Consider the following 72089-nt stretch of genomic DNA (forward strand, 5'->3'; position numbering starts at 1 on the left):
AAGAAAAAGAACGAACTTTGCATGCATGGATCGCCGCCGAGTATCTATCTCATATATGGCACGCGTGCACGTTCGTGCAAAAGATGCACTGCAAGGTTACCCGCTTCATGAAGGACTACCTCTTCTTCAAGGACAGCCTTTTCATCGAGTCTGAGCCATTGTGGCCTACACTGGACCGTCCAGGGGGCCTAGACCAAGTATCACGACCATTATTGATTAGGTGGCCTCGGATCAGTGGAATGAGAATTCCAAATAAGTTCGAATCCTCTATGGTACCATTTTTGTATCTCAAAATCCTATATCACTATGGTTCATCGTCGAATATCTATCTTAAAAACGAACAGCTTTAATTTATTTTGAAAGATATCTACGTAGTTTTTAATATGATACACACCACATCAAAAAGTTAACAGAGACCGTACATCTTCAAGATGAATAATATGATGAGTAGCTATGATTGTACCATACTTTAGGGTGCAAAGATCTCGCCGCTAGCATATACATTTGAAAACGGTGCGTTTGTAAGTTTGAACATGATGAGTGCACGCTGCTCATGTGTATTATAGCTTAGCTGTCAGCCACTAAATCTATGTTCTTTTGGAAATTTCTTCATTTTATATTTGAAACATGTTCTTTATAAGCACTAAAATAATTGGTATATACTTTGTCTCTGCCAATTATAGCACAAAAAGGTAGCAATATTTGCAGAGCTTTGGATCTAAATTTACGTACGGACATTCTCTCGATTGGGTATTCCTTCAGGGCTTCGTTGTCCAACATGTGCATGGAGAAAGCCAGAGCTCCCAAATGGAGACTTCATTTGGTGGGAAAAGATTCCATGAAGCGGTGGGCCCGTGTACAGGGCGAGCTCCGATCTTGTACTCTTTAAGTCTCGGACTAGATGAGAGGAGGGAGATCATTGTAACGGGCTTCTTCCTTTTCTTTGGTCTTTCAGGATATGCCTTCAGAGCGTATAGCTTTCCAAACTTTCAGCTGACATCCATAACACCTTGATTAGCTTTCTTGTACAGTTACACTTCATGTAGTCTTTTCCTACCAAATCATTGGATTGGGCTTATGAAATAGGCACCCATCGGGCAATGGCAAAAAACAAAGAGGAGACACCCGGATGGTCAGGGAATAAAAAGGAGACAGGGTACACCAACCAAACCAGCCGAGCTGGCTCCATTCTAACTTTTCCTCCACTACCTTATTATGAAATAAGTACCCATTGAGCAATGGACACATGGCAGGATATTATTGGTCCAGTCTATAGTTGAACTATAGATTGGATCTAGGACATAGTTTCTCCCAAAACAAGATAGCTCAACTAGCAAAACCTAACCGGATACAGGTGAGAGAATAGCACTCTCAGTCTGAAATTATCCCAAAGCCCCCGCTCTGAACAACCAGAGAGTTATTTAGCTAAAAAAAAAAAAACAACCAGAGAGTTACACCTCTTTGATTGATTTAGCCTTAATAAATGTTAAAGAATGACAGTTTAACTGAAAAGAGAAATCCAAAATATCCTTTTAAATTTGTGTTGTGCCGCTCTAGATTTCATGACTATCAACTTGAGAGTGTATATTTGTAACCCTACAGGCTATATTACGGGATTACACAACCGAATTGTGGTTGGCTCAACATAAATTTTGACATTAGGGGAGTCTCAGTCACCGAAGACTGTAATTTTACCAAACACATTTGCTGCAAGTGTTCAAAGGTGGCCACAACATTAACAAATGTGTATAAACTAAAATTCCAAGCTATATGTCATATATTCTACGTGTAAAATTGAATAAGAGCACCACCGAATAGATGAGATTCAATTTCACAGGGCACATGCCCTTATTTCGACTCTTGCTTTTATGCTAAGCACCAACTTCCACAAGGAGTGGCTCAGTTTGCCGAGAGGCTTGGGCTTCAGCCTGAATAGGATGCATGGGGAATAGAAAATAGAGAATAGAGAATAGCCCCTCCTAGTCCAGAAAAGAAGGAAATTAAACTGAGGAAAAATGCACGGAAAGCTTTTCACTTTAAGCCAAAAGTGTGGTACAATGAATCATCTATGATCTCTCCCATTAGAAACTGGAAGTATACACATGACTAGTACGTAGATACATTCTATAAGCACAACAAAGAATCAAAACAATCATCCCCATAATTGATTGCCAAAATATAATGAATAACCATATTGGAAAAAGAATAAATAACAACATCAATATACATACAGGAAAAAGGGGGCTCTGTGTGTGAATTCATCTTGAGCTGTGTATATGTGCATCTTTACGCTTCTGTATATATAAGGTGAACTCTGTTTTCGGATGGAGAGGCAGCCCTCAAACACTGGCCTCCATGGCAAACTTTGGCTCCCAGATCAGTAGGAAGCCATCATATTCTGATATCAGCCCCCAATTCTTCGGCTGCTCAGTGAAAACTGGAGGGCAATGTCTCTGGACAGTGCTCCAATGCAATTTAGACCCATGAAGATAGAAGATTCTTCAAACTCTGGCTAAATTGATGAGCCCGTGTTTGTACTGTTACACATGCACTCAGGAACCGGGTAGGCTGTGACATCCCTCCCAAGCTTCCTGAATTCTGGCTGCCCCAGGGATCCCTTATGCAGTTCTTTTATGATTCGTTTAAACTCGGATTCCGGAAGTGAGGTGTCGAGGAAGTAAGGGAGCATCTGCCGCTTGTTTGGGGTTATGAACTTCTTGTGCCCTGCAAATGCCCTGTGCCCCTGCATCAGATGTCCCATATTCCCCCCATGGGAAGGCATGAAGACATCGCTCCGCTCGCCAACTATGTAGTCGACAGCAGCAAGAAGAGAAGCCTTATTGGCAAATGGTTCCAGTTCACCAGCCAGGGATAGATTCTCCTTGCTGTAGAAATGTGGGAACTCTCTGGTTAGCGGCTGCAAGGCAGCTGGTCCCCCAAATGGTTCCCCTCCAGCCCAGTATATCCTCGCATCTCTCGGGGCTTCCAGTGCTTTAAGCAATCTGATAGACGACAAATTTTGACAAGAATCTCACGTTAGATAGTCAAGATACAAGTATGGGTTTGTGCTAGCTCCAACAAAATGCACGCAGCCCTTACCTGGTGACTTCTTGTGCATTTAATGGACAGAGGCCAGCGAGCTTGCGCTGATGGTGGGTCATGTTGGACCTTGCAGTGAGGAGCTCTGGTCTGCGCTTCCTTTCTTCTTGAATGATCTCATCATACTCACGGCTCAAGCCAGGAAGGCAACCAGTTCTCACCCATACATCCTTCTCCATTCGCAGATGTAGTGCAAGGTATGCCCCCTGGCTCCGCATCCTCGCGGCGAGCTTGTTGCCCAACTCCAGTATGGGGGCCGAAAACCTCAACGCTTGAAATGCGACCTAGAATCATTTTGAGGAACCGCAAATAATTATATGTTCGATTACAATGGGCAGTTTAAAGCGGATTAAACCTAGCAAAGAAAACAAAAGCCTTGGAGACTCTGATTACCTTGCATCGGAGCTTTTGGAGATCAGGCGGAAGGTCTTTTGACAGCCTGGAATCCAAGCCCCGCAGAAGCAAAACCCCTTCTCTTTTCAGCTGCAAAGGGAGAACACAGAATATAAATGACCAGTTCTGTTATCCATGTAACCCAAATTCCTTCTAAGGCCTCCATCATACATAAACTAAATCAACACACTAATAGAATACAGTGAAATCTTTCTGCTAAACTTTTAAGAAATGGTGTAGAAACAAGATCATCACGACAATCCAATTATTGCAACTCTTTTGTTACGGATTCCCCATTTATTAGATATCAGTACAAAAACCTCTTTGATGCTAATTATCTAATGGACAATGCGATTCTTTTGATCGTATCGACTGCTAATTGTATGTTGGTGGTTGAAGAAGAACGACAGCCAACAAGTTCCATAGGCTACAGAATAATACAATTCCTCAGCAATAGTGATCACCAACTAGAAACTAAGGATTAAACATTAGTTCAGACAGCTTCTCTAATTCAATAAGATATTAAATAATGCAGTTCCTTGCCAACTAATATCTTCCGGACTTAAACAATGCGTTTGGCCGAAGTTTTAAAATTGGTTTTAATCAAACAATATCACATTGCAATATGAGTAATAGCAGGACTCACCCTCTTGAGATACCTCGACCGAATCCAACGTGGTGAAACATGGAGCGGCGTCCGCTTCTCCTCCACTGGCCTCGTCATTATATGTGTCGACGGCAGCGACGACACAACCCGGATGTCGTCCGCAAGAACGCTCTTGAAATGCTCCAAATCGAATATATCCGAGAACTCGCTGCCCAGAACACGCACGACAACGAAAATGTTAGATCTCTCACCAAACAAATCTTTCCATCGGTAAGCTTACAGCGGTGAGCCGATGCCGAGCACAAAAAGTGTCTCTTAAACCATGAACAGAACTTTAGCAACAATTGACTCATCAATGACTGGAAATGGAAACGCTGTTTCCAAATGCTAGATTTGGCGAATTATCCAAAAAATCATCGAATTTAAGGCGGAAAAAGCACTAGATTCTTTTCCCAAATATATGGAGAAAAATATCTAAGCACTTCTATTTTTGGATAGAAGTTCGATTCGAGAGGGGATAGAAGGAAGACGAGGAACGGAAAGACGAGTGATTTAGAATTTAGGCTTCAATTGGGATTCCGGCGACGATGATAGTACCTTTCGTCTCCCCAGATGACGTTGACCTGGAGAATTGGGACGACGAGGGCGGCGCCGAGGATCCGGGCGATGACCACCGCGTCGACGATCTGGTTCCGCTGCTGGTTAACCCCGCCGGAGACCACCACCATGAGGTACTTCCTCCGGTTCGTCCGCACCGCCACGCTCTCCCGACGGTACTCGTCTCCGAATTGCAGGCACGGGCGGTACCCCATCCCCTCCGGCTGCTTCCAGAACTCCTCCCTCCACTCCCCTCCTCCCGCCGCCGCGATCGGCAGCGCCGAATCAGCCATCCGTGCCGCCGTCGCCGCGGCCACCTCGCCGAAGGTGGAGCAGGGCATGGGGGGCAAGGGGAGGAGCAGGTTGAGGCGGAACCCAATCCGTAGCGTTCCGACCAGAGCGAAGAGAAAGAGGAACGAAAGAAAAAACCTTGGGCTTACGGTGAGGGAGAACAGGCGGTTCCCCGACCGCGAGGCCTTCTTTGGGGAGAGAAGCAGGTTCTGGACAGTAGAGGAGGACAGGGAGTGGATGATCTGAGAGGGGACCGCGATGTACGAGAGCTGCTTCGTCTTCAATCTCGCCATTAGGGGGGAGCTCGAAGCTTTCTCTCTCTTCTTTTCGAGCAGAGTTGTTGGAGAGAGAAAGAGACGAGGGGGTTTTAACACGGTAAATGGGCGTCCGACGGCGGGAACGCGGGGAGCGCATACGTTGATGGATTTAATTACTCGGCATGAGAAAAAAAAAACAGAGAGGAAAAGTAGCACATTTCCGGCTCGATTCTTCTTTGAATTACTAAAATACCCTCATATTTCAAATGACGGCATTGCCCTTGTACTGGACAGGAATCCGACGCGTGCGTCCTTCATCCGTAAGATGGTAGATCGCTTCCGTGGGGAGTGGGTCCCTCATGGAGTGAGCTAAATTCTACTGGCTGATGGTCCTTGGACCATGGACCATCAGATAGACTCCTGGCCTACCGTGTTTGACGGTCGAGATCGTTGGATATTGATTTTGACATTGCCGATGGTGGCTGTGCGCATGCGGCTCCCTCCCGATGTCCCCATCCGTTGAAAAAAAAAAGCAAAAAAAAAAATGATGGAATTATTCGTGAGCATCGGCCATCCCCGGCCGTTGGTTCGGTGGACTCTTGGATGGTGTTGCGTCAGTGGCACTTCTGTCAGACGAGGAGAAATGCTTGACTTGCCAGCTGGCGCTGGATGTGACGAAGGGCATCCTTGTGAACTTTCGAATTGGACCGATCCACTTCGATTTTATGGCAACTATAAGATACGGGATTGTCAGCGTAATAACTTCTATGCGGGGGCACAGATCTGAGAGCCACGCGAAGGGACGGATGAGATGGTTTTTGCTCCGAGACACCGTACCGCCGGTCGCATAGTAATATCTGTGACTACATTCCGACATCTTGCTCTTTTTCTTTCTGGAAGTTTCTCTTAGCTGGCATTTCACTTCAACCAGCCTGATTAAGTGGCAACGTTTTATTGGATGTAGTTGGGGCACGTGGAAGTTTATCAGTGTAGTTATCCGCTTGATGTTTGTGGGAACCGCTTTAGCTGGGAGAGGTGGAACTTTCGATGGCAATACGGGCTTACCACACGTAGGTTGACGGGTCTTTTACAGTGGGCTTCTCCTTTTGCACGTCGTTGATGGGGGACGAAAAAATAAAATAAAATAAAATAAAGTAGATCAATAAAGGCGCCTACTTTAAGAGACTCTAAAACGTGTTAGGTAAGTTACAAGGGCAACGAAATGTGTGGGAAACAGTCATAGCCAAAGGATGACATCATAATAAATAAATAACTCGTGCGCCGTTTGATTAGATTTTGGCTTGGTGAGATCCGGGTTGCCATTCTAGTTGAAACTTTGAAGCTTCATCAAATTGTTTTTATATTTATTCTCGGAACTTTTTTTTCGCAACTTCTGTCCTTATAACCAAGTGGGAAATCAATATATTATAAAAGATTTGCAAACTACAATATTGAATTATATTGCATCTATATTTGATTCGAGTGCATATATGATTTTAAAAGAGTCTTAGAGCGAACGCCATGACACATCCACTTAAAAATCCTTAAGATAATATCCTCATGCAACATAATTATACTCCATTCACAAACACCTCTATTCTTAAATAACTTTCTCCCTCAATTTAGTCATCATTTTCTTTAAAACGCTGGAAAATAATAAAAAATTTCCCTATCCAAAAATAGCCGTATGTATATATCACGTTACAATAATAAAAAAATTTAAAAATATTAACAAAACTTGGGTAACATTACCTATTTTTTCATTCACAGACATTGCACGTGGGTTAAATTTTAGCTAGAATTATATAAATTTTGATGCCGTGGAATCACGCTTGCTCTCGCCGACACGCATCCTTTTGGCTGCACCAAACGTTTCAGAGAATGAGAACGATACCCACAGCTTGCTTCTTTTTGTCCGGGGGTGGGCCAGAAGCCCCAATCAGAAAGCGGCGTCTGGAAGCACCTTTTGGCTTGGCCAACCGGAGGAGCGCGTCAGCGTTTCCCCCACGCCACTTTTCTCGCGTTTGGTGGCACAAACCAGCCAACGGCCGGGACAGGGTGTCATCTTCGTCCCCGGCATGGCAAGAAACCCTGTTTGCTTATTTACCACTCGTTAGGCTCGTCGTAAAAGAAGAGAAAAAAATATGGTCGGAAAAAAAATAAAAATATATTTTATTTGATTAATTTTTATGAAAATAAAAATTTTATATTTTATATAAAAAAATTATGGAAGCATAAAAAAGCTATTTTTGAGAATTAGTATATTTTTTTAAAAATATCATTCGACTATTAAAATTTATGAATAAGATCTTTTTTATTAAAAATATAATAAATATTTTATTTTTTTTGAAAAATATATGATCAATCAAATATCAACTATTCTAGAAAGTACATCTTTTTTATTATTAATTATATATAATAAAATTATATTTTTTAAAAAATATTTAAAAAATAATTTATTTTTAAAAAAAAATTTATGCGAACCAAACACGTTCTTGGAGGCGCCCAACTACTAGGATTTTAGAAAGCAAAGGCTACGAGGAGGCTGGCCACACCCATACTCCAATGACGTCACCATCTCCTTGTCTTCTCCTGCATCAGTAATTGTTTAGATATGCGCAGTAGCCCACTATTATTGCTAGCACATTGCAAATATTATACGTTGTAGCACTATAATTAACCGAAATAGTCAGCCACAAAGGAGATTATGCAACCCGCTGCCCCATTCATTTTGCCAGTAAATATGTCTCACTCCAAAAAAGTTTTTAAAATATTTGTAAAATAATAATAATAATAATTTTATTTTTTTTATTTCGTCGTATTCGGTATATTTTAGGGGTTATATATACTTATGTCCAGACTCCATACAAAGAAAATAATATAAATTGATACAGAATCACGCTAATAAAAAAAATATTATGCATGATGCAGGTTATTACGTGATCCCTAAAATTATATTAACATCTCCTTCAAACTCAAAATGCTACTATAGGTGTCAACTTGAGTTTGAAAACTGCATCACAAATGTATCGAATAACTAATGTACTAAATGAAGAACTGGATTAGTAGCTCAGAAGCTGACGTAATAGACTAAAAGTTGATATAGATCAAAAGCTGGCGTAGCAGCATAGGGCCTTATGTGGCAGTACACGAGCTATTATAGCAGCTCAAAAGCTAATGTAGCAAATTAAAAGTTGATATAATAACTCAAAAATCGATATAGCAAACGGATGTATCTAACTGACGTGACAAACTGACATGTCTGTCGATGTGGCTGATTGACTTGTTTGATGATGTGGCAGCGAGAAAAAACATAAAAGATAATAGTTGCAGTAAGAACAAAGCTCGGAGAGAAGGCAACCGAAGGTCGATGATTCTCGTAGGCAGAGACAACATGGAAAAGGAGTAAGAGACCTCGAACTGGATGGTAATGGAACTGAAGGCAATAAATAATATCGGAGATGGAGATAAAGGGATTGGGTGACGGTGAGGAGAGACAACCTAAGATCTGAAGCCAAGGAGGAAAGCGGTAGAGAGGAGCTGTGAATCCATAGAAAACAAAAAATCTTTGGATAGTAATCTACCAGAAATAGAGAATATGTAGATCTACTAATGAGATCAATATTGATTCATTAGAAAATAAAGGATCTGCGGAAAAACAGAGAATATACGGATCTACTAAAAAATAGAGGATTTTTGGATGTTGATTTACTCAGAAATAGAGATCGATAGATCGGCAATCAGGGTCTTCAAAGCTTCTTGATATAGCAACGACAACCATAACAAAGACGGAAGAAATGATGGTAGCAGATTACGTGATTGGTGGCTCCGATACCATGTTAAAATATTTGCAGAAAAAGAAAAAAAACAAAAGAAAAAGAGAGAGAAAAATAATTTTATTTCTCTGTTCCATCATATTCGGTATATCTCAAGGATTATATATACTGTGTACAGAATCCATGCAAAGAAAATAATATAGGCCGATATATGATTACACTAACAATAAAAAATATTACTAACTGATGCAAGTTGTTATGTACGATAAAGATTGTTACGTGATCCCAAAAATTATACTAATAGAAGATGCATCCTCTCGCCAAACTTTATGTCTTGGGGCAGGAGATATGCGCACACCTCTCTTTCTTGTCCTTGAATCTAGCCAATCGCCGTAATAGAGTCATTTCCAACCAAGATGGCGCCAATTCTCGGAGTGTGTCGAGCGTAGCTAAAGCCGGCCGAGGGCCCCTCAGCTCCGCTCATGAAGTGTCAAATATAAAAATAAATAGTTTGTCGGTGATGAAATGCTCAAAATGGACAAATATTTAGACAGGACCACGTGATGGCTGATGCTCGATGCATTCCTTGGTGATTGTAATACCAAATCCAACTATTTGTCATGATTGGATTGCCATTATGGCGTGCTGAATTCAGCATATGAATGAGCTCAAGTTAGATGTCAGAGTGCTAAGAATGAAAATGACATTGGACCTAATTTTTCAGTTGAAAATTTTCATGCTCGGTTATTAGACCACCATGCATTTGATCGATCTGCATCTAGTTTAGATTGCGGATTCGTACATGGGACTCAGATTTGTGATATTTAGTCCCAACGTGAGGATCTATTCAGATGCCCCAAAGAAAGCTTTTTATGCTGTTTAGGATTGTGGTTAATTACTCGCCGATCTAAAAAGAAAACTCAGATGGAGATTAGATTGGGCTTTTTCCTCAAAAAAAAAAAAAAAAAAAAGATTGGATAGCGCTTGAGATGTGGTATTTAGGTCCTTGGTTGGGTAGACAGTGGTCTCCTGGACTTATTTTTTTGTTTTTCCTTTTCTTTAATAAATTCTAGGAGGGGGTCTTCCCCTCCTGATCTCCTTAAAAAAGTGGAATTCAGGTTGCATAACAATTAGCTTTTCTATTTTGTTCAAATAAAATGTTCATGGGCTGTCTGAAGAAGGAAACATGGGTGGAGATGTGCTGTTTGAGATCTAGAGTACTCAGCTTAGGTGCAATTTTTTTTCCAATTGTTTAAGTTTAAATTTGGATTTATTTATGACCATACACTTCTCACTAGAGCCTTTGAATATATAAGCGTAGGGATCAAAATTTATCTGCATAGTTACATGTCTTAATCAACCTTCTTGACCTAGCTTTTCATCAAACATATTTTAGGTTGTCACCTAGACTTATTCTAAGTCGTTACTTTTCTTAGAGGTTAAGGCAATTCGACTTAGTTTTACGTTAGTCATGTTAGTCAAGTTGAATTTACGACTAGGTGGGGGATAATCAAGGTGGACGGGCTTAGTCAATTCTTGACTAATTCAAATTATGTGACCAGGCTAGTTGCGAATTCTTGACTAGCTTTAACGTTGGTGCCATCTAGATTAAACCCATATTCGTTGGCACGAAAGAATGACCTAAGACGATCCCATAGAGTTTAAGCTGCCATGACCTGACCTGCTTACATTTGCACTTGATTAGTTTTTGTTGGACTATTCTCATTTTCAGAAAATATGGTTCATTTGTCTCATACTTTTTATCACAGGAATTGGAATAGAACAAGTCATAAACAGGAAGCAGATTGAAGCTATGGTCATTTTATGAGAAATATTTAGGTGCAAGTAATCATCCTAGAAGATGTTATCACATATATATATACACCCCTAGTAACGAAAATTAACATGCACATATATACAAAAGCATAGAAACATTAAATAGTTATTTCTCAACTGATGATTAGCAAGAGAACCTACTCTCTTTTCATGCATGCATGCGAATAGATAATGCATGGGTGGTTCAGGAGCTCTTATCCCGAGTTGGTGAGAGGTAAGCATCATGGGGCCTTTTTCTCATTTCGGTTCCGTTGGAGAGGAAGCAAAGGAAAAAAGATAGCGTTTGGTGCACCAGCAAGTCACCTTCTCCCTTTTTTCTTATTTGATTTATATTCTGGAATAAGATGGGGTGTTAGTGGACACTTAAGAGTCTCCTCATTAAAGCGATGGTCCAGCTCCACGTACACGGCACAGCATGTCGACATCCAGAATAAGAGTAGTTAGGCTCTTCTTTTCCTTTTTGTTTGTTTCTATGTATATTATGGAGAAGAAGCACATGATGGAGCTCATTCCACCATGAGATGCTCCATAATCTTCCACGGATAAAAGAGTTCATGCCACATGCCGTATGCTACTTTGCCTCGATCTTTAACCCGCTGATCAATTCCATGACCTGCCACGAAGTGATGATTAATTGGAAGTTGACTGTCTTCCTTGTTTCTTATGTCAACTAGTTGTGGTCCTTCCCCCTCTCTCTTTCTTTCCTTAGGATACAAACGAAAACATACTCAAGTGGAAGGAACAAACAAAAAAAGGAATGGATATACATAATAACTCAGAACATATATGAAACCAGCTGCATCCATTTGCAAGTCTGGGGGCTAGACATCAAAGACACCAAAATTCAGAGGACTATGTATAGATGCCGATCGATGTGCTGCGTGGTTGCCTTTCGAGACACATATTGTGCTGAAAAATAATCACATATGGAGATAATCCGAGCAATGTCGTTCAGCAAGGGATTATGATTCCGATTTGTAGAGATCTGTTGGTACGTAGTGTTTTCATCTCAGCCATATATTAAAATCCATGATTTGAAAAATTTTGAATTTTAAATTTTGAATAGCATAAATTTAGAATTGATCTTATATATCCATTTGTTATTTCTTTCTATATCATTTTAGTCGTAATTTTTTGTATATACTCAACTATAAATATACATTATTATCACCTCATAAAATTGAGATAAAAATAATTTTTTTCCCACATGATATTGGAGTCTTCAACCTTAGCTATCTTCAAAGCATCCTCCCCACTCTGTCTTCGACCGCTGTTCAACTTCAGGATAATTTTATTAGCTACAAGGCATGTATTCAACATTCAATCTCTCTTAATAGCTAACCGATTATAGGATTTTGTAGATGACATGACCTTACCTCCACCTCCAATGATCGCTACAACTTCAAATAATGGAAGAATAAAGAAGCCAATCTCTAATATAGCCTATGAGTCATGGCTTCTTCATGATTTAATCGCTCATATCCAATGCGATGAAGATTCATATTATCGAATTGCTACATGCACGAGATATTTGGCGTGCACAGGACGAAGATACTACCAACAAGACCTTTTGAATCCATCATGTTACTACATGAAAGACTCCTCCAAAATTAAACTCTTGCTTCCCAATTCCCTGGTGGCAGCACATATTCCTTTTCCAAGCCGCATGAAGTTCAGCAAGCGATACCGAATTGACTTTGAAACTGTAACAACCCAGGACCTCACCCAAAATGGCTAGCCGGAAGGTATTATTTGGATTCCTTGATCTTATATAAGTACCCAAGATCAACCCAGCGAATAACCGATGTGGGACTAAACACACGTCCGCACGGGTACTCACATACTTCCCCCGTTCAAGTCCTGACATCCTTGTCAGACTAAGGGTTCAAATCCATTCGAATCTAATAACAAATACCACGATCAGCCCGTGGTCAGCTCCAATAGATCCGTGCTATAGTATCCCCTAGTCCACATAGATTATGAGTGAGGTCCGCTCTGATACCATTCAAACAACCCAGGACCTCACCCAAAATGGCTAGCCGGAAGGTATTATTTGGATTCCTTGATCCTGTATAAGTACCTAAGATCTACCCAGCGGATAACCGATGTGAGACTAAACATACGTCTGCACGGGTCCTTATAGAAACATCTTGCTCCACTTTTTCAACCATGCAAAATTTGTTCCTTCTTGCTTGAGTTCCTCCAAGCTAGGAGAGGGAGGAATAGATGGGAGGAGAGGCATGCCTTCCGGCTTTGTTCTTTTTCACATTCTAACATTATTCAAGCAATCAGTGAATTATCATACAAGAACTGGACCCATAAATTAGTAGTTATATGGGAGAAAGTATATAACATGACTGAAAAAACTGGTCTTAACTCAATTTAGCTTGTCCGATGTAGATGGCTGTTGGACAAACTGGCATTGCCTATAATTGGAGCCACATAATTTGGGCTATAATGGAGAGGAAACATACACTCAATGTTTACTTCACCTGTTTAACATTCCTAGGTGGCGAACAATTGGAAGAAACAGAAAATAGTGCAAGTTTTTTCAAATGGATACTCCAATATCTGCAGAAATTAGGGATGCGCATGCCCATTTATATTAGATTTTGTTGTCGAGGCAATCCAATAAACTGAAATTTTGGGGTCTAGGAGGTCCAGGCCGGACCCATGTCCATGGCTAAGTTAACCTGATCGCCAATGTGTTGTATATACTGGGGGCTTCTTTATAAAACTTCCAGTACAACTTAGCATATAAATTGTAACAGCATCAAAAAGAAAGTTTATATATTAGATGTCCGAGCAACGAGCAAACGAGTGTCAAGTTGTTGAGGCACCACGGCAATTGCATTCATCATTGAATGCCGTTGTAAATGCTTTTGATGATTCATCTATAAAGTTGAGCACTTTTTTTTATTTAACATTTTTTCTCGACAATGTGGCCTGTGATATAATCTTCTTGTACGAGAATTTGTATAATGCAAAGATGATGACGGTGGGCAATTTCTTCATGGTTATATTACAACCCAGGACTTCATAAAAAAAGACCGACCAGAAAATGTTATTTAAATTTTTTAGTATTGTATAAATATTCAAGATTTACCTAGTGTATAATCGATGTTGGACTAAACACATACCTGCACGAATCTTCACTTAGTAGCCCTGGCGTTCTCGCCAGACTAAAGATTCAAATCCATTCAAATCAATTACAAACACCATGACTAGCTCGTGGTCAGCCCCAATGGACTCGTACTGCAGTGTTCTCTAGTCTACATAGGCCATGAGCTGGATCCGCTCTTATACCATTTGTCATAACCTATGATCTCACCCAAAAAGATTAGCCGAAAGATGTTATTTAGGTTTTTTGGTCCTATTCTAAGTACCCAAGATCTATCCAATGCATAACCGATATGGGACTAAACACACACTCATATAAATTCTCATAAATCTTTCTTTTCTTTGCAGCGAGTTTTGGATTTTGGTCTTCTCGAGGTTTCTGCATCGAATGGTTTATCTAGTGTATGTCGGTCAATCTTTTTCCTTTTTTCAACCACTCACCTTACAAATAGATTGAATTATTATTAGTGGGTTAAAGGGGTTGGAGAAGAAAATGTGAATTATTTGTTAACTACATTTTTTTTCGGAATTATCTATATTATGCTTAAGGAAAACTGATTTAACATATATACTGAAGCGACCAATTGACTGAATAAGATGAAATAACTGATTTAACCCTCATCCACAAGGTGCTATCGGAATGGTTAGTCACGTAGGTGGCCACCTAATCTGCAGCCCCATTAGCTTCTCTAAACACATGCTTCGTTTGGACAATCCCTTCGTCCCTGATCATCGTCCAGATATTGCGAAGCAAAGGATGGTCACTAGCAGTGACCCTCGGCCTCCCTGGATCCAGCTGATGACCGTAGCCGAGTCACCCTCCAAGATGACTGAACCAGCTGAGAGCACACGCTGAGCATATCGAAGATCCACCCAGGCAGCCCTCAGCTCCACACCAGGAACCGTACAGTCAAATAATTGACAGCCTTCCGCTGCCACGAATATGAAGTTTGGGCTCCTAATAACGAAATCCGCTCCACCCTTAGTGCCTCCATTCAGCACCGATCCATCAAAATTGATCTTAGGACACGTCTTTCTAATTCTGGTTTTTAAAAGGTTCTCGTGTCAAGTAGTTCTCGACACTTTGACATATAACACCCGCACCAGGTGTTCGAGTAACATTGGATCGAACCAACCGATCAAATTAGGCTAAACCCAAACCATAACCTGGGTCGGGTCCTCAGTGAAATTTGAAGAGATAGAACAAGACTGCAACTGATTGGCTTGCAATATATGCGTATCAACCAAAGTGCTGCCCAAACCAAAACTGAAGGCAAGAGAAGTCGGCACGGATTGTGCCCACCTGCGTCATGCAACAATGGAACAAAAAAAAGGCATGAAGACTCCGATATCCAAAGCGTATAAAGTTTTGTTAGTCGGAATTCAAAAAGCCCTCAGATATGTACGAAGTACGAACTTTCCTGCCAAATATAAGGAAAGCCCCCCCTTTCCTTTCTCTTGTGACCCTTCCAACGTCAAGCCTATTAACGACCCTATGCGAAAAACTTGTAAAGCACCACTCGTTTCCTAGAGATCAAAACCTGTTCAAACCCTGAAGGCAGGCGTCCGCAACATTACCGTGTCTATGGACCGTACGGAGGAAGAGGAGAACGAAAAGAGCGTGATTGGGTGACCTTCTATGTAGCAGAGCATGTTGACGATGTGCCGCGGACCAACTTGGCACTAATACTCGGGGCACTCTAGAATATTTTACTTTTCGATTTTTTTTGGAATGTATTCGTGATAGAATAGCGTGAATCGCCTGTCCTAACAGAAAAAAAAATAGAGAAGCATGGAATTAACTTGTGCTAGCTTTTTGTTGGAAAATTTAGGAGTGGAACTGTATGGTGGACCTGGGACCTTGTGATACTCAATTGAGTGTCTATCATAGAGAAAGTCAATTTTTTTTTGATTTTTTATAACGAAAAGAGACCACCAAATCTCTCCCTAAATCGTAGATTCTTGTGCCAAAGAGAGACTCCCAACTTTAGCTTTTTCTTCCAATTCCTCTATCTTTTGTTTACTAACCATGTAATAGCTAAAATAATTGGCCGTATGTTATTATTCTAATTCCCCGAGTGGTATGAGAATTTGATGGAATGAAATAGAGAAATGCATGTTAAATGCACCTATAATGGTGTTCAATTATTGGGTGCTCCATACCAAGAAGAAGTCTATCTTATGCTGTTTCAGTCCTAACTCGGAATGCCCTGTAACTCCAATGTAACTGTCCCTTAATTTTACATTCTCTTTTAATGAAGTCTTGGGGGGAGAGGGAGGTAACTCCCTCCTTCCATTTCCATCCAAACAAAAAAAAACATTTGTTGTCATTTTGGGAAGGGAAAGGAGACATGAGGTAAGATTCTAGTGCTTGGAGGCACATTAGGATGAGTGAACATGGAACATGCGGTAGTTCTCCGTTCATTAGCATCCCCCCATGTGCCCAGTTCCTTTGACCACATGCAAGCCGTCAGGGGTTGCCCCCCTGGGTTCTTTTGGGGCCCCCCCTACCTTTGACGCATGGGATTGTCGCGTAGGGCTTCTTTACGCCCACATGCTTTTGCCTAAGATTTCATCTTCCGGTCATCTGGCGTAAAAGCCATATGATTGGATCTGCTATACATTGACATTTTATGGTCCTTGGCTTGGAATGGGCTAGGTTAAAATGGGTGTTCACCTGCCAAGATGGAGAAATTATATCCTACACCACTTGCACCATTGATGTGGTGCATTGTAAGAACAATCCGAGATTGCGGCAATCCAAAATGAGCGCATGATAAATAAGGCCCATAGGAATGAGATGAGATGATTAGCTTGGTGCGTCGTCATATCGTGCACGTAGTATAGGATATAAAAGGCCGCCAAAATGGGTATTAGAAAACTATTCATTCAGAGTCAGCCATAAAGATTAAGCTGATCAAAGCTGTCTACAAGGATATAGGTGAGTATTGCTGTACTACAAAAATATATATATTTTTTATTTGGTTGCGCTATCCAACCTAGCTCAAGATGCATACTGGCTGCCATTTATGATGAATGAGGGTTATATTTTTCCCTCAAAGAAGGATACACTTTCCTTCATGCGAACTCGCTATTGGATCACTCATCCTACAAAATCTCAAAGCACTCCGATCCATGTCATTCTCCACTTGCACAGATCTCAAAGTGACAAATAGATGATCCAATGGTGGATTCGAGCGAAGGAAGATGAACCATTCTTTTGCACTGAAAGATAAACCCCCAACTTGCTTGAGGTTGCGTGTGTAATCTGTGTTTGCATATCTCTGGATAAGCTTATTGGCATCAACAGCTAGAGGAAAGTGATACTCTTTTAGATCAGGAGAGCGTCTTATTTCTTTTTCCACAAGGGTCAGGCACAGGTTTAAACTCCTCGGAACAGGCTACCATTTCAAAATTCTTTCAGGATTATATTTGATTCTTCGATTTTAAAAGTAGATAATAAATCATCTTGCCAATTAATTTGGGTGAAGCTATGAAGAAGTCTCACGTATTTATTGAGCAAGAAAATGAAGTTTTTATTGATCGAACTGTCCAACCTAAGGTGTTTACCTAAATCGAGATTTAAAACCTTGTAGATGAGCTTTGCCCATATTTTAATACTTATTAGAAAGGGAAAAAAAAGAAAATAAAAGGAGCCTGGGAGTCTGGAAACTTCTGCGACGGCTGGTCTTGCCGAGGACTTATGAATTATGGTACAACAGCCACTGGAACCCGTTCCACTTCGTTAAAATACCAAATCTTGGGCCAATTACTATAACAGTTCTAGCAACAGTACTGGGCAGCCCATTCAAAGCCCCTATCATGAGCTGTTCTAGTGAGCCCAAATTTTCCCAAAGAGTACTCTCTATGAATTTACGTAGACAAAGGCCCACAAGGTATGGGCATTTGGTTAAATTGCACAAATGCATTATATCACTATCAAATTTAAAGCTACACCCAACAATCAACCAATAGGGTGGACTGAAGCTCTATATGTAGATTCCATGTGGGTAAGTCAATTTTCTGCAAGTCAATATTTGCTAACTAGATAACGGCCTGTTTCATTTCTCTTGGCAACAGCATGCTGCAATCCATTGTTTAATTCCTATATACAGATATAAAACTAATCACAATTCAAGTGATCATATAATCAAGCTCAAGGAGTCAGATCCCACGGCTATAATGTTTGCTTTCAAGCAAAAGAGTTTTAGATTTAGTGGTTTGTTTGGAGAAATTCAATGATGATCCTAATGAGAATGTATTAATGGAATGGTAACAACAAAAGAATGGAGCTCTTGGCATTTTATTTTTTCTTTTGAAATGGTTCAAAGAGTGTCATAGCAATGAACTACACAGCGGGCGGTAGCCTTCTGCGGATGTAACACAGTACTTGGTGAAGGCAGCAAGGATTTCTGCCTGCTCGGATTGTATCTTTTGTGCGAAAGAATGATTCATCTTCTTTTGCGACATCAACTGTTAGATTGTGCAACATCTATTTCAAGAACCATGCAGATGGATGGAAGAAAAGATTGGAGGGCTTTAAAATCTGTGTAAGGTGCAATCCAACGGTTGATGTTTCAAAAAAAAAAAGATTAATCATTCATTGCTGTAAAACATACAACCTGAACCGGTTTCAAAGACCCACTTAATGTTTCCCCTTCCACTCCTCTCTTGTTCTCTCTCTCTCTATTGCTCTGACTGGGCTCTAGGTCGACATTTGTGATAGCCTGTTGGGCTGACCCAGCCTGAAATTATTTGAACTTCAAAAATGATGCTTGGACCGGATTGTGACGAACTAGAATCTTGGGACCAGACGAGCAACCGTGTGCTGAGATCCGGGCGGTCAGGTCCAATTTCGGCCTTCCGACCGGTCGGAATTGGGCCTCGGTTCGGCTTGCGGTATCGGCACTTGAGAGGGTCTTTCCTTTTTCTTTTCTTTTTTGTATTTGTTTATAATATGTTGTGCGCCGTGAGAAGAGAGTGGAGCTCTGTTTGCCCATCGCTTGTTATCGAAGAAGGCATGCATGACCCTGCGGATATTCGAAACCTCCCCATCGACATCGCCTTCGCTCGTCTCGGAGGTTTCGACTGCATCTCTATTTCCCCTTTTTATAATTTTTTTAATAGAAATCTTGAACGCTTTTCTGTCGATTTTTCCTTGGAGTAGTGATTGATTCCTTAGTGTGTTTCTTTTGGGTGGGGGGAAGAATGGCTGGTGGATCGGAAGAAGATACCGCAGGATTGGAGGAAGCGGCTGAGCTCGATCAGATCTCGGATCTCGTCCGCCTTCACGTCGCTGCCCAGGGATCTCGATCCCTTCCTCCAAACCCTAGATCCCGAAGGTAATTCCTTTCTGAGCTAGAGCTGTTATATTTAGTTTTTCCTTTTAACTTTTTAATGATGATTCAATCGATTGCGTAAGGATTTTTGAAGATAGCATGGGATGCCGTAGCTTGAAAACTTGAACACTCCTGTCACTCAAATATGGGGTGGGGATGGAGTAACAGGTAAGTTCGGGATTGACACTTGTAGTGCTGGGAAGAAGATCTTTGCGTATTCAAATCAATTATGGTATTTGGAAGAAGCAATGATAACATAGTAAAATGAGATTAAGAAATCTTGCTCGATGTATTAGTACCATATTTTATAAGATCCTAGTGACATCAGTCCACATATGTAGCTAGATCAGTACAATATGTCTTGGCTGAAATGAAAACAATTGTTTGAAGTTGACCAGAGCTTCAGAATTATGGTAGACTTCGGCCAATTTTGCTTCCTCTCAGCTGAAACTGATGTGTTTTGTTGAATTTTGTCATACATACATGCATATATATACGATCATTATCCATACATTTAAGCTAAATTTGTTCGTAGAATTTTATTTGAATTTTGCAAGTTTTTGGTGGCGGTGGTTGTTATTTGTTATTTGAGAGTTTTCAGTAGGTTTCAGACAGCCCAATAGACAAAACATATGCAAAAATTCAGACAGTATCATGTAATCTAATATGTTGTAATTTTTTTTTAAATTCCCCCTATTTTTTTTAAATTTGTTGAACAATGTTTTACCAAATCTGGTTCAGTTGGAGTTGAAACCATTTTGAATTGCTGAAACTGAATGCAATTTGGCTCGACTGACTATGATTAAGTTTCTGAACATTTACCCTTGTTCCTGTTCCTCGTGTTACTTTGCATAGTAAGTAACATAATTCAAACCTTTTTCATAGTTTATTATGTTTGTAGCTGAATGAACAAGCCTACTGTGAATAGGTTTATGAGCTATTTTTAGTGTAATAGGATCTAATGCAGAGTGTCGGGATCAAAGGCTGAGAATTGTTTGTCTACTGTCCTAATTTGTTGTTTGTTGCCTTGAAGCTAGTTGATGAACTGATATTGTTAGGTAGATGGTGTTAAGAAGGAGCTATTTTGTTGACGTTGAGTTGATGAATTTCTCTATTATGTATTTGATGGACTTAGGGCATGTTGCTATAAAGATGCCGAAGGTGCAAGCTAATTTTCTATGATAGGTTCTGGACAAGGCCTAATCTCTGATGAAGATACTGTTCTACCGAGTTTCGCAAGAAGGTTTGGTGTGTTATTTCCTTGCATATAAAACTTGTGCAATGGCTACCTGTGGGGATGGGTATCTGCGCTCTTTTACTTCCTTGAACTAGATGTTGGATGTTGTCCTCTTTTAGGTGCTTTGGGTGCTTTTCCTCCTGCTCGTTTCTTATATTGGGTGGCGATACTTTGCTGAAAAGAAACAATATGGAATACTTTGGTGCAAGCCTTCTTTTGAAGGGTCATTGTGGGAATCTTATGTTTGGCAGTCTTGGTAGAGAATGTAGACTTGTGAGGAAATTGAGCATTGATTACAAGTGTATCATCCCAAAAATGAAACTTTTTAACCTTCCCTAGGAGATTTTTTTTTCTGCTGTATTCGTCACATCATCATAGAGGATTAGAAAGTTTGGCACCACCATGTGGCATGTGTCTGGATATGTAGATAGAGGGATAACCAGAGTCCCTGAAAACCATAGTTTATGAGGACAGAATTTGATATTATGATAAATTTCTTAACAAATATGAGCGACACAGTCTTGTGGGATGCATGGCAATCATACCTCTTGATTTTCTTGTTAGCACTGGTACATTGAGGAACTTCCGACTTGTGTTTTTCTTTTGATTTATTCATTACATTCTTTTCAAATACCATTGCCTCTGCTATTTTACAGCTGGGTTTCCTCTATTCTTCTCTTATTTTTTTATGCTTGAGATATACGTTAACTGATTTTCCCAGAAAAGATGTTAACATATGTGGTCATCTAAGTCTTGCGTATTTTGTTCTATTTATTATAAATTTCTAAAACTTCTTTTTTTTAAATACCTACATTATATTTTCAGTTATTGGGTACATGGAAGCAAAGAAAATATACAATATTCTCTTGAATTCAACTACAGAAAGTCGTAATATTTTTGGACGCTTATCAGGTTCTGCTGTAAGATCACTGAAACCCGAATTCCACTTTTTGATTGAGTTTTTCCAGTTCTTTTGGTAAACCTTTTTCGTGATTGATCTTATGGCAGGGTGAATGGGAAAACATAGTGCGCTCCTTTGAGAAGGACCATATCTTTCTTGGAGAGGCTGCTCAGATAATGGTTCAGAATGTTAACTATGAAATGTATGTTTTATTTTCATGCCAGAGTTTGGTAAGTTTGGAGTATAATCAATGCACTATAACTAATTTCACTGATCATCATGCTGGGTGAAGTCCCTACCAGAAAAAGCAGGTGCAGAAGATTCAGCAACAACTAGCAGAACTTGATCGTAAGGAGGCTGATATCAAGAGAAATGCTGCTCTCTCTGCAGCTAAATATTCTGAAGCTTGTCAAGAGCTTGGATTGCAGGTATGCATTCCTTAATGGCAGCTTTTGGACATGGCTGTCTCTTGTCATCCAATATGGCCATGTTCTGCACTCTGTAATTGGTTATGTTCTTTGGGTTGTTAAAGATAGGTTAAACAACTTTTACTTGACTTTTATAGGGGAAAAATGTGAGATTAGAGCTTTTGGAGACAGCAAAGTCTCTTCCATCCACATTCAGCAAATTATTGCAAGTCCTTAATAGTGATCTCATTTTAAGGGCCATGGAGTATTATAGAAACTTTGTCAGAGATGCTCACACCGAGAAAGAGGTATGTTTATAACAACGGCTGAATATTGATTACTTAAATGCTTCATTGCTATGGGCGGGAGCTCACATTCCAGTACACCTTTTATATTGCAGATTAGTAGTTGACATGCACTTTGTGCTTGGCGGTGTTATGCGTGATTAATTTTATGTTGTTGTGACTGCAGAAAATCCCAAGTGATGTGCTACAAAATCTGAGGCACCTTCTTGAAAATCCTCCCTCTCTTAATGTGTCTGTTTCTCCAGTGGTCCAAAATTCTCTGAATGATGTGTCGAAGCCAGACTCAACTTATCCTGTGACAGGAAAGCAGCTACCTGATACCAATCTTGCCACGGATGGTATTGACTGGAACATTTTGGTAGATGATACACAAATCGATTGGGATATTGGTGCTGTGGAACAACCTGAAGAATCTGGCAATGATTTTGGTTCTTATGAAATAATTGATTCTAATATAGATTTAAAGGGGTCTGAAAATGCTGACAGCGTGGCATCTGATCACATGCTGTTAAATAGAATGGAGGGTGTGGCCTCTGGAACTTCTGAGTCAGAAATATGTTGGGATATGGGCATTGAAAAACCTCAAGTGGATGTGCTTGATGTTACAGCAGATGCAGGCAAGGAAAGTCAACTATTAAGTCCAGCTGAATCACCACATCAGCAAAGTTTAGTTGTAGAGAGAAGCCAATTTTTGGAGACTGAATACAGGAATAAGATACTTGATGATCTGTTTGAGGTATTTTGTGAAGTTCATATATATTTGGATAAATACATAGATGTATGTATGCATGCACATGTATATGCGTGCACTCATGCATACACATCCATGCATATGCATGCATTCATGCATACACATCCATGCATATACCCATTTGTGCAAATACCCACACCAGCATATATGTACATACATGATGATGCATATATAAACTCACTTCATGCGTAGATATATATGCATGTATAGACGTGCTTGTTTTTGTGTAAATATATATTTGTATGGATGCGTATAAGTTTCTCAGCATTCCGAAGGAAAGTATGCGATAAAGTTTTAATCCCTTTTCTTCAGTCCTTCATGTATGTTTCTCTGTAAATTGTGAATACTGCATATGCTAATTTAATTGAAAGCATGTAAAAGATCAGCATCACCGTTATTAAGCAGTGTATCTATTTCTAAGTACAATGACTAGTGATCCAGAGTATCCTCTATAAAGTAGGCATCTGAGCTAATGCCCTTTGACAGTTCTAGGACAAACCTTTTTATTTGAAATGTTATTGGGTAAGTTATCACCAAACAGAAAACTGTATTCAAGGATGCAAACCCCTCACAAGTTTGAGTTGTAATTAAATCTTATACATAGACTAACATAAGATGCTGATATAGTTGCCAGGTATCCTATATAACCAAGAAAGAGACTGGCTTTGTCACAAACTGGCCAGTTTCTATCAACAAGGACCCTTAGACCCTATGATGGGAGTATGGATCACGCTTGTGATAGAGTATACAGAATTCCTACCACTTACAGATGTATTTGACATGATATAGAATGCAGAATTTCTCATGATTCCATGCTACCAAGTTGAGAGAAACCATAACGTATCTGCTTTTCATTTCAACTCTTAACTCTTGACTATATTGTCCATCAGTTTTTATCATAGCCTTCAACCTTTTTTATCTTTGTTATTAAGTGACTCTAGGATTTAGTTTTCCGCATCCTTTAAAAAATTCCTCCAAAATCCAAGGGTTTTAAAACCAAATTGGATAGTAAACTGGCAAGCTATCCGATTACCGGGTCAATCGATCTGACTGGTCCAATCGGCTAGGCCAATCATCACGGTGCTCATGGAGGTCTCTTTCAATGTTGTAGTGGCATTGGTGGAGAAGGAGACCCGAAACCCCCCGACGAAGGCCTCCTTGGCTGTGGTCTCATAGTAGAGCTTGGTCATCACCTCGGTGATGACCACCTCCACCATGTTCATCCCATGCAAAATTTCCTCTACCTCCATCGCATGAATGGTGGCATCCAGCTAACCATGGAAGGCTTCCCTGGCTGTGGACTCTGGGGTGCCTTCAAGGATGAGGTTGCAGGCCCATCAGCTGCTGAGCATGGTGTAGTCGGCGAGAGAGGTGACGGGTGAACATGATGGGGATGCCAACGGCAAGGTAGAGGGTGATGGTGGAGCAGAGGGCGGAGAGGATGGGACTTGGGAGTGGCCACGGAGGCAAAGTAGATCTGCATGTCAATGGCGAGGAAGGCAGTGGCATTCGAATTAGGGTCTCACTGTTGCATCTCGTACTTGGAGTAGGAGGCAGTGAAGGCTGCTATGGCTAGCTGGACGACAGGGAGAAAGGCTAGAATGGAAATGGACAAGATTGAACTACAGGGCACAGGTGGGGTTATGAAACCTTTGAACTGGACCAGACAGGCGACTGGTTTCCGATAATTGGTTGAACCAGCCAAATCTGGTTCGTTTTTAAAAATAGTGCCAAAATCCAGTCAATATTCTCTCGAACCACATGTTAATATCATCAACCGATGTAACATACACGCATATGTACCTGAACATCTTTTATTTATTTATTTATAGTCATTTATTTGGTGAACATAAGTTATTTATTTTAAGCTCTTGTATCTTGTAACTGTATGTGTTGTTAATGTTGTTAAAGGTATTTATTTATAGTCGTGTCTTGTTATTGATTGTCAAACTTTCTCCAAATCTACGCAAAATCTATGCTAATGTTCGTTGCTAAAAGTTTCCCTTTTGTTGATCAAGTAGACTTTCTTGATAATTGATATGTATTGTTTTGTTTCTATCTTCAGTCTCTGTTCTCATTGTTCATACCTTGGTGCTTTAATTTATATAGGTTCACCAATGGCTGCTTATTTTGTAGAGAATTGTAACGTCTTTTGTATGGTGTTGACCTTCAAACTATTGAGTCATTGGTTATATGTTATTTTGCTTCCACCAGAGTTCAATCTCTAATGTATCATGTGCCTTTTCATCAGATCAAATCATTTTTGAATCAGCGGTTAGTGGAGATGAGGAGTGAAGACACTTCCTCGTTACAACATCAAGTTCAGGCGGTGGCTCCTTTTGTGCTGCAACAGTATGCTTCTGATGCAGTAGAGGCAATGCTAGTGGAGGTATCTTTGGCCATTTCCATGCTTACAAACCGAAAAACACGTGACTTGATTATGATTCTGAACTCCAAAAGGTAAATAGTTGGTCTTATTAAGCTCTTCGCCTTCAACATGTTTATCTCTTCCTTCACATGTTGTCATCATTTCCCACAGTTGCATTTGCCATTCTTGAATACCTCGACATGTTAGTCTTTCCATGAAGACTTTTACGCTTTAGTTATCAATGACGACTCTTCAACTTCTTCACCCTGCATCAAATGCAGTTTTTAGTCTGATACCTGACCAATCACTTCTTTTGGGAAACCAGATTTCTAGACAGATTGGTGTTGACAGTGGAGGAAAAGAAGCATCACGAAGTAAAACTACGAGAGAGCTTGGATGATTTATCAGTGAGACGCATGGAGCTGCACAATGCGTTATCATCATCTTGGCCCAAACAAGTGAGTGAGAATATTCCCATTTTGGTGAATATTTGTATTTTCCAAATATAGTCAGCGATTTGTTCGACTAGCAATTTCCCTTTGATGAAGAGGGCATGTCTGTCAACTATCAGTATAAGTATTTGAACAAATTACAATCATCATTACCATCATCGGCATCATCCTCACACCACAAAGTGAGAAATTGATTCTCATTTGGGAGGGTGCAGGAAATGACACTCCCTGAATATTGTCCATCTGAGACATGCTATGTAAGCTTTGCCTGTCATCAGCTAACCTCTGGCATGTTCCAGATGCATAGGATGGTAACAGATCTTTTGCTTCCAGTATTATCTAAGATGAAAAGATAAGACGCATGCATATCATATCATTAACTTTGGAAGACAATGCAATTTCATCAATACTTTCAAGTCATTTTGTTTGAAAGCTTCACTGTTGGCACGGGTCGTTGGTAAGAACACATAAGATCATTAAAAGCATTTAGAGTTAGGGGCAGTGAATGCAATTTTAGTTATAGATACAATTGCATCTAGTACATAATTGTATCCTGATGCAGTTATGCTGCAGCTGTAAATGCAAACTGTGCGCACCTCACCTCTCATGCTTTAGGTGTTTGGCTTCAGGCTTTAGTCCATAAAACTCTCTCTTTCTTTATGAAGAACCTGAGTCTCGAAATGCTGATATGATCCCTTGATGTATTTCTTTTCTTTTTGGATTTGTAACCTCAGAAGGTGGTATGGATAGTGAAAGGTAATTTGCAAATTGTTGCTATAAAAATGATTTTGTTTTCTGCTGAAATAATTGTGGAACTTCTTCTCTCCAGGAAGCAGCAATTGCACAAACAAGGGAACTGAAGAAGCTGTGCGAGACAACATTATCATCTATGTTCGACGGACGACCGGTCAACATAATTGGAGAAATCAATGCATTGTTGAGTACCAGCATCAGTTCATAAAATGGTGAAAGTAGTGAACTATGTGGAAATTAATCATACCATAAAAAGAAATTGCATTTTTGATATATAATGGTTAATATAGATTAAATCCAGCTTTTGCACTGGGTATTGTATTGTTCACCACTAACCAAAATTCCTTATTGGTTTATGCAATTATTCCTCCTTGTCAAGCTGTAAATAGTCCCGTTGCACAAGAATAGTCAATGCATTGTGAGACATTGACCAGTCGAGGCATTTCAGAGGAAATATTGATGATTGTTACTGATCGATATCAGCAAGAATTACTAATTTAAACTTCTTTAAGAGTTTAGCTGGCTGGTGGGACATCATCCCTCGTTATTAATATGAAAAAGGCCTATTTTCACATTCGAAGAACAATGTAAAACTAACGAACTATCCTTCTTCCTTGTAAAAGTTGTCCGTTAAGAGTTATTCGTTATTTTAGCAATTTTCTGTCTTAACGTTCTATATACATGATTAAATTTATCAAGAAAAATTTACTCGAGCTTACAGTGGGATACTCTTAATTATCTCAGCTGAAAGGATTATGATTTGCAACTTACACGCTATGGTGGTTCACTGGGTTTCGAGCCTGTCCACGTTCTGCAAATTGGTCTAATCAAAATAGGAAAGAAAAGGTGATGACTGAATCCATACCATTGGATGAGTTAGTTGATAAGGTTCCTATACGTAATACCTTCTCTATTGATTTCACCACTTAGGCTGCCATCTGTAATTATATGAGTTTTTTTCTTTTTTCCTTTTGCGCTAGAATCTGTTTGATGATAATATTATCGATAACCTAAGGTAATCATATACAAATTATAAACATAGGACTTCTACAAGTTTTCTTGCACTTCTATTTGTAATTGGAATGGAGATTATTGGCTACCAAAATTGTTCTATATTCATTCATAAGCTGCGGCAATCCCCTTTTGGATTTTAGCTTGAACGCATCCCTGTAGTAGGTTCAACTTACCAGGCAGGATTCTAGAGTCCATGAGATGGAAAACCTGCAAGCGTCCAAGTCAACGTCCTCCATAATGTCAGCATCTTCCTAGACATATGAATGAACCGATCAAATACCAAGTCTGCATAGGAGAAAATGTTAGGGAACAAAATCATAAAATGGATAGCTGGAGCTACCTCACAACAATGATAAAAATTTATTGCTACATCACCATTGCTTCAATCCCTAACCTTATCTTGAAATTATTCATGAACCCATTAAGTTGTTGCCACCTATTTCAAAGTTTAAAAGATGGGCCAAGAGTTGCCTCAAACCCATAACAATTAATTATGCCAATCCAAGTTAGAAAAACTAGTTGGTGAGCCTGCTAGGGAACCCAGTTTATGGCACCCAAATATGTAAATGTTGATATGGTGCAGGCGCTTTCCTCATAATATCAGCAAATTCATAAAAAAATATTTTTGCACATATAGCAAAGGTTGTTTAAGTAGTTGAAAACTTGTTTAATTCCTGGTGCTATGATTTGGGTAAGACTAACTTATCAATGCAAACTTTTCCTTCAGCCTGCAGCATATTTTTTGGGACATGCAACATACATTTCAAAAAATAAATATTAACTTAAAGTCTTGCAAATTTTCTACATGACATGTTATAATTACATTTACTTGTTTAATGGTGCATCAAAGCAATATTATAGCTACCATCCCTGGATGGATCTAGCATTCTTTTATCATTCGAATGACATGCATGACCATTTCCAACACAATGCATTCTATGATACTGGACCATTGGTTTGGATGTTGGTTATTGCAGTATTTACCACGTATACTGCTATTCAGACAAAAAATAGCAAGAACAAAATTTAGTAGAATATCATATGGAGAGGGTGCAGCAGAGCTATCTACCTAGATTTTTCAACTGAGATACAATATTACGAGTCTCATAGGTTACGCCTGCTGGTCAAGGATTTTCTGGAGCCATGTTTAACAATACCCGCCAACATTGATCTAGAATTCCATGACCTGATGAGAATTGCTCATTCCAAATCGGATTGATCTTTTTACCATACTGAAGAGGTCTGCGTCAATCTTGTTCTTAATTGAGTCATATCAGTTCTTTGATACCAGACTCACACTTCAATTCATAAACTTGATGATCTGAATCAGAAACTTGGTCATTCTCATAACACTGATTATGGGAAGAGCAGTGTAGAAGGTGATTGGCTTATCAATAACCAGCACAAACATTTTTTTTTTCCTCCCCTTTTGCATGCCGATTTAAATTACCTACATGATAAATGTAGAACCATTAATATTTTTCAACAATGCACTAAAATCGTTCTTATATATTTATCACAATCTCTTCCGAAAGGTACTCAATGTAACTGGAGGGGGACAAAAAAAAAATAAAAATAAAAGAGCCTTATCGCTAGGCTTTGAAAAAAAAAAAAGTAGAATTGGAGGACAACCTTTAATAACTACACATGAGTTGTCATTATGAGACCGGTCATTGATTTAATAAGAGATACATCATTGATTTTAGAAAGAGCTACGAAAGGCCCGCCAAAGTGCCAAACCTGATGTGACATTGGTGTGCCAAGGACAGTATTTAGGAAAAAAATACTAACTTGGCTGAAGTTAGACTACTTCTATGTATTGTATCAAGAAGGCAATTTCAAAAAAACCACCAATTTCGCATTACCTCTAATTTTATGAAAACTAGATCATGCACACTAATCATTCAATGTACTAGAATAAAATATACTTCCAGATCCTTTTCAGAGAAAGAAAATGAAACTTCTGCATTTTAACTATCCAACTACAAAGTTTTGAGGATGTACTATCCAAGATTCGAATTCACAATCTTTGGTTACTAAGCAGAAAGGAAATAACCATCAAGATAAGCCACAAATCAGAAAGATACTGCAACATCTAAAGCAGCAGGAAAAGTAAAAGATTGACCATAATCCACTGTAACCTTTTAACAACTCCAGATTCATCTTGAACTACAACAAAACCGGCCCTACTAAAAGATTGTTCCAGTAAATTCATAATTAGAGAAGGGATGATAATCAAAATTCAATCAATGCAGGATCATCAAATATGAAAACACTTCTCAACAGCATCATTTGCAAGCATGCAGGGGGGAAATTCAAAATTGCTGAACAGCATGAAACATTGAATCAAAGCGACAGTAATCTCTAAGAGGTTATCTTAAATGGAAAGATTAGACATCATTTAACACAACTGTAATGAACTTAGTGTCTAGCTTTAACTGGATCCTTCACAGAATCCCTACAAGAAAATGCAATTTGTAACTGTCAGCAAATAAAAGAGATGATTATTACTCTATTCATCTTAAGAGATTGCTATAAGAAAGTAAAAATGGCATGTGACAACAAAGAAAACCTAAAGAAGGATGGGAAAAACGAGACAAAAGAGAAGGACCCAAGCAACGGGAGAAGGGAGTAGAAGCTTACTACACCGAGTTGCTGGGAAATTTATTTATACGCCCAGAGGGGAGTCTTAATTAAAAATAAATCCTCACAAAAACAAGTTTAGATAAGTCGGCAACGGCAGCCGGCTCTTCACTTTATATGCTCGCTACGTCAAGGGAAACTTGTTCTGAGGCCCCTAGTTAAATAGTTAATGCGTAAATACTATTTTGTTTTCTTAAGAAAATGACTTGTGCGGAGTTGAGCACCAAATCAAGTCGGCAATGAAAGTGCCGGCTTTAGTTTTATAGGCGACCGCCATTTTTCCCGTTCGCTCCATCCATTTCCCCGCACGGTTCCCATCTCACGTGCAAATCCTTTTTCTCTCGCACATCAATGGCGGGCACAGACGGCGGCGGAGAAGATGACGACTACATGGGCGATCTCTCCCTCTTCATCCCTCCTGAAGACTCCTCTTCCAAGAAGAAGGTAAACCCTAACCCTAATCCCAACGCGCCAATTCTTGCTCCGAAAACCTCGCAGCTCACCCGCCGAAACCCTATTTTCCCTTCGTTGCGAAGTTTTATGGTGAATTCTAGCGCTAATTTCCCAAATTCTGCAGAAGTTTGGGCCCAATATCGAATCGCCGCAGGCCCCGAAGCCGAAGAGACCGAAGGGTATAAGCTGGCAGGAGCAGCGGAGGCTTGAGAGGGAGCGAAAGCAGCGGGAGGAGGACGAGCAGACGATGGCTGGGCTAGAGGCAGCGATCCCGGAGACGAACGTGGGGTTCAAGATGCTGCGCCAGATGGGGTACACCCCCGGGTCGGTGCTGGGGAAGGGCGGGGCCGGGCAGGCCGAGCCTGTGGGGCTCGAGATCCGGCGGTCCCGGGCTGGGATCGGTGTCATCTCGCCGCAGGAGGAGGCAGCGAGGAGGGATAGAGCCGCGGCGGAGTGGAAACGGTGGAGGGAGGAGGAGCTGATGGCGGAGTTCGGATCCAGGCAGAAGACGCAGTGGAGGAGCCGGCGGATCGTCGGGGATTACCGGAAGGCGGAGGCAGCATTGGCGCAGCTGGAGAACAGGGAGGTCGTTGAACCGCCTAAGGAGGATGGAGATGAGGGAAAGGAGGAGGAGGAGGAGGAGGAGGAAGAAATCACCGAAGAGGTAATTTCCTAGCTTTCTTTATATATATTTTAAAAATATATCAGCAAATATGTTATCTACTTATATAGATATCTCCCATCCAAAATGTAGAGATCAAATATTATCTTTATTTGTAGTGCTCCAATCAGGTTCACAACTCCAAGATAATTTTTTTTAAGAAGATATGTACTTAGCCTGAAAATATAGGCAATTAGAGATAACTGAGTGTCATGTTTCTGGATAGCCATTGGGCCGTTTGATTTACTTGGTGATTGCGATCAAGAATGTTCGAGGCAGGGGGAACCCAGTTAAAACAAGTTGCAACATAATTCTCACTGATGTTGAGCAGACATCAAAGCAGCAATTATGGTGTTTCAAAGATGTAGAAAATGAACACGAGGAAGTTCGGTGAAGAAGTTAAATTCATCTAAAAAGAATGAGCTGATGTCATTTATGATTGATTTTTGGTTTTGTTCCTTCTATTTTGGAATGCCAAACACAACATAACTACTATTGACCAACCTCCCTTCTATTTTGGAATGCCAAGTACATCATAACTATCGACCAACCTCTAATCATATGGTTTAATCAGAATAATGATTTTTAAAAGCATTTTACATAATTGACTTGCAACTAATATGAATATAGAGATTTGTGAATGCTATCTACAGTCAGGGAAAAATCTTGACTAAATATATTGAGGCTGCATGTGATATAACGTAAAGGTCCTTTCAACAATTAATTTAAGTGGTAATGAACTAATTAAATATTGGAACATTCTGATGTGATATTTTGCAGTTTGGTTAAGTACTGACAACATCAAAAGGCATTTTTGTCAATACCAGCTGATTCACATGCTTTGCTGTGTAGGTATTTTGATATAAAGACATTAAATTGGTTATCAGGGTCATGAAATTGGATTTGGCTTCTTCATGTTGTTATTAGAATATTTATTGGCACTATAAATAACAATAGTTGCATATATTACATTTTTTAATATAATAATTAGGGTCATGAAAATGGATTCAGCTCCTTTATGATGTTATTCCAACACAATGGCACTATAAATAACAACCGTTGCATATATTACAACTGTTAGGATAATGGTCATGTTGTCCATCAGTTAACAGTACTATAATTTCAACATTTAGTATTAATATATTACTTTTGGCATTTGAAATTCATTTTAAGCAATATGTTTAAATTACCAATATTCATAGCACATTATTATTATCATAGATCAGTATCTTTATTTAGTTTACACTAATGAGTATTATACTTTAGCAACATTATTTTTTTTTAAAAAAAGATCATACCTTTTGTCTTGGCCATAGTACTGACCATTATTCAATTATAAGCCTATAATGGTTTCAGAAGATGGGGTAAGTAATATGTCAACTATTGAATTATCTGAATCATGTTTGAGGTCAATGGAAGTTAATATGTCCAATGTCTACATGTCTTCCTAACCTTATGAATACCAGGCATATTATGATCATGGACTTATTAGCATCCATAAAGTTGTTTGGTATGATATGTTTAAATTCTAAAATCAAAGAAAATAGATAATGTTTGATCAAGGTGAGTCCATGTTTTGTTGTCCAAAGCTAAGAATATCTTTTTTCAGTTTGGTTATATAGGGGCATCCTCATCCTGATTCTCAAGAATCAAGGGGAGAAGAAAGAAAAGAGGGAGAAAATTGATGTCTTTGTTTTTTTTGTTATCATCTGCTTTTCTTACGAGATAAATGGGGATTGAGTGAAATTTTACATTTTACAATCTAATTGACTGGGGTAGAACCAGGAATTGCACTTTTTGACCTTTTTTGGGAGGGGGTCCCATGGGATAATAAGTAGGAAACAAATTTTTTCTCTTGAACAGATGAACGAATCAAGTCATCTTTCACAAATAGATTCATGAAATGTCTTAGAAAATGGGACAACAGTGAGGAATGAGCAAGTTTTTAGGTGGTGGCTGTCACCATGCCTTATTTCTATGAAGGGCCAAATCCAGCTCCATGGGCATTACATGAGATTTAGATCTTCTGGGAGGCTGTCATCCTGCCTTCACCAATTGTAGTGGGTCATAGTGGTTATTCATGTTTATTTTAACAGGACCTTGATTGTAATGCTTTCAAATGCATAGATCTCACCATCAAAGCAGATATAGAAGTAAGCATCAAAATCTGAATTTATTCCAAAATGTAAGCCTAATCCTATCAATAGAGGCATATCTCCATTTTACAGTTACCATTTTTCAGATGAATTACTTGTAGAATATACAGATAGGATACCAATGGTAGCTTTGAAACACATGAAGCTGGTAGACAAGGTAATGAATTTGCAGTGCAAGTCATATAGTGCAGTTTAACTAGAGCATGCTTATCGCTAGTATTCCATGTTCATGTGTCAAAGATTGTTCAATATATCATCTATCAACCCTGCAATGTGCTAAAGCATGAGATGATATGGTATTGCTTTGTGTTACTGTATATGGAAGATAATAAGATGTGTAATTAACATTTTCAGGTCTATATCTAATCCTGTAAAATTAATATAAATCGAAGTTTATATAAAGCCTCAGACCATCATTGTTTTGCCTGTGACAGTTATGTAAATTCTGTGTAATGTCGCATAGTATCCTCTTTATGTAGAAGTTCAATCCTGATTTAATCTTTTGCCTTGGGAATTTTGTCGTATTGTTTGATCTATGAGATTGATTTGCATGCATGCTTGACAAGTGATAGATACCAACCTTTCTTGCAGGATTTGCATGATATATTGATGAAGCTGCGGGATGAACATCATTACTGTCTCTATTGTGGATGTAAGGTGAGTAGGGCATTTTAAAAGGCTCTTTTTTTATCAGAATTAGTACTATGCAATCTATGCTGTGGCAAATAGTGATCTGTTCACATTTAAACTGCCGCATGTGGCGTTCCTTTGATGGTAATCTAGTTGCTAATTGATGGCCATAACTGTTTTTTTTCCCCTTTTATTTTTTGAGACCAGGAGGGGCTAATCCCCACCCGCCACCTGTACCCACCACACCCTACCTAGACTAGAGCCTAGGCCCTCAAGCAGACTGAGTCAAAGCTGTCGAAACAGGTTAATCAGGGGTTGCAGCAAGGGTCGGTACCCCTGGAATCGAACCCCAATTCTCTTGCCCAAACGACAAGAGGGAAGACCATTCGAGCAAGTGCTCGGTGGTATTGATAATAAATTTTAAGGATATGCATATCATTTCTGTCATTTTTCACATAGTTGATGTATGATCTGCTTCACTAAAAAGTCAATAATCTAAAACTGTATTATACATTACTGCTGTGTCCTTGATTTTGATTAATCATTCTTCCCCCCCTCCAGTTTGAATCAGCAGAGGCACTTGCAATTGATTGTCCTGGACCTGACGAAGAGGACCACTGAAAGCGAATCTTTTGGCAGCTTGGACTCATACATGTGATGTTGTATGTTCACATCTTATGAGGATGGCTGCACACTAGATATGCCAAAAGAAATCCCGGAACGGACTTGACTGTTTACAAGAACCCAGAGGATCCAAAGATTGACAGGCAATGCATGAGGTCATCACCCTTAAGCAGATGGTAGATCTAAATTCTGTGCATATTATGTCAGTTGATGTCATAAAGTAGATCTCCACACTCATGACGAAACAGAGGTGGTTTAATCTGTCAACCAAGAAGCCTGTAGCTTGCATGGATAAAGGTAATATATTTACGGCTACAATAAGCCTGATCATCCTTCAGCTGTGGACAGATGGAAATCATGGCCTCACCAGATGTAATAGCCTTGACAGGGATTCAATTGCTGCTGGAGCACCAATAGAACCAGGACCAAGCTAGAACGCAAGCTAGGTGTCAATCTCTGTTTACCTATACATGAGACGTAATCTAACAAGTTGTTACATGCTTCTCATTTCTAAAATTTTTTGCAATTAAACAGATACCATTTCGAACATTTCGAATTGTCTGCTGCTTGTGGCCTTAGAATGCACTGTCATGTTTTGTTATTTGTTTCACAGAGAAAGCTGTCAAACTGACAATATTAGGGGATCCAACAACAACAACAAAAAAAACCTCCAAAAAGAATTTGGTGGATTTCTTCACAGGGAGATGTTATCGTTGATGCATAAAAACATGAGAGATAAAAACGGAGATCATCTTATGCTTTTGAGCATTTATGCTACATATAAAGATAATAGTTTTGCAGTTAAAATATGTTTTTTATATTCTGTAAATTTGTTAATTATCTCATTAATTTTCTAGTCCATGCTAACGATATGCGCTATCTCCTTTTAGTCACTTCTTTTATGTAACTTCCAAACAGATTGGACTTCATATTTCCAGTTTTCCACGAATTCGACTTTCAAATGATTAGATCTTTCTTTGTTTTCAAAATATACATTGTACATAGCAGTATCTAATATTATCTACAAATGGAGTCTTTGTATATGATAAGATACAGCACAAATGGCAAACAAGGTTGTCATGTACATCCAAAAATGTCTGATGCAAAAAGTTAAAAGTAATATGTCCCATATCATCTGGGCAAGCAACATAAGTTATTGGTACGACCACAGAACCCCAGAAATTATAATCAAAACATAGAAAATCACCTCAAACTTCGTTTGAAGCCAAACGTTAAATGAGTAGGATTATGCCTCCTCTATTTTGCAATGGCCGACCCATGATTCCATGAAAAACGTTAGCCACGAAAAGAAAATTGATATCACCTACGCTAACATCCATAAGAAAAAGACACCACCATGAAGTTGAAACATTAACCAAAAACACCTCCAACACACTAGTGCTTTTAATGGTCTAGGTTCAAAACAGAGCAAATGGATGAGTTTAAGTTCTGAAAGATCTTACAAAAGACCACCATAGAGATTTAGCCAATGTCATCGATATCCAAAACATTGGAGATAACAAAACGGTCACACGATCCACAATTTTGGAACAGAATAGATCCACCGGTCTACAGAGACCAGTGCATCACATGTCCTGAACCGTCGTATGCTCTGTCTGAGCCGTGGTCCAGGCATTGGCCATTCCCCTGCAGAGCTAACTCAAGTTCGCCTGAAAACTGACTACTACCGGCCTCGGTGACCGGTCCTAGTCCTATGTCGTGATGGATTTCATGTGAGCTGCTCCTACCTCCATGCCCCCTGAGACCCCAGGGACTGTTCATGTAATCGTTGGCGACTGACTGAGCTGTCGGGACACCATCAAAGCTACTGCTTGCTGGGATCACTGGAGCTCTGTTTCTGGTAGAATTGCTGCCCCATGGCTGAGTTGACAGAAGAGAGAGAGCACAGCTGGAGTCAGAGACTCCCGAAAGACACTCACCCGGCGGAACCTCTGCTGAAGAGAAGAGCCCCCCCGCTGCAGAACCCTGCAAGTATTGGTGGGGGCCCTGCACCATAACTGCACTAGTTGGAGGGTCTAAACCCCCCTGCCATTGGTTGCTAGCCACCCGATCGCCAGCCCTAATGGTCGGCCACACATCTCTTGCATTACTTGGAAGACGGGGATAGCCGAAGTCCATAAGAAAGCTTCTGAACCTGCTGGGGTCTTCTGCAACAGTGTAGAATTGCATGAAATCATGGTCTCTTGGAAGAAACAGAAGGACAGCATCTAAAAGGCCTGAAGCTTTAAAAAGAAAGATGATTGTAAAAAAAAAAAAAGGACCATGGAAGGAGGTGGCCAGGCGGCCATAGCGCGACAACAGCGGCCCGGGAGGTGGCTTCCTTCGCCGCTCGTTGTGGCCTGCCAGACGTCTGCGGCAACTGCGTTTTCCTTGATCAAATTCAGGTAACTGGTGGAACCTGTTGTTGTTCAAGATGGGTTAAGTGATCATGAGAGTCGTGAATGAAATATTGCTTATATGCAACTATGGCTGGACATTTCTGGGATGCATCAGATGCAACATAGTGAGCTAAAATAAATCAGAGCAAATTATGTGAGCTGATATACTCATCACAGGAGAATATTAAACTAACAGTACTTATAACCAAAGGTAGGAGGAGGCAGCACTGCAAAACAGTTGTTGATTTCCCAAGTCCTAATAGTGATTTGAAGGACTTCAGCAGGCAGACTTTTTGATGTCAGCATTGTCACTGGATACCAACATTGCAAGAGCTTCCTTGGAGCAAGGTAAATATTTTATGCAGATCATAATCTTCTTGATTTTAGAGCCCTTTTAACAATAATACATCAATTCCATGGAGCTCTGTGACCATACATGAATAGGTAAAGTTCAATGTTAGTTATAGTGAATAATGCAGAAAACCTTCTTAGACTTCAGTGAAAACTACTCGGAACTAGATATGCCTAGCATGATACTGGTTGCATTGTACAGAAACCTTGGTATGACCGATGCAGGTAAACAAAGAGAGTACCACCTGTAATGGATATAAAAGTTTGATGAACAAAATCAACAAAGGATAGGTTCAAAAAAGCCGATTGGGTATTAATTTTGTTGGTGACAATATCATATGGGTCAATGTAGGGTTGTAATAGTGATCAAAGTCACAAGCTGCAGGAATTTTCAGGAAGACGACTAATTGATTATTAAATTAAAAATAAAGGCAAAAAAAAAACAATGGGACTTGCGGAAATAACAGGGTTAGGGTTAAGATTTAGGAATCCAGGCTTTTATAGAAAATTTTTTCAAGGTTTTTGTATTAAAAAAAAGGAAAAGAATAATAACCAGCAGAGAAGATATGACAAAGAAATAATCACCCCAAATAAATGTCTCAGAAATTCGATACAAGGTTCCTGCCATTCTCACCAAGACTAATTAAACAGTTATCACATTCTAGGGGACAGGCCCGGATAGTTCACCACAGAGAAAAGAGGAGAGACCTCTCGTGTTTTATCTAAGTTTGTTGTGAACTGATATCTCCCATTACATGTTTACGTAAAGAATAAAAACCTTGTACAAAAACTAACTTACCAAATGGAACTAAAAAGTCTCCTAAATTAGTAATGCGAAAATTTGGCCTCCTTTAGACCCCATGCATTAGACTCCTTGGGTTACCCAACTTCCATCCATGTTGGCTTTGGTCTTTTTCTCTTCTTCCTAAATCCTTGAACAAAGATTTGAGAATTTCGTTGATTTTTTTGTCCCATCCCATCACAGTCAGTTCTCCATCACATTGTTCTTAATCAATTTAATTCCTACAATTCTTATTAACAACGCATACCCTTCATAGTTTTACTATACATCCATCTAAACATACTCATTTATGCTATGCCAGTTGTATTTTCTTGGATCATATTCATTTCTCAATATTTTGAGCTTTACAATGTCAACAGTCTTATAGCTTTCTAAAAGAACATTCATCCAAGACAATCTACAAAACATTTTTGCAGATTGAGCTAGAATATGACAAAACTAATTAACACAAGAGATGCTTTTCTGATGCAAATGATCCATCAGGATATAGATCCATACTGGCTCAAAGTCAAGGAGATATATCCATTTTGTGGATTTTGTTCAGCATGCTTTTTTCTGGTACATATGTTTTGTTAACTTGATAATACCAAGATGGCAAAAGAACAAAAGAAACTATCTTGTTCTCTGAGCTTTGATCTATGGAGTTCTAGGTTCTCTCCCAGAAAGCAAGATTCTGTATAAGGAAGATTCAAAAAGGTTCTGCATTTATAATGATGCATGTGAAAAAATTTATAATGATACATGTGAAAAAATGTATCTAGCACTGGTATCTAGCTAGTAAAAGAAATAAGTATTCATTCAATATATTCATTGTCAGCATATTCAAATATGAAACCTGATTAGAAAATGTCTTGCACTGTTTTTGATGTTGAGTTTCTCATTGAAATCAAAATAGAATGCTCATTTTGCTTTTCAAATGTCTCTATGATGGGAGTCAACTTCTTGTAGGCTACTAGATACGTAATTTGTGGCTTAACTTAAGCATGTTCTTATCTTAATACGTAGTGTGACAATGACTCATCTATGCATCAAACTGGAAACAAAGAAATGAATTTATGTTATGCACAGAATAATGTTTTGAATGTTGGTCAAAGCAAAATATAAATTAAGCAGTATAGTTGCGTTAGTGAATCGAATACTATACATGCTACAAAAGGTTCACATAATTAGTACACTGAATCATGCTTTACTTGATCATCACTAAGCTAAATAGCGCATGCTATGTTGCCCAGGGAAGGCTGTACAGAAGTGTTCATTCCATAATATTCAGGATGCGTGACTTCTATGAACAAAGAGTACGATGTTGGTTCATCAGATATTTCATTACAAACAATGATTTATCACCTATTCCAATTATAGTATACATACACAAACTATAGACATCTAACTAATGGATGTTTCTCTGTTGCTTTTTACTTTTACAAGTGCTGAACACCAAAAAGTAGTCAATCAACCCAACAAAGCAAAGCATTACATTATAGTCATAGAACAAAGCTAGTTGTTAGCGGATCCAGAAAGATGGTGGTTCTCGTCATCAACACTGATTGTGCTCTATAATCTGGCAATGTGATTCTGTTATTCACCCTTGTGTACAAGTCCACACACGCGCGCGCACACACACAGAGAGAGAGAGAGAGAGAGAGAGAGAGAATCAAACTCCATCTAAATTCATGCACTCATTTCATGAAGAGTTTTGATTCAAATCCACGATAACTTTAATATTTTTAATCAATTGTGCTCTCCTCTTCATCAAAATTAATCATGCTCCATAAGTTGGCAGTGCGATTCTGTTCTCCGCCCCTCCATACAGTTCCACACACACACACACGTACACACACAAAGTCGAAATCCATTTAAACCCATACTCATTCGTACTTCTGTGCATGAAAAATTTTGGTTCAAATACATGCTAACCTTAGATTTTCAATCAACTGTACCTCCCCTGCTCTTCATGAGTGCTAGCTTTGGACCCATCTTTACTCTTTCAAGCACCTTCACCCTTTAGGTGTATATATTTTGTCCTTGCTCCCAGTTACACTTTAAATAAACAACTCAAGCTCAACATGTTGAAAAGAGTATGATGCTGTTACCCTTAACATGACCTGCAAAGTGCCAACCCAAAGGTATACCTAATTGAAAGAAGATTCAGTCAATTTGTGTTAGCAGTGCAGGTTAAAGTTTGTTAGTCCCTCTGCTTTTGCTTAGGATCCCTCTTACTGACTATGAAGAATACACAGATATGAGATGCATATTTGACACGATACAGAATCACCATTATGACAAGTCTTGGAAAAGCAGATTACGATATAACTAGGATACAACAATGAATAAATATAGATGTTTCAAAACATATAATAACTTTTATACATTATGGTAGCTTATCAAAACAATGCAGTCATCACTAGTTATCATTCAAATCGAACAGACCATAATCCATACTCCATACAATAATATCAACACCACAAGCTCCAAATTAACCATTTATCATTAAAAGCCCAACACATCTTGAAACATAAATGAAATAAAGCTCTCCCACTCAACCTTCGAGAAATCATGGAAATATCTCAGGCTTAGCTAGGATGCATCTGAAGCATAATTAGATCTGAAAAATAAGATATTTCAAATATTTGACATGTATCCTTGAATTATTCTACAAGTATCGGAATCCTTATGGATCTGATACAGACAAGGCTACCAATTTGAATTATCTGTGTTCCTACCTTTATAATCTAACCCTTCCAACCCTAATCGCCATATTCTGCCCTTTTTGCCTTCTCTAGTCCTGAATCATGATGAAGGTTTAAGTCTGCTCCCACCTCCTACCCCTTAGTGTGGTCTCAATTAATTTCACCATCTAAACAATGTCATCACCCTAGGGCATCCTCAAGTGCTTTTGTTTTTAATACCCGTTCTGAAAGCCTTCCTTTTATTTAAATTCCCACCAATGCATGCCCAGTGTTATACACCTGCTACCGAACATGTCAGTATGTTGATGGCATAATGTGTGTCAATGGCACACTGAACTATTTGGGCATATTTATGACTGAAATGAACCATTCAGTGTTTTGATCCCTCACAGCCACAAGAATCAACAGCCCTATGGTAATTTAAATCAACATCCCATGTGGCTGGCAACCACAACTAAAAGATGTCCGCCATACTCATACTTAATATCTCATTATTCTTCCATCTTTTAAAATTGCAGATGCTTTCATAAACCAGTGGAGCACTAAAAAACTCATATTTCACATGACTTCACAAAATATAGAACTAAATATGAGCAAATACTTCTTAGGGTTTAGAACTATGGGGAAACCTCCTTTTGTTTAGCTTTCTTCTTTAACATCCACCAAATAACCTATCATGGTACATACTTTCTACATATAAATAATGTCATTGCATAGACTTTGTCTATTTATCTAAAGATATTTCTGCAAGCTGCCTAAGCATTAAAGTAACTATTCTAGTTGACTTCATGGCATTAAGAACTAAAACAAATTGCTTTTTGAATAAATGTAATTTTTTTTGGTACATAAATATATGTAAAAATGATAGAAAAGAAACACTATAGAGAATTGGTCTCAACTCTCAAGTAACTAAATTCAATGTCAAACAATCTATAGTTGACGTGAGATGAATAAATCTCTCTGACTGCATAAGAAATTGATGGGCAAAAATGATACGTCAATAAACTAAGTCCATAAATGTTTTAAGAGTTCACAATTTGTCATGTGACCATCGCTTGCAAGTTGATCTACTATCTATAGCCTCCCTCTTAATTTGTTGGCAGCGATGCTCATTGGCATCCCAAAATCTTGTGGCAACATCTATATGTGGAAGTCATCTGAAAAGATGAGCCTCATCTTAAGCTTCACATCCAAATTTATATATCATTCATAGGAGAGCATGAACCCCAACTAGTTGAGCCTAGTTTTTTTTTAATTCATATCGGTGAAAGTAAAGAAAACGCATTCACACAACATCATTGCACGAACCCATGAATTGAACTTCTTTGAAAGGCTAACTCTCAACTCCCAAAGTTTTCCTTGTTTTCTCAAGTCTTATTTTTCCTAGCTTCAGCATTCAACTGCCTTAGCATCTTTATCAAACAACAATAACCCAATAAGCAGATCTTTTAGAAATAGAAAACACCTCGCACCATAGGGACAGAAGAAAAAGCAAATTCAACATAAGCCACAGAATGCCAAACCTATTTCTTCATCAAAACCAAACATTCAGCTAGTTCCATTGGACAGTTACAACAATAACTGATGCAAATATTAGAAAATTCCATTAGACATTACAAGGTTAACCTCTGAAACCATCCATGTTAAACCACTATAAAAGTAAAAATAGCAGAAACATTCTATAACAAAGTCAAAAATAAAAGGAATATCAAATATATAAAAATTGACTTGTCAAATTCTTTTCTGAACCACCGATCTTTAGTTTGCATGGTACTACGATTTGCCACTTAAGGCAAGGGGCAGGGCTTTGATTATCAAGTGTGTAGACCCTCCTTTCAGAACCCGTTACCTTGGTTCCGCAAGCATTAGGCTTGGTCCACCCAGGACCTGGGCGTTCGGCTCGGGTGGAGAGGATTGTGGGCATAGGGTAGAAGGTGGGGTTAGAGCCCCTCCCAATCTGAAATAGATAAATATATATATACAGACACATACATACTCCTCCTCAAGCATCATTGATAAAAAGCATGAAAGTTGCATCCCATGAAACGTATATAAATTAAGCTACTCTAAGCACATCTACAGCCACAAGAATATCACAACAAAAATTAAGTAGAAGTCTTAATTCTAGCAGCCAAAACCTTGAACACTCAAATATCAACAGCAGAAACACAATTAATCATACAAGTTTCAAGGCAATTAAACATACCGAAGTGAAGAAGTGTCTGAATTTTTCAACCAGAAATCTAACCTCTTTTTAAAGCGCAACAATGCATACAGACTCAAAAATACCTACATCCATGGCAATCTGACATACCAGACAGCGCACACCATCCCATATTAAATCCAGTTTAAAACAGAGCCCTTAACTATAAACAGTAAAGAAGCCATCTACTTGCAACAACAATAAGAGAGATCTAAACCTAACTACGACAGTCAAACACACCACACAAACCCTGCAGATCAACATTTTTTTAAAAAAAAGTTTAAACACAAACTCCCAACCCCATGAACAATAAAAACCTTGACATTAAATCAAGAAGAGAGACCTAACTAAAGCACAAATTTTTGGCTAATCCAAAATAAGAAAAACAAACTGATGGTCAAAAACAAACCTATAATTTTTTTTTCAAGCAAGCATGCAAGCAAAAAAATTATACAATGAAAAAAAAAATCCTTGTTTAAATAAAACAAATAAAATGCCATCATGGATGGAGAAATATATATATGTATATATATATATACACACACCAAGCAAAGTCCAAAAGTTTTCATCATCAAATCTAAGTCCATGAGAAATCGCCCAACCCAATAACAAAAAAAACAACCATCCAAAACCACAAATCTCCAAGTGATGGTCACAATCATAAACACATCCACCAGTACTCCCACACTTTTGACAAATCTCGACCTCAAAAGGGAGGAAAATCCAAAAAGAACTCAGCTTTTCCCCTCCAAAGCCACCCAAAGCCCCGAGAAGCCCCTAAATAGACCAAGCAGTCAAGAAACCAAGAATCCAACATCTAAACAACAGATACCTGCTGCACTGCTGGCAGAACCTCTGCTCGAGCCCTCCCACGATGACCTTGGGAGCCTTGGAGTGCATACCGCAGACCTTGTGCCGGCAGTAGTAAGCCTTAGCACCCGTCAGATCCGCCTTGCACCCCTCCACCTGACACCTGGGCGGCCCCTGCCCCCCCTGCCCCGCCCCCTTCCCCTTCCTCGCCGGCGGCGGCGGCGGCGCCGCGGGTTCCTGAGCCTTGGAGGAGGAGGAGGAGGAGGAGGAGCTCCCGCCGCCGCCGCCGCCGCCGCCCCCGGCCCCGTCCTCAAAGTAGATCTTTTTGCCGAACTTGAGCCCGTGGAGGGAGTCGCCGGCACCGCCGGCCCCGGAGACCGCCGGAGAGCTCGATCCCGACTCCATTTCTCCACACCTCTCTACAGCCCCTCCATGGACTCTGTGAGACAGGGGAGGGGCCGGTTAGGGAAGTGGGTGTCTTTAAAACAAGTTTGGAAAATGTAAAACAAAGGAAGGTGGGTTCCTTTAGCCGCTGCTGCTCTCCCTGTGGTGCACTATTTTACTAGCATAAAGCCGACACCTGACATCTGGGCCATGCCATATTGGGCATGGTACTTTTCTCAGCGAGGGGGAGAGGGAGGACGTAATGGCGGAACATGCTTAAAATATCTAAAAAACCTTTTTTTCTTTCTTTTTTTTCTTTCTTTTTTTTCTGGCAATGGACTGCCCTTTCCTTGCCGAAGTGTCTCAGATTCTGGGTCTTCTTTTATACCGGCTCGCACCGTAATAGAGATTGTGGGATTTTTTAAAGTTTTAACTGATAAGGTCATGGAGCTTTTCTTGAGCTGCACCTCAGCCGGCTTCTTCCCTTCCTTCCGTTTTATGCATAAAAAGATCACCTTGAACTCGAGGTAATTCTGATTTGGTACGGGGATTATACGAGGCGTTTTTGCTTTAGGATTGAGGGGGCTTTTCTCTTCTTCTCGCTTGGGTTTTGGTGTGCGGCAGTCTTGGAAATGTGGCTTCTGGTAGATCTCTCTCTGCTCCACCTTGACAAGATGGGGAGCTCTTAAAAAGATTTTAACGTGGAGTTGTGTGAGGATAGGGATTTTTATTGGGTGAGAATCTTTTCGAGTGAGCCTTGGATTGCCCGAGCACTTATTCTCATGGGGCCTTGGGCTCTCGAGAGCGGGGACGAAACTTCTTGGAAATTGGCTACAAAATCTAGCAAAACCAATGACTTGATTTGATGGTGAGGAACTTCCTCCCAAGGCTGCCCCTATATCTTTTATGTAATTACTAAAGAGGTTATGCCTTTTTTTTTTTCCTTTCAAATCCAGTGTAAATTAAAAATATACATTCTAATCAAATTTATTTATGTCAAGCACCGAATCATGTTTTATGTCTAACTTTTTTTTTTTTTAACATATAGATAAGAAGAACACCAATTAGAAATTGCTTCGGGATTGTAATTTAAAAAGAAAAGAAACAAGTTGTGGTATAATGATTCTGCTAGGCATTAACTTTTTCTATTCTATCATCTACTCTAGTATTCTTATTCCCAAAGTATACAGTTTGAGTACATCGCATCTCAATCTCAAAAGCGGCTGTCAAGGGTTGAAGGCTATAGTTTTTGGAAGGGAAGGGTTTGATTCCTCATTGGGCTAGGCAAAGGGGTGTTAGGCGGAGGTTTATTAAATATGGAAGTAGTTAGGACTTGGTGCAAGGTTAAGTACTCTAAGACTTCAGGGGGTTGATTTTTTGTTACTGATGAAGTAATGCAATCATAAAGATAGACTGACAAAAGGGCTAATAAAAAAGAATGAAAGAAAACAACTAGGTCAGTGCCAAGTACAGGCGCCAAGTTAGCTAAGGAGCATGAGGAAATGGCTATTTAGTATGTGATCCATGGAGAAAAGTTTTGAGCTACTTTCGGCTGAGTACATTTATTTACTCAGGATGTGGCTCCCCTTTACATTCTAAATTTGGAATGAGTGTAAGCGACCTTCAAAATTTTAATATAGTTTTTCATTTTAGGGTCTGTTAGCTTCGAAAACCTGAGGCAACAGAGAGGTCCTTTTACTGTTATTTCTTTGTTATGCTTTTAAATAGTAAGCTATGGGTCAAAACTTTCTGACCTCCAACGTTCATCTGCAACGAGATAACAACTCGCTAGCTGTACCATTTATCTTCCGAAGTACAGTTGTAGTTCCCTGACAACTTAAGTTGCTTGGGTGGGAAAATGACACATGATCATATTAACAAATCTAAGTTAGGTACTACGTTATTCGTAGGATATATTTAACTAAGAAAAGCTTAAAGAAAGTAGAAAGCTTTACAGCATATGACAAGGTTTTCGTGGATAACACAAGCCCCTCAATTAAGGATAAAATGACTTTTTAAACAGCACTTCTACACAAAAAAAAAAAAAAAAAATTCAATCAGGCATCTTCAAGATAGTAGTGCCAGGTTATTGGTTTAATTGATGTTGTCATGTCAGCTTAAGTTTAGTAAAACGTAATCTTTATTGGCATTAGTTGTGATTATTTAATTAGGGCCCATCTGATGTAGCTATAGTTTACAAAAATCCAAGAAGAAAAATGAACTAACCGATAGATATGTAAGATGAAATAACAAAAATTCTATGCAGATGCTATCTTAATTAGCATCGGTCTCCTTGTGGTATTTCACTAGTTTGTAGAGAAATATAAAAGCGATCATAATGCCAAGCAAAATTTTAAATCATTGACAATAAACTCAGCTTTTATTGTATCTGAATGGTTAGGTAATGGTCCCAAATGACTCTTAAAGTGCATCCTAAGATAAGATCTCTGGGTGCTTCTGTATTGTTGCTTCAAAAGATATTGTGGTCCCTGAACAATTGCTTTTTTTTGGAGCAGAAGAAAGCACGAGATTATATGAGAAAAATTAGAGGTGGTTCCATCGCTTGTAATATGGGCCACCATGAAGCAAAACAGTTTGCTCATTTTTAATTCAATGATTAGAGTTTTGGATAATCAAGGTTAGGAAGATGGTAGCTAGAATATATCCTAATTAATTATAAGCAACTTGGGGTTTGAAGTCAAATAATTAGTTGGAATAGAAGCTCTTTGTTCTTTCTTGGCCCTCAACGACTCGTTATAGGCAATCGTAGTACGTAGAACCGATGGTTGCAAAATTATTTCCTACAACTTGTCCGTTCTTTTGCATGTTCAAGGGGAGATGCTCGCCTTGGTCATGTTTCCAAATTAGTTTGAAGTAACAAAACAAAAGAGACAACAGCTACAGATTATTTTGAGCTCAGTTTTTTTTGTTTCAAAAGCAAAGACCCGTTCATAAATTGACCTATGAAACTAGTCTAAATATTTTTTTTTTTCTGGAACTAATGTTTTAACTAATGGATGTTGGGTATCACTCTCCCTTTGCTTTTCGTTGGCAGCTTGCAAGTTAACCAATAAACCATGATGAAGCTTATCAACATTTGAAGAGCTTAAACTTGCAGCCTCAGGTCGCCACAAATCAAATAACTCTCCACTGGCTGAGAATTGATGCAAGAAAATGGAAATCGTCAGTTAGTCTACCGTGGACGAAAATTGTATGTGCTTGTCTTTGCCATTGCGTTAGCATACATAGGATATATGCCAAAATCTTGCATAGATCGGTAGTAGAGCTGGATTTGGGAGCAAGCTAAGTTGCTTAAATTTTAGATAACGTATAACCACAACACTTAATTCGAACCAATCTTATCTAACCGAGCAAGATACAATACACCTAGAAGTAGCCAATTGAATATAAGAATAGGATGAAAATTTGACACCTAATATGATCTAGGTATCAATTATATTATAGCTTTATAGGTCAAGTCCAGTCCAAAGAGATGCCCATCCATATAGAAAAGAATGAAGGCAACAGTCACTATATCATGAGGTGTAGCAAAGTTTCTCACTCCAAAGCAAGCCAAACAAACGAAAACAACATGTGAACTCTATGTCTCATCCTTTTCATTACACCAAACTCAAAAAGAAACAAGCTTGAAGTAGGAAAAGTCATGACAAATGTAAATCATTACTAAATGCCTAGGTTTAACAAGGATTTTTTTTCTTTTTTAACATCGAATATAGTGCACACAAGTCTCTCTATATAGATAGACTATACTTCTCTCAAGAGGAGAGGGTAGCTGCTCTCAATTCTAAAAACAATAATAAGATGTCCAAATCGAATATTCACAATGTTAATTATAATATATATCATTGAAAATGCATGGAGACCAAAAAATATGTATTTTCTAACCTATGTATCAAGTAGATGTAAAAATAAATGGTTAAAATGATACAAGGTCATGTTTCGCATGATCTGAGCATTGAAATCAATTAATTTTTGTTTCACACATGCTTGATGATATGAATATCATCATAATTAAGGTAGATTTGATTTAAATATTTTATCATGTATTTTAGCATATTAGCACAATAAGAACTGTTCATTTTTGTATCCATATAACATATAGTTTGGAGACCACCAACATGTGTAATTTTTTTTTTATTTTTAAGCATTTTTAATAATATGGATCTTTAATTTACGTGCTCTATTATTAATTTTAAAATGGAGAAAAGTACATACTTATTCTTTATAAGAGGAATATAGTCCATCTCCTATATATAAAAAAATAGATTGCCTATCCTTCTATTTAAAGAAGAGTATCCATTTTTTTTAATTTCAAAATCAATAATGGAGCATTCAAATCAAAAACAGTTGATCAAGATCTATACTACTAAAAATCTATAGAAATCAAAAATTGTAAATTTTAGCGGTGATCTTTTACCTATGTACAAGTGGTACAAATTTAAACTGTTAAGATATTATTAGACCTTGTTTTAGTACAATATCTAAGCATTAAAATTTATTATATTTAGTATGATACTTGTAAATAAATTAATAATATGGATCGTCAAGTTAAATGCTTTGTCATGTATTTTAGCAGACTAGTATTATTTTTGTATCAATATGATGCATAGGTTAGAAACTACTAAAATATATGATTCTTTGTCTCCAGATAATTGTAATAATACAAATCAAGATCTGAAAGTTCGATTTGGATGCTTTGTAATTGATGTTGCAATCGAGAGGATATATTCTATCCTCTCTCTATATATATGAACATATATATTTGTATGTAAGTATGCGTATGTGAATTGGACTCCATCCTTTGTGTTAACTCTTGACAAAAGAAGTTAATATTTTTTTAATGATTTGAAAAACCAATGTTCAGGAGGCAAAATGGATCGTCCTATTTCAGTATGGAGCCACCCAATTCCAGCCGAGCAGACCTCAGAGCCGAGCAAGTCAGACCTCGGTCCTGCCAAGGGCCAGGCCAATCTCAGCCTGCCAAAGGTCGAGCCGACCTCGACCAGAGGCCAAGCCGACCTCAGCTTGCCGAAGGCCGAGCCAACCTCGCCAAGCACATGCCGCGGCCTCCAAGCCTGCTCGACCTTGCCCGCAGCTGCACCTGCGCGCCCGCCCACACCCACACATGTGGCCAAACATTCCAACCTGGCCAGCTCCTTTCTACGAACCATTGCTTGCTAGTCACGCCATGACATGCCAATCAAGAATCATGCTTTGCTGCCCCAGCCATGCTTGCTGTCAAGGGCCATACCCTGCCACACTTGTCAAAGGCCATACCTTGCCACACCTGCCAACACACGCCGTCTCCAGCTATTGGCCAGCTAATCACAGCTCAGCTCGAGATTTCAGGTAACGACCGTCACCCTCACCCTATAAAAAGAAGGTAGGAAAAGACCCTCGGTAAGCTTTTACAGGCTGTTATAAGTTATTACAAGCATTCTTAAGCGACAAGAGGCCATCAAAAGCACTAAGAAACCCCTAAAAAGGTCCGGCTAACTTAGCCATCGGAGGGTCTTTGCCATAATCTCCGGCTAAGGCTTTGTGCAGGTACCCTGGAGCGTAGGAGGTGGCCCTCTTTCTCCGTCCCAGCCGGCGTCTTCTCGGAGGTACCCCGGAGCACCGAAGGTGGCCCTCTTTCTCCATCCCCGGCCGATGTCTTCTTGGCTTCCTCAAGCCAGATTTCAGCCACAACACAATTGTACTAGTACAATAAAATATACGACAAAACATATAAATTAAAAATCTACTTTATAGATCGTGATTTATATATCTTAAAATATGGGTAGATTTAAATTCATCAGACTTTGATTATTAAATCATAGTAAAATATAGTATCATGCTATTAAACCATACATCTAAATATGAATTTTGATTTAGATATTTTTCTGTAATGTAAGTCATATTGAGTAGCTTGGATTTTGAATTTGAATACTCAACCAATGATTTTAAAACGCTAACTTCTTTTTGAAGGAGTTAATCAAAAAGCATGTAATTCAACTATACATAAACATGATTGGATGGGATTCAAGGACATGGGAAATGTGATGAATACTCTTCTTTTTTCCATATACTTCTGAGTGCCTAAATGATCGACAAAATGGAATTTGGTCGCTACAAAGGGGAGTCTGTAGAAAATTCTTCTAAATTAATACCAACTGACTTTTCTTTCATGCCAATCTATATTCTTCCTTCCGTTCTCTTTTTCCTCTTGAATCCATTCATCATCGTACCACACCGTAAATGCCTCCAGGCTAACCCTTTTTTCTAAAAAAAGAAAATTTTGTTTTACTCCATTTAATTATGGATATAGCAGTATAAACTAGCCAAATACGAGCAAGCAAAGGCTAGCTCAAACTGGATTTCGTTTAATAGAGACCCAAATCAGAGTTATTCGTAAATAGTTCTTTTAAGAGGTATTAGAAAAATTTTAAATCTCTCAAAAGTTTCATTTAGATTTTTTCAGATGCCTATCCTATTAATATTTTATTCCCATAAACAAAATATTTTTATTTAATTCTTGTAAAATGATAATTAAAAAAATAAGATATGATTTGTATTGATTATTTATATATTTATATTTCAGGTTTAATCTAGCCAATCTCAAGCTCTAGCATGACTTGTTTGCTACAAGTGAGAGCCAAAATTCAGGAAAAAAAAATGATTTGTGATTACTTCTCTTGCTTGGCAACCTTATATGCATCATGAAGCTTTTATCCATATAATAATAAAAAAAATTTAGGGTAAAATGTTGAAATTTTTTTGTCTAAAAACTACTATATCTTTATTTTATAAAAATATTATAAAAAAATAATATATTAGAATAAAATTAAAAAAATAAAAAGAGCTTGCCTGGATCGAGATATATGATATATATTGCCCTAAGAACGTGATTCGCTCCTTACGTGTAGGTCTGTGACGATTCCGTCCCCGAGGTACAATAATTCGGTTTAGCTCGATCCTTCTCTAACGAGCATGATTGCTGGAGGAGCTTGATCTGACCGAATCCTTCATATGCCTAGATTAAAAAAAAAAAAATCAAAAAAAAAGCTTAGAAAAAAGAAAAGAATAAAAGAGAGAAGAATTCTATCTCGTCTCAAAAACAAAGAAATAGTAATGCGGAATGAGTAATCTAAAATACTGGACCCAAAGCCTATTATAAACTGTCTGATGACCGATAAGATGCGATATTTCAGAAGCATCTCATTCCTACAAAAATCCAAACTAACGTTCTTTTCAGAAGAGTACGACTCTTCTGGAAAAAAGCGTATGAAAAAAAATGATAAGAATTTTAAAATTTTTAAACTATCTAAAATTTAAAAAATAAAAATAATTTATTTATTTATTTGAATTTTTTTTAAGTTAAAACTCTAGCAAAAATCACATTTGTTGTTTAACTCAATGTTTATAGAAATATCACCAATGAGAGAGACTCTTGCTATTGCTTTATATATAAATCTTTTTATGATGATTTCTACTTTATATATTCCTTGCTCAAATATGTAAAGATGCAGGTGTCCCATACTACGTACTCGGCGCGCGAAGGGGGCTTGGCTTCTCTTCTCTATGCAGCATCCCGTTTTGCTGAGACTGAAGTTTCTACCATCAGGTCTCTCTCGCCATTGCTTTCAACGCCCCGTCAGTCCAATCGGGAAACAGCACCCAAGGAGGACAACCAAGATGCCCTGTACCAGTAGTGCATCGGTGGGTTAAAAAATGGTCCCACTTGGGTTTAAAATGCTAGAAATCTCTCTCCTTGCATTATTTTGGAGCAGGCACGGCGCCGTGAGGCGTCAGTCCATGAACGGGCAAAAAGCGCCGCGGTCTCCATTCAGAGCACCATGGGGCTGTGGGTCACGGGTCGTCAGTAGATTTCCCTTTGTTTACTTTTCTCGGCAGAAGCCCCCCTTCATCGCGCGCGGTCCCATTTCCTTTTCTCTTAAATTCCTTTTTTTAATAAAAGAATTTTAGAATTTAAAATTTAAATACAAGCAAATTATATTTTTGCTCGGCGTTTTTTATGATATATTCTCGGCATTAGTCAGGCGGGAAATGGCTTCAAAGATGGCATTTGTAATGGTTTAGCATAAATTAGATCTATTTGAAAATAAATATTATTAATTCAATGATTATTTTAAAAAGATATCTTACTTATACTGCTGCTCATTCAATGGAAAAATAAATAATTTTTTTCAAGCCAGATTTAAATAAAAGATACTTTATCGAGATACAAAGAAAAAATGTAAAAAAAAAAATTATTATTAAATATGCCGAAGGATTAGGTTACAAATTGGCCAGACAGCACCTGACCCAATGAGATTCAAAATTTTTCCTCCAACTCTTTTGAGTTCATCAAATCAAGCCACATCTAAACTAGCACCTCTTTATTTATCCAAGCAACTCCATCTTCTACCGCCTGCTCGCTCTTGTTTTAGCAACACAACCAGCTTATGCTCATGCTCATAATGTGATTGCCAAAATTACATAAATTAAATAGATGTAATCATCGAATACAAAAGGAAATGCTAACACTTTAAGATTACTCAAGAAAATGATGATAGGGATGGTGCCCCCCGGTCTCTCCGGTACGTTTAAGTCTCTAAGAAACGCCGAATCAGTGGGTCACAAACCCGCTAGAAGCCTAACGCTCCTGAGTACACCCCCATCTCGGCTGGGATCATTGGGACCGCCAATTCCACGGCACAAATCTCTGTGGGGCCCTTTTGACGGATTACAGTAGCTAATCACCAAGTCAGGCCGTCCAAATGATGACGAGCCGCTTCAATGTTCGCAGTTGGGTCTGAAACATTGGGTCCATCAGCCATCATCCCTGAACAATTAATGCACGGATCACGCAGCGCCGTGGTCCCGTGGACCATATCACATGGACGGATGGACCGAGAGCCGGACGTCGTGATCAGAAGAAAGTGCCTCTTTGATGGATCATCACGGCTGTCCGTTGGAAATGGAGCTCTCACGAGAAACATGCTCCGTGTAATGGGACCCCGGCGGGCGGAAGACCTGCATTTGGTCCCAAAACTTGATTGAAATGGTCCCTTCCCTCTAAGTACCACACAGTTTCCAAGGTAAAGACTGGCTGGAAATCTAGTAATTTCAGCTCACACCAATCCAATTCCAAGGAATTCAAGTCAGGGCAACAAGTGGATCAAATTGGTTCTCCATTAAGGGTGGCAATGGGATGGGTCGGATATATCAATCCGAATCTGATTTTTTTTATTAAGTGGGTCAAAAATCTAAATTTGAATGTGATCATTTTATTAAATAGGTAACCTGATCATATCTACAATGGGTTGGATTATTACTATCTCTATTCTGGATGCAGTTTGACCCGATGGATTCTCCTTTTAAGGTCAGGTCTTGATCATTGCCAAGCAATAGTCCCTCTCATGTTCATGTGTATGTATCGCTCCTCCAGTGCCATCTTCTTTCTTCGATTTAAGGTGTTAGATCAGGTACTTAAATTAATGTTTTAGGGTCCGAAGAGCTCGGTTGCGGATCAATTGGCTAAGCTAAAGGTAATTCTGCAAGGTTCATACCAACCCAATTGGAATAATGGTCTTGCTTTGCTACCAACGGACAACCTCAGGATGGAATTCATGCCTGGCTGACCCACTTGGGTCCATGGAGCTTTAATTTTTTTGGCTTTAATTGCAGCTTTTACGAGAATCCAGCACTTCCGACACCGAAATAGTCTTTAAATCTCTCTCGACCTCTCCCCTAAGAAATAGATGAGGGATATAAGTGGCGCTTAGGAGAGTACCCGACTGTTAAGAGCTTCCGCCCAGAAATAAGAGTATATTTTGCTCCAGTGTTGCTCATCAATATTTTTCTTTAACGCAGAGTCAGATGGTGCAGTCGGCCAGACCCTGACCACCACCTGATTTGTAGCAAAGAGAACAGATAGAAGTGCCATTTGAAGGACTGGCAAGTGCTGTTTTCGAAGGTTTAACAAAGTCATGGTTGATGAGAGGAGGATCAGGTGTACGATGTTTCTACATTACGAGCTGATAGAATGATCTTGGAGAGTGACTCCAGGATGGTGGTATCATGGTTGTCCACCGACTCAGATCACCCTGAGGTCCAACTTCCCTTGCCGACCAGGGGGACTCATCGATCGATTCACTTGTTGCCCGATCAAGCATGCATATAAGAAGAGTAGCAGTACGGTTGATTGAATGGCATCTTAGAGCACACTCGCAAAATAGTATGGGTGTCCATATCGGAGCTACCTTAGCACCATCATGATTTGATTATGCCGAATGCTTACGGTATTTGTACTTAGGCTTTATAATATAACTATCTTAACAAAAATAATAATAATAATAAGATTTGGTTATGCGCAAAAAAATTTTCCATGAGATATATAATTAGATTTAACTAGTAATATGACGGGAAACTTACTTATCCTTGGTTTGAAATAGGTTATGCCTGATGAGTTAAAGTGCCATCATATTTGATTAAATTTCTCATTGCTTACGTAATTGGCAAATGGATGCTCGCATTTTCTTGGTGGACGCCTCCGGTTTCTCTTCCTTTTACCCTCCCTTGGTTGCTTGAAATAAAAAATAAAAAAAAGATATAGGAAGTCTGAAGGATATCTTTACTAGAAATAGGAGAAATTAAAACATCAAATCTTATCTCTCGATGGATGGGCTACAATTCTAACCTCTCAAGAACCAATCATATGGGAAAACAAAAATATTTCTACATAACAAAACCATACCCAAATCATTCCCTGCAGCTTTGTAGCTCAACCAAACACATGGAAATTTCTCAGTTCTCTCTCTTCTTTGCTGCTGTCGACTTTAATGCATGACGGTAGGAAAAAGAGGGAGAAAGTGAGAAGAGAGAGGAGAGAGGAGAAAAAAAAGAGAAAGGGGGAGGAAGAGAGCTAGGCTTCATACCTAGCTCTTGCTCTTGGCTTCACACCAGGACAGAAAGAAAGAAACTCAATTTTCATTCATCATAGCATAATCCTAAACAATGTACAGACTCATATATATATATATATATATATAGAGTCAAAAAATAACAAAAAGATTTTTAAAAAAAATAATTTCATAAAAATTCTAAAATGATAATATGCAAACAAGCCCAATCAATATAAAATAAAACTAAAATAAATCAATTCAGTCACAACGAAAGTGGCTAAACCGCCCTCCTGCGACGACCATGGCCTCGCATAACAGACGGTCCAGTACTGGTGTCCGCATGTTCTTTTCGGGGAGAAGCAACATCTGGATTGAGAGAGTGTGACAATTAATGATATGCTGAGCTTAGGAATATGCAGCATAATAATAGAGATGGGTCAAAGTATCCGTCGAGCAGCATTAATGATCCAACAGATGATCGCTTTGGGCATGGGAAAAAACCACATGACTTGGTCGGGCAACCGTTCACTTCGATGTAAACTGATGAACAACATATTTTCAAATCCAAGTGGCCATCAAATAATTAAACATAAATCCACGACTCCTAGTTGATGCATTCTGAAGGCTCGTTTAGCTCCAAATGTTAGTCACAGAGACCACGAGAAAACGTTTGGTTCACTATAAATGTGGCTAACAAATAATAGTCAACTGGAGTAAACTAGGATGGATCACCTAGTTCAACCCACCAATTGGTCCTTCTCAGATTTCACCTACTGCTAGGTGGATTAAATAGTGGCAAATTAGCAATCATGGCAAGAAAAGCAACAACTGTCCACTCTTTCATAGGCACAAATGCAAAGGAGAATACTTTGGATGCCTAATAATAATATCCACACTCAACCAACCACCCCCTAAGTTCCTACCTTACTGGATGAAACTGATTCCATTCGAGCTACACTAGGTTGATGTCAAATCTTCCAAGTGAATACTCCCATGGAGAGCGCAAAGATCTGCAATCTATGGGAAGAAGAATTACGGCTTCCGGGAGCAGTCTAATATTGGATGATCCTGAAAAAAAACACTAACTACAGGGCCGCAGATCTACAAGGTGACTAAGAAGACCTAATCTCCTAGTTACAGTTTATCATTTTTTTGCTAGAAGTTACAATTTATCATTTAATGAAATAAGTCGGCATACCTAATAAAATCCCTTCAGAAAAAGCTAAAGCAGCATTGGGATATAGCGGCAGATATCTATGGGTTGAACAGGGTCAACAACATCCAGCTGATACTTTGGCTCATCGACAGTGAATCTGTCAACAACTCAGACAGAAAGTACTGCCTATTAGATCATCAATAAATATTTTTTTCGTGCTTGATTTGATAGATTCTGGTTATATTTCAGTTTTCTACTCAGAGTAGCTACAGGACTACAAAATCAAAAGGTTGAGAATCATATATTTGACTGTTTGTTAACATCATATGGTGGTTCTATAAAACAGCTCCATGTTTCTTAAGCAAAGATGTAATGAATAATATTATCAGAATTGAGTTTTCACTCCTTAATGAATACATGCAAGGAGCTTAAAATCGAGTAATAAATATGAAGATATTTAAAGAGAAGAACCATGGAAGCTCTGATGCGGGACAGCTAATTTAGAGAAGAAATTAAGAAGGGGAAGGAGGAGGGAGGAGTCTGGAGTCCACCAGATGCCAAAGCAAAAGTCCTTTTTTAATCCAAAATATTCTGCCCAACAGTAGATAAGGGGGTGCCATATATAGCCCCAATACAACTACCCATGATCCCCACAAATGAGATCATGTAACTACCCATGATCCAACGACATCATGGGCCACTACACTAGCTAAATACAATCAAACAAGCCAGCAACTAATAAAATACGAAAATACATAAGAAATAAATGAAAATACGCATGAAAATAAAACTAGGGTGGTCAAAGTGCTATGCACGCCGGCGACGCCTGTATACATGCTGGAAACGGTGGTTTGTGTCCCCACCAACTCCCCTCAGCGGAGAAGAGTTCGCCTCTGGCGAAACGGATGTCTGGTAATGCTCCAACAGGTCTGAAGCAAGTCGCTGAAGCTCATCTCTGCTAATCCAAGTATCATCTGACGGAGGGCTTTGCCTCTGTGCCAACGCCCTGATCCTGTCAGTCTATTTCCTTCCTGACTCCCTCTCGGTACACCAGTAGCCGTCCTAATCCCCAAAGACCTGGTGTATGGACAGGCTGCCCCTGCTTCGTATGCCGCACGAGTTCTTCACGGAAGACTTTGCACCACGGACGCCGGAGCATGATGAGTGCCGACGACCAGCGCGCAGTGTGAAGAAGAGGAAGAGTCTTACGTCTCTGTTCACCTCCCTCTCGATCGGCTATCACCAGAAGGAGCAAGGAGAAATTTCTTCTCCTCTGATCTCTCCAACCAGTCAGGGGGTTTGTAACCAATTGCCATCCACTGCAGCAGGTCACAGGGACCACTTGACAACCGTAGCCGCAGAGCCCGGTACCACCTCCCGAAACCGCCGGGAGGTTGCAGAAACACCAGTTAACGGGTAAGTCCCTCACCCGTTACCAGTTCATTAGCCAGATCCGCCCCAGAAAAAAAAAAAAAAAAAGGGTCACATGACTCTCACGTGAGCCTCGCACGTGATTTCACACGTGACCGCCCCAGATGCAGCACGTGACTTGCACGTGCTGTTCAAGCAAAAAAAAAAAAAAAAAAAAAGAGAAAAAAAAAAGAAAGATACCAGATCGTACCTGTTGCTCGACGGAGAAGAACCCTAGATCTAGGGTTCCGCCACCACTGCCGCCGTCGACGCTTCGCTGCCACGCCTCCACCGCCACTGTCGCCGCTCCCTGTTGCTGCCGCCGAGCCGCCTCTCCCTTCCGCAGCCAGGTCCTTCTCGCTCGCTGCCGCTGCTTTCCTCTGCGACCACGCACCGCTGCTTCAATCACACCGCCACCCTCCCCTTTCCCCCTCTTTCATCTTCTCCGTTTCCTCAACCCTCGAGTTCTCCCATTTTTTCTCCCTTTCATCTCACCAAGACCCCTTCTTCTTCTGTGCCGCCACCTCCGAGTTCCGCTGCCGACTCCATCCTCCGCCTTCGCCGACCCCCTCGCTCCCCAGAACGAGGGATCCACCCTCCGACATCGCTCCTTCCCTTTCCGACTCACCCGGTGTCTCCCTCAACTCCCCTCCCGATCACACAGAGGGATCCGAAGGACCGAAGCCATCCAGAAGCTTCGGGTCCCTTCTACTGCATTCGGGCGAGTGGGCCGGTTCAGCGCCTTGCGGGCCCAGCTAATCTTTCGGGTGAGTGGGCCGGTTCAGCGTCTTGCGGACCCAGCTAATCCTCTGGCCCAGTATCTTGCGGGCCCAGCTTTCAAGCCCTGCACCTGGATCCAGACCCTGCCGTGAGTTGGACTTCTACAACGACGCTGCAGTCAGCCATCTTGAGGATGATAGTGTTATTTTGATGATTAACAAGCAATTATCTAGAGTATGCTATAAGTTAAATTGATACTTCATTTATAAGTTCATTACTCTCAGTATATTTGGTTAATTGAAAATAGATACATGACCTTGTTCATTTGAATGAATCTAACCTTGAGATGCAGCAAAGTGTGGAATGAGTCGACCCAAAGGATGATTAGGTCGACCCCGGCACATCAAGAAATCATTTGGCACACTTCTGCAAAAATGGCACAGATGAACAGTGAGTTGGGTCGACCCAAGGAAAACATGAGTCGACCCAAACATCAAGATCCTCAAACAACTCAGAAAATGGTTCTCTGGATTTACTGAGAGGGTCGACCCAAGAAGAAGTTGAGTCGACCCAAGTAAGCCTTGAGTCGACCCAAAGAAAGGTTGAGTCGACCCAAATGAAGAAAGGCTGAAATTCAAGATTCTGAATTTTCTGAAAGTTGGGTCGACCCAAGAAAAGTTTGAGCTGACCCAAGGTTGGGTCGACCCAAGAAAAGTTTGAGCTGACCCAAGGGAAGGAAGGCTGAATTTCAAGTTTCTGTGTTTTCTGAGAGGGTCGACCCAAGGAATGTTTGAGTCGACCCAAGTGAAGGTTGGGTCGACCCAAGGACAGGTTGAGCCGACCCAAACACGGGCTGAACATAACGGCTAGTTGTGCAGAAATGCTTTTTGGACTCCCAACGGCTATAAACGGCTAGTTTCTTCAATCCAACGGTCAGAAAGGACTATTTGGAGGTTGGAAAAGTATTTAAGAAGGAGTATTCATTAGAGGAAGCAAGCTTTGGGAAAATACATCAAGTGCATTCAAGAGAGAACCCTAGCAAGGCAAGCTTCATCCAAGTGCTTCATTCAAGAATCAAAAGAAAGTGGTTGAGCAGATTCAAAGAGTCATCAAGAGCTCCATCCACCCTTGAAGAGTGAAGCATCCTTGACAAAGAAGAGAGAAGTCACATCAAGCGATAAATATTCTCTAAACTCTTCTTTGTAGATTATATTGTTATATTTGCTCATCTAGGAGTTTAAATCTTCTTCCTTTGTTTATTAAACTACTTGTAAAGGTTGGTTGGTTAGCCCGCAAAACCAACGGAATAGGTTGATTGGTGAACCCGGAAAACCAATTGTAAAGGTTCGTTGGTAAGCCCGTAAAACCAACATAGGTTGTTGGTAAGCCCGTAAAACCAACGTAGGTTGTTGGTGAACCCGTAAAACCAATTGTATAGGTTCGTTGGTGAGCCCGTAAAACCAACATAGGTTTTTGGTGAACCCGGAAAACCAAAGTGTATAGGTTCGTTGGTGAGCCCGTAAAACCAACATAGGTTTTTGGATTGTGAGCCCGGAAAACAATTCAACTGTAATCCGCGGGATTATAGTGAATTCCCAAGGGGACGCTTGGGGAGTGGACGTAGGTGCTAAGGAGAGCACCGAACCACTATATATTGTTGTGTTTGTGTTGTGCTTGTGCTTACGTTTATTCTTGCATCATCTTCTATCTTTGCACTAGTTTAAATCATTCAAATAGTTTAAGGAAGCATCCACCGCACTTAATTAAGAAAACGTTTAAAGCACCAAAATTTAGAAGAAACCAATTCACCCCCCCTCTTGGCTTGTCACCTTGGGCAACAAGTGGTATCAGAGCAAGGTGCTCTAATAGTACTCATTGATCTCACAATCAAGAGTTAAAGATCATGACAACCCAAGTGGGATGTTCTATGAGTGAGGGACAATTAATTGATAGACCTCCACTATTTGATGGTATAAACTACACATATTGGAAAGCACGCATGCGCATTTTCATTCAAGCACATGACTACGATTTATGGAGTATCATAGTCAATGGGCTACACACAAACACTAATCATGATAAAGAAAGGGCTCAGCAAAATGCAAAAGCCATGAATATTCTATTTTGTGCATTAGATGATAGTGAATTTAATTACATATCTTCTTGCATAACTGCTAAAGACATATGGAATATGCTTGAGGTTAAATATGAAAGCACTAACATTTTTAGCAAATCAAAAATTAGCTTTGAAGAAGATGAGAGGCAAGCAGATATTGAAAACCTATGCCTTGTGGCACACAAGAACGAGGTATGTGTTGAAACACAAAGTGTCTCCTCTTCTGAATATGAAGTATATGATAAAACTGAAGATGATTTTACACTTAATGAGTTACATGATGCATTTCTTGATCTAATGAAAGAACATAAGAAACTCATTTGTAAAAATAAGAACCTGAAGAATGAAAAGAAAATCCTAGTAAATGAAAAAATGAAACTGTCTAATCATTATGAAACACTAATTAAGAAACATACTAATGAAACTAAAATCTTAATTGAGAAAAATAAAGAACTAAATCAGAAAAACCAACTTCTCACTGAAAGCTATGATAAACTTAAGAAAAATAACAAATTGCTTTCAAAAGACAATGAAAGGTTAACTAAAGAAGTTAACAAATTTAAGCCTATAGTTAAAAAATTTACTATTAGCTCTGAAAAGCTGAACTTAATGATAAATAATCAAAGAGCTGAATTTGAAAAGGATGGATTAGGATATCAATCTTGGTACACACAAAAATCCCTTAATGACATGTGTGTTAAATCCTCTACTATCTGTCCTAAAACAGATTCTAATTTATCTGATGAACCTAATAGGCAAAAACAGAAAATTGTAAGTTTATCTACTACTCATGTTAAATCTATGTTTGTTAAATTTAACAAGATGATGCAGAAATTCACTCCTTGTAATCCTAAAATTTGCAAGTCTATGGACAAAATAGCTATTAAGAAAATATGGGTTCCAAAAGGAACAATAATAGCTAACCTACAAGGACCCAAAAGAGCTTGGGTTCCTAAGTTAAAAATCTGAATATTTTCTGTAAGTGTATCTAGCACTCAAGGCTCCAACCAAAAGATGTTAATTTAGACATTGGGTGCTCTAGACATATATTAAAGAATGAAACTTAAAATATACTTAAGAAAAGTAATTGAAATGAAAAGAATAATGAAATTAGTAATCCTTGCATATCATCATTCTCTTTGCCTTAGTATCCAATTAAAACATAAATTGCAGGTATTAATCATTTCTGTGATATAAGTGATACTTTTGGCATGAAAAGAAAATATATCCAAATCACTCCATCTTTCTATATTATGCTTCAGTTATTGATGGATAACTTGCTTAATCAATACTCTTAGAATAACTCTTTAAATTCTCTATATGCTTGATTGAGAGGTCTTATCCATGACATTATCTTCTATTGATCACAAACATAAGAATGTCTACTTGGTATAATTTTTTTTTAAATATATGCATTAAGAATACCAAAATTAAAGAGTCTAGTTTTGGCATATAAAATCAACTCATACTAGTATGGACTTGATCTCAAAAGACCTTGTCATTGGTTCACTTAGATTATTCTTTGCAAGGTCAAAGTTTGCTATGTATGTCATCTAGAAAAACAAACTAGAATCATTTCTAAATCTGAAAATATTGTTTTCACCTTTTAGCCTTTGAAAACTCTTCATAAGAACTTATTTGGATCTCTAGGATTGTGAACCTAGGAGATAAGCTCTCTAATTTTGTAATTATGGATGATTTCTCAAAGCTAATGTTGGTTTTATTCTTGGCACTTAAATTGAAATATTTTCTGCTTTGGCACAAACTTACAAAAGGTTTCAAATGAAAAAGGTTTGCAAACTGTGAAAATTCATGGCACAGCCTTGAAAACCAATTTGTTGATAAAATGGTATTGAATACAATTGTGCTTGCACCAAGAACACTATTGCATATAGGGGTTATAAAAATATATAAAAAAAAAATATAGAACCTTTGTTGTGTAAGGACAATGCTTTGTGATAGCAGTTGATTAATACTATCATCACAGCTTGTCATATTATAAGGTTTCTATTAAATCTATTTTTAAAGAAAACCCCATGTGAACTCATGAAAAACAGAGAATCAAATGTTGCATACCTTCATGTTTTTCAGTTATACATATTATGTTCTCAAGAATGAAATATATGCCAAATCTGATAAAATAAGTATTTCTTTGGATATTACTCTTTGAACAATGCATATAGAATATTCAATGAAAAGATACTAGTTGTAGAAAGATCAATTTATATTATTCTTATTAAAACTAGATCTTTTATTGAGAATATAGTTTATCACTTTGATTCTATGTAACAATCTGAATTTTGATAGAAACAATTGTTTAAGATAATTTGATTAAAACTCAACTTGTATATCTTATTGATAATTATCTTAAGCAAATAGAATCTAAGCTAAATTAATTCTGAAAATAAAAAAAAAATTGATTTGACCTTGATGAATCCTTCTATTACCTCACATGCTTGTCCTTGAACCATTTTACTTAATGAAGTTATCTCTTTAGTTCAAGTGACTTGTGCTTGCTTATATTTAGACAATCTCTTAAGTGAAGTGACTTAATATTCAATTATTGTCATATCTTATGTTGAGTCATCTAGTTAAGAAATATGTTGTATGAATGTTTTTGTATCCTAGAGAACCTAATGAATTGCCTTCAAGAAAAGAAAAAGATTTTGCTAATGATACAGGATTTGTGAGCAAGAAATTTCAACTTGAAGGACACCTCGATGAAAGATACAATAAACATTCTCTTGGAAACAAAAAAAAAGAGGAAGATTTTCTTCAGCCAAGGGTGTAAAGAATCTAAAAGGTATTTGGCTTGAAGAATGCTAAATGCACGGGTAATCTAAACTCTTCTCTTGTGAGTTAGTTGAGCAAAATCAATAGTCTGAAATTATATGGTAGCATGATTAAACCCTTAATTGCTGATCATCTTGATATCATGCTTCATTCTCATGCTAGTGATGATTGTTTCATGGTGTGATTAAATTGAAGTTTACTTTTTCCTATATAATGCATAACCATGAAATACACAAGTTTATGCCTCAAATTTCTAATTCAAAATAACTTGTGATAAGCTATGAATCATTGGACATAATGAAAATGTTGTTTGCATGATATACATGCATATGCAGCATATAAGATTATTTCTTTATTCTGCTCTTTCATGTAAATTACTTGAGAATAACAAAAAGAGAGAGAGATAAAGAAAAGAGAATGGATATTATTCAAGAGAAGTAAAATCTAAGTAAAGACAAATACTTCAATCTTAAGAAAAAGCAAAACAAGCATAATACATTCGGCACAATTGTGAGACTAATATGAACATTCCTTTGGAAGAGATAAAATCCGTAATTAATTACAAAAAAAAAAAGGTTTGAAGTGAACATTTTAAACCTTCTATATTGCTCATCATAGGGATGGTGTCAATGGGGAGGCTAGTGGTAGTACCCGACACTATTTGACCCAACTATTCGGTATAGGGCATATTAGGGACGGCACAAGAGGGAGGCTAGTGGTAGTACCTCGTGCCCCTTCCAACTCCACCGGATAGGGAGCAAATAGAGTATAGAGCATAGAAAAGTAATACCAAAAGAAATGAAGATTAGAATGTTCACTAAATGGTTAAAGGAAGAAATTCAAAAATAAGAAAATGAATGACAAGATAAATGAAAGTATATAAAAAGCTTGTGAAAAGCCAAATGAAGTTTCGATCACTTGAAAACACACCTTAAGGATAAAATCAGTGTAGAATTATATATAAATAGGGAGAGTTTATTTGAAAAGAATAAATTTTGATCTTTGACATGCTTGCTCTTAATGTTTTAATACATGATGTTATGACTTAATGCATATTATGTTTTGCATGTGACATGATATTTTGAATTATGTGTCTTCAATATTCAAATAACAAAGATCTTTCCTAAATATAACTGGTAATGCTTCAGGCCTATAAAATTTGATTGAAACATGGTATTACCAACAACAACATCATTCTGTTTTAATGAATATATTTTGAAAAATAAAAGAAAAGCATAATTTGAATTTGCAAATTAGGCAAAATGAATTGATTCTGATTTATCTTTTATCTTGCCTAACATTAGAACATCATGTCCTCCAATTTGTACCAAAATTCAATATGAATTACAAAGATTCTGGATGTGCTCTAATGTTCTTGAAATATGTATTTTCAATCGTAATGATTTAAGATGAGCTACAATGAGAAGATACATATCTCAAATTACAACTTTGAAAGCCTCCTTGAGAATCTTTATGAAATTCAGAATCTGATTTTATATAAAAGCTTAAACTCAATATGAATTTCTAGATAAAATTACAGCTTAAGAAAAATAGAATAATTCTGATGCCTTGATTGCTTGCCCCGATACGCATCTGAAACATATCATTTCTTATCTTCAAAGTGTACTAATATTGGTCTGAATGATGTGTCTTTTGATGATCTTGATTGCAAACAAATATTTTTAATATATGATTTTATTTTGATATTGAAAAGATTTATTGTGCTTCATACATACATTGCTGAAAAACCTTGATTAAGAAATTGAGTTCTATAAATACATATACTTCAATGATCATCTATATATTTTCTTTCTCTCCTACATTGTTAAAGACTTTCATCAAAATATATATGTATATATATTATTAAAAGAGTGAATGATCTCAAGTCTAGAAATATTTCAGCTCACTCAAATGATTCTTAAAAGAAAGAAAATGTAAATGCTTTTGAAAGAATTTGAGCTTCAAATGAATCATTTTCTGATTAATATTTTAGTACATTTTCTCAAAGATTAAGAGGAAGCATAACTTGTTCTTAAAAGATTAAAAAGAGTGATTGCTATAAATTTTGAATAATTCTAGATCACTCTACATTCTTGATATCATAAAGGTTCAGTTTTATTCACGTTTATCATTAAAATCTGAAATTCAACTAAAGATAAGAGAAAGAATACTAAATGTAAAGTGGTATTAAACTTTGTGCTTCATTGAATATCTTTTGAAAGTTGGATTTTTATCTGTACTTAATTGGTAAATCACTTGTTTTGAAAATTAAGTGAAAAGGATTCCATTTGTCTTAGTATTGGAAATTTACTTTGGAATCTACTAATGAGCTCTTATTGGCTAGCACTTTAGTGTTTCAATCATGAGCCAATTCATTTTAATTGATTTTGATGCTATGATCTTTAAAGGAGTAAAAGAAAGTCTTTAAGAGAGGTTTAAAAGAACTTTCAAAGCCCTGAATTTTATATATCCTACATTGCATAAATTCATGTCTTGGTATCTATACTCCAATACTTTTATATCATGAAAGAACTTTGAAGTCATTAAGAATTAAGGATTCAACATAATCTTATATTTTTTGAGTATATAAGTTTTGATCTTTATCTGCTCTTATACTATACTCTAAAAATTAATTAGATTGCTCTCATGTTGCTATATACTTAATATATTAAAAAAAAAAGGAGGATATTGGATTTTCATTCATGCTTTCTTTGAATATTATTCTTAATACTCCTTGAAATAACTTGAAAAAGATTCCATCTACACTTGATTTCAAAACTATCTTTGGAATCTACATTTAGAGATCACTTCTGGCTTACATTCTAAATATCTCATTCCTAAAGCCAAACACATAGAAATAAGATATCATTTTATTAGGGATCATGTGCAAAATGGAAACATATGAGCATATATGCACTGAAAAACAATTAGCCGACATATTCACAAAACCCTTGAGTGAAGATAGATTCTGCACGCTAAGGAGGAAATTAGGCATATGTGATCCGTTTTATTGAAGAGATATAAAAGGAAGCAAGCAGTCTCATGATACATTCCTCCCATTTCTAAAAACCTATGAAACATGAGTCAAACTTGTAATCTATAGATTCCTTACTCATGTATCATTGTCCCAGAAAGAATTTATAAGGATTGGAAGCAAGAAAAATTTTTAGAAGCAAAAAGGAAGAGAAAAGAAAAATTCTGCACTTGGGTCGACCCAAGAATAGGGTCGACCCAACGTTGAGTCGACCCAAGAAAATTCTTGAGTCGACCCAACGTCGGGACCCCACTGTTAAAAGGGGGACCCGTGAGCTATCTAGGGCACTGTTTACCCTTTGTCCTCTTCCGAAAACCCTATTTCCCACTCTCAAATCTTCTCCAATCATCTCCAAACAGTAGATTACTTCAAGATCTTGGAGAAATGGGACCCGAGAGAGCCGTAGCCAAGCGATCCGAGAGAGTCTCACGATCTTGTTTAGAGACTAGGATATGTATCTAGTTCTCATATGTATTTAGTGGTTATCATGCATCTTTAAATCTTGATTGAGGAACATTGTACTTATCTTTATTTTGGGCATTAATGTATGAAAATGTTCCTATTTTGATCAATGTAGTCTGCAGTTTGTTCTTTATTGCATCTTTTCCCATATATATATTTTTGATGATAACAAAAAGGGGGAGAAGAAAAGAAAGAGTATATCAATTTAAGAAAAGAAAAAGTATTTTATTTGAGAAGTAAAGAAAGAGTATATAAAGGAGAAGAGGAGAAAAGAGTATATAAAGGGGGAGAAGAAAAGATAGAATATTCACTTTAAGAAAAGAAAGAGTATTTCATTTGAGAAGTTAAGAAAGAGTATTAATTTTGGGAGAAATAAAGATAGTGTTTAAAGAAAGAGTATTAACTTTGTGAGAAAGAGTGAGTAAAGAAGTTATGAAACAAAAAGAGAAATATATGGGCAAACAAATTGAAAATCATATAAGAAAGCTTATACATCTAAGGGGGAGCAATTTGCAACAATGAAATTGACTAAATCAAAAATTTCCATCAAAGTTCAGAATTTGGCACATATAAATTCAGAATTTGGCACGCACCTCTCGCACCCCGATACATAACCTGAAACTCAGAGTTTATCTCAAATTTTTGAAGTTTCATTGCTAATGAATTATAAATGAAAGGGGGAGCAATTCAAAAAGTCAAATTGGCAACATTTGAATGATATAGGGGGAGATTTCACAAGTATATATGAAAAGCTGAAATTCAGCAACTTAATCCCTTTTATAAACTGATTTTAAAGACAAGTATCAATAGACTTATACTCTTTATTTTGTAATCATCAAAAAGGGGGAGATTGAGGATGATAGTGTTATTTTGATGATTAACAAGCAATTATCTAGAGTATGCTATAAGTTAAATTGATACTTCATTTATAAGTTCATTACTCTCAGTATATTTGGTTAATTGAAAATAGATACATGACCTTGTTCATTTGAATGAATCTAACCTTGAGATGCAGCAAAGTGTGGAATGAGTCGACCCAAAGGATGATTAGGTCGACCCCGGCACATCAAGAAATCATTTGGCACACTTCTGCAAAAATGGCACAGATGAACAGTGAGTTGGGTCGACCCAAGGAAAACATGAGTCGACCCAAACATCAAGATCCTCAAACAACTCAGAAAATGGTTCTCTGGATTTACTGAGAGGGTCGACCCAAGAAGAAGTTGAGTCGACCCAAGTAAGCCTTGAGTCGACCCAAAGAAAGGTTGAGTCGACCCAAATGAAGAAAGGCTGAAATTCAAGATTCTGAATTTTCTGAAAGTTGGGTCGACCCAAGAAAAGTTTGAGCTGACCCAAGGTTGGGTCGACCCAAGAAAAGTTTGAGCTGACCCAAGGGAAGGAAGGCTGAATTTCAAGTTTCTGTGTTTTCTGAGAGGGTCGACCCAAGGAATGTTTGAGTCGACCCAAGTGAAGGTTGGGTCGACCCAAGGACAGGTTGAGCCGACCCAAACACGGGCTGAACATAACGGCTAGTTGTGCAGAAATGCTTTTTGGACTCCCAACGGCTATAAACGGCTAGTTTCTTCAATCCAACGGTCAGAAAGGACTATTTGGAGGTTGGAAAAGTATTTAAGAGGGAGTATTCATTAGAGGAAGCAAGCTTTGGGAAAATACATCAAGTGCATTCAAGAGAGAACCCTAGCAAGGCAAGCTTCATCCAAGTGCTTCATTCAAGAATCAAAAGAAAGTGGTTGAGCAGATTCAAAGAGTCATCAAGAGCTCCATCCACCCTTGAAGAGTGAAGCATCCTTGACAAAGAAGAGAGAAGTCACATCAAGCGATAAATATTCTCTAAACTCTTCTTTGTAGATTATATTGTTATATTTGCTCATCTAGGAGTTTAAATCTTCTTCCTTTGTTTATTAAACTACTTGTAAAAGTTGGTTGGTTAGCCCGCAAAACCAACGGAATAGGTTGATTGGTGAACCCGGAAAACTAATTGTAAAGGTTCGTTGGTAAGCCCGTAAAACCAACATAGGTTGTTGGTAAGCCCGTAAAACCAACGTAGGTTGTTGGTGAACCCGTAAAACCAATTGTATAGGTTCGTTGGTGAGCCCGTAAAACCAACATAGGTTTTTGGTGAACCCGGAAAACCAAAGTGTATAGGTTCGTTGGTGAGCCCGTAAAACCAACATAGGTTTTTGGATTGTGAGCCCGGAAAACAATCCAACTGTAATCCGCGGGATTATAGTGAATTCCCAAGGGGACGCTTGGGGAGTGGACGTAGGTGCTAAGGAGAGCACCGAACCACTATATATTGTTGTGTTTGTGTTGTGCTTGTGCTTACGTTTATTCTTGCATCATCTTCTATCTTTGCACTAGTTTAAATCATTCAAATAGTTTAAGGAAGCATCCACCGCACTTAATTAAGAAAACGTTTAAAGCACCAAAATTTAGAAGAAACCAATTCACCCCCCCTCTTGGCTTGTCACCTTGGGCAACACATCTTCCAGCAGCATTTTCTACAAATCGTCGGGTTCCGGTTCTGCATTCTACATTTTGACATCCAAACTCATCCACTGATTCAGATCTGCAAGAAGAGGTCGTATCTTTCCTTTAAATAATTATTTTTCAGCCTTTCCCTATAAACTAGCTTATCTTTAGATTATTATTGTTTCACTTCATGTTGTCGGTTTGAGATAGGACCTTACTTTTAAAAAAGCCTATGCCCCTTGAAAACACATATTGAGCCTTACAAATTATTTTCAAATCCTCGAAAGGCAACTAGGAAATTTTACTTGAATCTGGTGAAACCCAAATCAATTTGAAGGACCCCACTTTCATTAGATTAACCTGCAAAGAATTTTGCATGATCCAAACCAAGGTTAGCAGTACCTAAGGTCCTGATATTTTGTTATCACCTGTGCTAATTCGAAGGTAACCGAGACTACGTCAAAAGTCGTCTTTTATTCAACATTGTTGATTTTATTCTGAATGTTAATTATATATCTAGGAATTTTGAATTCTAGAGTATGACAACTCGCAGCGGTACATCTTACTCACATGAGATGTCGACCAACCCAAACCAACAGGTATTAGATGCCATAGCAGCATTAGAAACCAGATTAGGAGCAAGAATCACTGACCTTGAAACTAGGCTGAATACTCGCTTGACTATAGCTGAAAATTCAATCACCAACCTCCAAGTGACTCACAACGATGGAGAATCTGAACTTGGTGAGACTGAACCGTCCCGCCCCAGAGGCCTTGGGCCACAACACCAAAGGGACTATCTAAGAGCACGTGAGACACCAGATGAGCATGTAATGCGCAGTATTAAGATCGATGCACCAAGTTATGATGGTCGTCTTGACCCAAAAGTCTTCATCGATTGGCTCGCTGATATGGACCATTACTTTGAATGGTATAGCTTGTCTGACGATCGCAGAGTTCGTTTTGCAAAAATGAAGCTCATTGGTCCTGCAAAATTACATTGGAACACAATAGAAAATATGCTTGCTAGAGCTAGACAACCCCCTGTGGTACATTGGGATGAAATGAAGGAGAAGTTAAAAGAAAAATATCTCCCAACATCCTATAAGAGTCGCCTGTTAGATCAGTGGCAACGACTGATTCAAGGAAATAAACCTGTGTCTGAGTACATCGCTCGCTTTGATGAGTTCTTCATGCGATGTGATGCACGTGAGAGTGTGGAATTGACCCTTTCTAGGTTTTGGTCCGGATTGCGAGATGATTTACAAAAAGAGCTTATTCTGCGTGAGGTCAATTCATTAGAACATGCTTATCAACTTGTCCAAGACATTGAGCGATATACTAATAAGACAACCTTTAGGCGATTTGATCTTAAGGAGACCAATTATAAGAACACCCACGATAGTCAAACTAATACTTGGAGTAAGCCTAATATTAGAAATCAAGCGACCGAGTCCCCAAAAATTAATGATCAAAAGAATAAGGGAATTTTAAGTGAACCACCCAAAATTTCTAGAGATCAGTGTTACAGATGTTTTGGTTTTGGGCATAGAGCTAGTCAATGTCCTACTAAGAAAACACTGGTCATCGAAGAAGATAGAAATGATGAAGAAAATGAGTTGGTCTATGAACCAGAGATAGACCCTGAAGAGTCAGATGAAGGTGAGGAACGCGGCTCACTTGAGGGTTCCACTCCTTTAGGCATAGTTAGGTGTGTCCTTACACAACCTAAGCAAGAAGATGATGACTGGAGACGTCGATCCATATTTCACACTTATATCAAATGTGGCGAACATAGCTGTAAGGTTATCATCGACAGTGGGAGTAGTGTCAATGTTGTATCCACAAGAACTGTCAAGAAGCTACAGTTAAAGACAGTGCCTCATCCTAACCCTTATAATGTGTCATGGGTGGATAAAACCGCATCAGTTTGGTATCCTCCTCCTTCCCCTTCTTAATTTCTTCTCTAAATTAGCTGTCCCGCATCAGTTTGGTATCAGAGCATGGAAGTTCATCATGTTCTGGAAGAATTTAAGGATCTCTTTCCTGAGGACCTTCCTGATGAGCTCCCCCCTATGCGTGACATTCAGCACGCCATAGACTTGGTTCCAGGGGCGACTCTCCCGAACTTGCCTCATTATAGACTAAATCCGATTGAACACGCTGAATTGAAACGGCAAGTTGATGAGCTGCTCCAAAAGGGGTTCATCCGAGAAAGTCTTAGCCCGTGTGCGGTGCCGGCGCTTCTAACGCCCAAAAAAGACGGCACTTGGAGAATGTGTGTGGATAGCAGGGCAATTAATAAGATAACGGTTAAATATCGGTTTCCAATACCACGATTGGATGACATGCTTGATATGATGGCAGGTGCCACTATCTTTTCCAAAATTGACCTTAAGAGTGGTTACCACCAAATCCGTATCCGCCCAGGTGATGAATGGAAAACAGCTTTCAAAACCAAGGATGGGTTATACGAGGGGCTAGTCATGCCCTTTGGATTAACAAATGCACCTAGTACATTTATGCGAATTATGACCCAAGTACTAAGACCTTTCATGGATAAATTCCTTGTAGTCTACTTTGACGATATCTTAATTTACAGCAAAAACAAGGAACAACACCTTGAGCACCTACGTTTGGTTTGCAATTCACTAAGAAAAGAAAGCCTATATGCGAATCTTAAGAAGTG

General features: G+C 38.6%; 4 protein-coding genes across 7 annotated transcripts; 2 read left to right on the forward strand and 2 right to left on the reverse strand.

The window, feature by feature from the left end:
* Positions 1-2016: 2016 nt before the first annotated feature.
* Positions 2017-5432, reverse strand: LOC103711397 (O-fucosyltransferase 20-like). Its single transcript, XM_008797526.6, has 5 exons — positions 4697-5432; positions 4139-4307; positions 3493-3582; positions 3100-3383; positions 2017-3002 (listed from the first exon to the last, which is right to left on the reverse strand). The coding sequence occupies exons 1-5, from the start codon at positions 5278-5280 to the stop codon at positions 2513-2515; spliced, it is 1617 nt and encodes a 538-aa protein (XP_008795748.3). The 5' UTR covers positions 5281-5432; the 3' UTR covers positions 2017-2512.
* Positions 5433-18899: 13467 nt separating this feature from the next.
* LOC103711398 (CDK5RAP3 protein homolog) lies at positions 18900-26875 on the forward strand. 2 transcript variants are annotated; one of them, XM_008797527.5, is made up of 10 exons: positions 18900-19057; positions 19184-19318; positions 21378-21472; positions 21561-21655; positions 21746-21881; positions 22019-22168; positions 22332-22901; positions 25168-25376; positions 25610-25742; positions 26566-26875. In XM_008797527.5, the coding sequence occupies exons 1-10, from the start codon at positions 18934-18936 to the stop codon at positions 26695-26697; spliced, it is 1779 nt and encodes a 592-aa protein (XP_008795749.3). In that variant the 5' UTR covers positions 18900-18933; the 3' UTR covers positions 26698-26875. The 2 variants fall into 2 exon arrangements, with proteins under 2 accessions (XP_008795749.3, XP_038976688.1); XM_039120760.2 differs by having other exon boundaries at positions 18912-19057; positions 19159-19318.
* Positions 26876-30423: 3548 nt separating this feature from the next.
* Positions 30424-35219, forward strand: LOC103711399 (D111/G-patch domain-containing protein). Its single transcript, XM_008797528.6, has 4 exons — positions 30424-30590; positions 30724-31263; positions 34008-34073; positions 34608-35219. The coding sequence occupies exons 1-4, from the start codon at positions 30498-30500 to the stop codon at positions 34665-34667; spliced, it is 759 nt and encodes a 252-aa protein (XP_008795750.1). The 5' UTR covers positions 30424-30497; the 3' UTR covers positions 34668-35219.
* An 822-nt stretch (positions 35220-36041) lies between these two features.
* On the reverse strand, positions 36042-45338 carry LOC103711400 (squamosa promoter-binding-like protein 14). Of its 3 annotated transcripts, none has more exons than XM_008797530.6 (3): positions 43945-45338; positions 36953-37089; positions 36042-36835 (listed from the first exon to the last, which is right to left on the reverse strand). In XM_008797530.6, exons 1-3 carry the CDS (start codon positions 44325-44327, stop codon positions 36240-36242), a joined length of 1116 nt encoding a protein of 371 aa, XP_008795752.1. In that variant the 5' UTR covers positions 44328-45338; the 3' UTR covers positions 36042-36239. The 3 variants fall into 3 exon arrangements, with proteins under 3 accessions (XP_008795752.1, XP_008795751.1, XP_038976686.1); XM_008797529.6 differs by having other exon boundaries at positions 36042-36838; positions 43945-45336; XM_039120758.3 differs by having other exon boundaries at positions 36042-37089; positions 43945-45337.
* Positions 45339-72089: the final 26751 nt, after the last annotated feature.

This window comes from Phoenix dactylifera, chromosome 11 (assembly GCF_051530095.1).
Source record: "Phoenix dactylifera cultivar Ajwa chromosome 11, Ajwa_hap1_PhDact_Kaust_v1.1, whole genome shotgun sequence".
Classification (NCBI taxonomy): Eukaryota; Viridiplantae; Streptophyta; class Magnoliopsida; order Arecales; family Arecaceae; genus Phoenix; species Phoenix dactylifera.

What these genes read in the sequence shown, in the direction of transcription:
- LOC103711397 (XM_008797526.6), bottom strand. Translation starts at nt 5,280, where the DNA reads ATGGCGAGATTGAAGACGAAGCAGCTCTCGTACATCGCGGTCCCCTCT. An exon ending in TCCAAAAGCTCCGATGCAAG is followed by an intron (nt 3,384 to 3,492) that starts GTAATCAGAGTC and finishes AAATGATTCTAG; the next exon opens with GTCGCATTTCAAGCGTTGAG. An exon ending in AATGCACAAGAAGTCACCAG is followed by an intron (nt 3,003 to 3,099) that starts GTAAGGGCTGCG and finishes GTCGTCTATCAG; the next exon opens with ATTGCTTAAAGCACTGGAAG.
- LOC103711398 (XM_008797527.5), top strand. Translation starts at nt 18,934, where the DNA reads ATGTTGTGCGCCGTGAGAAGAGAGTGGAGCTCTGTTTGCCCATCGCTT. An exon ending in CCAAACCCTAGATCCCGAAG is followed by an intron (nt 19,319 to 21,377) that starts GTAATTCCTTTC and finishes TTATATTTTCAG; the next exon opens with TTATTGGGTACATGGAAGCA. An exon ending in GTCAAGAGCTTGGATTGCAG is followed by an intron (nt 21,882 to 22,018) that starts GTATGCATTCCT and finishes TGACTTTTATAG; the next exon opens with GGGAAAAATGTGAGATTAGA.
- LOC103711399 (XM_008797528.6), top strand. Translation starts at nt 30,498, where the DNA reads ATGGCGGGCACAGACGGCGGCGGAGAAGATGACGACTACATGGGCGAT. An exon ending in ACTCCTCTTCCAAGAAGAAG is followed by an intron (nt 30,591 to 30,723) that starts GTAAACCCTAAC and finishes CAAATTCTGCAG; the next exon opens with AAGTTTGGGCCCAATATCGA. An exon ending in AGGAAGAAATCACCGAAGAG is followed by an intron (nt 31,264 to 34,007) that starts GTAATTTCCTAG and finishes CCTTTCTTGCAG; the next exon opens with GATTTGCATGATATATTGAT.
- LOC103711400 (XM_039120758.3), bottom strand. Translation starts at nt 44,327, where the DNA reads ATGGAGTCGGGATCGAGCTCTCCGGCGGTCTCCGGGGCCGGCGGTGCC. An exon ending in TTCTGCCAGCAGTGCAGCAG is followed by an intron (nt 37,090 to 43,944) that starts GTATCTGTTGTT and finishes GAACAACAACAG; the next exon opens with GTTCCACCAGTTACCTGAAT.